The sequence below is a fragment of the Phalangium opilio genome, unplaced genomic scaffold (assembly GCF_054372755.1).
Source record: "Phalangium opilio isolate 3A_F unplaced genomic scaffold, DU_Popi_V2 ptg000032l_1, whole genome shotgun sequence".
Taxonomy (NCBI): Eukaryota; Metazoa; Arthropoda; class Arachnida; order Opiliones; family Phalangiidae; genus Phalangium; species Phalangium opilio.
Window position 1 is genome coordinate 3,893,251 of NW_028324159.1, and position 71,092 is coordinate 3,964,342.

Here is a 71,092-nt window from a genome sequence, read left to right on the forward strand (position 1 = left end):
AGTTACCCACTAGACATTGTGACGATTCAAAATCTAATTTGACCCTATTTTCTTCAAGGAAATCTTGTCCCAATATAAAATCGCTAGTCAGGGAAGGAACGATATAAAATTGAAACTTAAATTGTTTTTCACTTTCGTTTGACTTAAGAGTAAACTCTAGTTCGTGAGAACCTTTTGTAAAAGTATAACGGCCATCGCCCCAAACTACACAATCCAATTATTCATCTCCAGGTAATTTTGAAGAGTTTCTAAATTTACAAATTCTCTGCCATTGATCTAGACTAATAAAAGAAGCATCTGCCCTACTAACTAACTTAGCGTGAACTGTCGCGTGTTCAAAAGTAACGGGAATGGTAACCCTTTAATAAACTGAACCTTTCCTGACGGATTCGATCCTCACGGGGAACGCGACACGCTTCTTGTTAGGGGAATTTATTGGGCACCGGGAGAGGGACCTCTCCCGTCTGGGCTTCCCCCGACTTACTAATCTTTTTATCAGGAAAGGCGGGTGCTAGATGTCCTGGTTTTTGGAAATTATAACATTGACGACCAGGGGACTTAGATCTCTGGTTGAAGCTTCTGTTGTAGGTTCTCTGATTACTTGAAGTGTTTTGAGCTCTAGCTTTCGATCTAGAGTCTAAGGGTGTCAAGGGATATTCCCATTTAGGTTGTGAAGGAGAAGTAGGGGGATTACAAGGGCTTTGACAATGCCCGGGGGAACAATGAATATGGGCGGAGCCCCAGTTTGCTGGGCAAGGGAACTCAGCCTTTGCTATAGCCTTAGGTTTAGGGGGTGATTTCCTCTTTTCCCTTTTCTCGGCATTCCTTTTCCTAACTTCGATATCCTTTTCAATTGTTTTACAGGAATTCCTTAACTGTTCCATTGTAGTAAATTGCAAAAAGAGGAGAGGAGTTCTTAGTTCATCCTTTAAGTTACTTTTAATTATTGGAACTAACTCCTTTTCGGAAAGAGGATGGGTCATCCTTAAATTTAACTTCATAACTTCCCCGAAGAAATCCTCTACAGATTCCTTATCTTTCTGACTCTTTTGGGAAATCTCTATTTTAAGTTTAGAGTCAGCTTCAGAGTCTCTAAATTGAGCCTTAAAGTGTCTTTTAAATGTTTTCGAAGCTGAATGAGGATGGGCAGGGCTTGAGCTACAAATATCATCATACTGGCGGATTAAATCCCTGTACCAGTACAAAGCATGCCCTCGTAAAAGGAGAGGCAATGCCGCTAACCTATCTTCATTCGATAGCTTGTGAAATTTAGCATATTCCTCAAAAGCAGCTAAAAACTCTGAGGCGTTATCGCTAGACGATCCCATAAACGCTAACCTTTCCGGCGGTTCAATAGGGACTTTTCCCGTCTGAGGAATTGTACTTCTATTTATTAATTATTCAAACTAGTAGCTATAGCTTTATTTATTGCTACATTTTGGGCTACGGCATTAGGCCTGACATTTTTTGACGCAGATTTGGGAGGAACAAGGGAATCAATCCGAGTTTGAGGAGGGAAATTTGAGGGAGTTGAACTTCCCTGCGGAGCGGGAATGTTCTTATGAGGAAATAATTGATAGGGAGAAAATCCCAATACTGAAGAGGCGGCCGTCCTCTTTCTTGTATCATTTCTGGCGGTGCTAGCATGTCGCCATCATCTCCCGCAGAGGCAAACAGATCTTCCTTCGAATTATCTTCCCCTTTATTTAAAGTCGAATCATCCTCCTCATCCTCAGATGTTCGAGGTGATCTCCATGTTTTATTATCCGAGTAAGCCATTATTTATCTTAATTTAAATTTACAATAATCAAAATAGTTAAACAAGTTCAGTTTATACAAAATAAACAAGTAAGTTATCTTAATTCAATACATTAAATATAAAGATAATTTTATTTTTAATTTATTATTTAATTTAATTCTGATTAATTAAGATTAATTTAATTATCTTTAAGTATTTATCAACGTGGAAGCCAAGGCTTACCGTCACGTGGGGGGCGGATATGCCAACGATGATAAACAATTTTTCTACGGGACTAACCAAGGCTTAAGGCCTAGTCATTTCTATTCGAGTCCCTGTTCGCGCGCCATTTATGTAACCCTCAATAGTAATTAACTAAATAAGGATATTCTCCCGAGGGCCATAAAAAGAATTTAAGACAACTTACAGTTTAATCCAACAATAGAAGAAAGTCTTCTAGTCTTTTATTAATACTTGAAAAACAGAGGGATAAACCCAAACTTGTACACTTGACAGTTTAAATGAAAAAACCTGCTCTCTCGGAGAGCTGACTACCGACTGACAAAAATATAATGCAAAGAAGGGAGGAGGAGCATGTAACATGGAGGCATATATACCCTGCCAGATCCAAGGAGTAGAGACTCCAAGGAATCTGGCAGCCATGTTACATCGTCTTTTCTGATTTTGCGTAAACGAATCTTTAAGCAAGTTTTAGCAATTTGTTTTATTAAAAGGTGGCCATGATGCTTAGAGCCCAATTCATCGTCAAACATATGTTCGGCTAATGATGAAAATATGTCCGTATTGACGAGTTGCCTCAAAACCAAACACTCAATTCTTAAGTCAGTGTTTTTTGCCGCAGTTTTGATTGGACTAAAATACCGCAACGCTTTCTCAGTTAAGTCACAAATCTTTACTACATCAGCTGAGGGATGGTAAAGCCCACCATTGTCTTTCAAATGTAAGAAAAGCTTGTACGGGTTATTTGGTTCCCTTTCCTTTTCAATTGTAGCAGCTAAACATATTTGATAATTTAGTTCTTTTTGCAATATTTTACAACAAAACCACTCATATAGTAAACTATATTTTTGCTGAATATGTTTGATGTTGATTTTTCATCATTTAAAAATGTGATAAAGTCGTCAGGGTCATCTAAATCAATGGCATCGTCTGTAACAACATTGTTTTCACTGTTGGGAATTAAAGTCTCACAAAGATTTGGAACGTGAGTGTTGTCTGTAGCAACAACGTTTCCACTTTTTGAAGATGCAATTTTGGTCACTAGGATGTTTTTGTACGCTGCAGTGAATTGTCGACAGCTAGGATTATTGTTCCAGCCTCCTCTCAGTCGAATCGTATTTAAAAACAATTCGAGATGCTCTTGGGACAGTTTGTAGTTTCATCCAGAACACGGCTGATCATTCAAAACATGAAGAAAAAGGGTTGGAATATCAGATCATGCTCTTTTTTGTCATCGATTCTGGATTATTTCAAATTGATGATATTCCTTTTTAATAAGAATAGTAAAATTCTTGCAAAGTAGCTGAAATTGAAGGAAATATTTTCAATGCCAAATTCAGTTGAGTACCACCGTTACTTGATTGCTTCGAATAAAGTCCTGGTAAAGGTTGAAGAAGAAATAAAGGAGCTTTAGATTCAAGAGATGAACTGTCAAGGAGGTTAATGTTGAAGTTGCCAACAATGATGCTGGGAATATCTTCAATTCTTCATCATAATTGTACGCCACACATTTCCTAATACCATATATTGTTATAAAAACGTCTTGGTTTGGACCAAGGCCGAAAAAGGTTCAAGGGTTGGCAAGTTTTAAAAAAATTGTTTTAAACTTTGGTTTAAAACTTGTTTTAAACAGCCATTAAAAAAGCAAAAATTTGTTTAAAACGTTTTAAACAAAAAGTTTAAAACATGTGTTTCTTATGGAGAGATATTTCGAATATTTTTAACTCTTTTTATTTGAAATGAGCGAAAAGATTAAATAACACAAATAATAAACTTCAATCAAAACCTTCCAATAATTTGACTGTTTCATAAGTGTGTTTAACTGTTTGGAAACCCTACCAGTTGATTTACCCGTTACTAATCTGTATTGAAGACTGATATTCAAAAAATATGATTAAAAAAATTCTACAGGGCCGGTAGGCCCTTGTAGATATGACTTGAAACCCGTTTGTAATGCTAAACGGAAAAATCACCTTTTTAGGGTTAGTGTCCCATAGAAAAAGCATTACATTTTACCTGGTTTTTTAGGGAAATTGTCATAGGCGATACGGAAAAACTACAGCGAAGTTAGTTTTCAGAATACTTTCAAATTGACAAGCATTTACTAAATGAGAAACTTACCTGTTTAGTTTTTAAATAAATGAGTCTAATTTTTGTAATTTAACTAATTAATTATGCCTCGAATTCCCTATTTCATAGCAGACGACAGTGAGAAAGTTTATTTCATAGCAGACGACAGTAAGGCAACGCTAATTAATTTTTTGATATTTCATCCGAGCTTTAACACCTTTATTTGGATTTTCTAATGAACTATAACGCCCTTAAAAACCAAAATTGTTTTTTTAAGGTCCAATTTTCGTCTAAAAAAGTAATTCTGGTAAATAATTACAGTTAATAGAGGTTTTAATATCGTTTCAAGTAATTTTTCGACGTTCGCTTTGGCCAAGGCTTAAGTTGAATTTTGGTAAGTCTGTGTAATATACTCTTTATAGCGTCTTTCGTCCTTTAAGATTATAAAAAAAGCTGATTTCCAGCTCCGTTTTGGAATTTGATTTAGTCTGCTTCGTTTCATGCTAGAAACATATCCTAAGTTCCTAACCCTAGGTTTTACACTTTAAAATACTACTGGAAAGATGACAAAAATTGTTTTCGCTTGACAGTTAAGACAGTGGTGTTTACGTAAGCGCAGTTAATTCAACACTTCCATATGAGGTATACAGGGTTTCATTATTTTTTAATTATATATTAATTTTATTTTGGCTATTCTCATTGAGCATTCATATGTTAGAACGCAATTTCGGATTTTTTTGTCTCCAAAACTGTAAGTTTAACATTTTAGGGCAAATTATTATAATAATCAAGAATATGTATATATCATCAAGGGTATAAATAGGCAACCTAAGACCCATTTGATTTATGATGTGATAGATCATGTTAGGTTTAGATACAGGGTTAAGCTTATGTTAGGCTAGGTTGTTATGATCTGCTAAATGCTCATCTGTTCTTGGAATTATCAAGTTTTATCAACTGAATATATTTCCCCTTTTCCAAAATTTTACTAAATTGGATTTGCTTTTACCCCTGATTATTGCTAATTATCTTGTTTATTGCCACAAATTTTCTAAAAAAAATGGTATTTTAGTTTCTTTCTACCTTAAAAAGAGGCGCACTTTCAGCCTTTCGTAGGTTGCCTTTCTTTTAGCCATAATAAATGCACCCATTATCTTCTTAGAGGGAATTTACATAGGCTGATTGCAAGAATGATTTTACAGACAGCTTCTTAAATAGATTATAGCACATTCCTTTTATTGTAAAGTTAAACACACATAACTTTCTCAACACATACAGTTCTACGAAATTAAATAGTTAATAATTTTACGAATTTTAAAAGGCTATTAATTTTAATTAATACTCACTAATATCTCGTGCCATCATTATAAATAATGAATCACAAATCACAAACCAAAGATGATTTCGATTTATATTTTATTCAAAACCGCTAACTAATAGCATTTTTGGTTCCTTAGACAATGGGGTTGGGAAATGACCCTTTTCAGCCTGTCAAGAGTTGACTACCGCCTTAAGACTGAAGTGACAGATATTATATAAAAACGTCTTTGTTTGGACCAAGACCGAAAAAACCAACGATATGAGTGAGGTTTATCAATTGACTGAAGTTCAGATATTGAAATTTTGCTTCAAGTATTTTTATCCATTTAATCCTTAATCACTATTTAATTCAATCAACTTATTTTACTCTTAATCGATCTATTCCCTCTAAATTTATTCAAAAAATTGCATATCTCCGCTTTTTCAAGAACAATTCCATTTTCCGAATACATTTTATCGTGAAATTAATTATTTTGAAGGGATTTCGTATCGATGTTCCTTAACTTGTAAGCACCTTGACGGACATTGGTTTAAATATTAGTGGCTTGAGAAATTTTCAAGTTTGCACTAAAAAAAGTTTTTCAACGGTTACAATTTGTTGAGAAGACTGATATTCGATAACATATGATTAAGAGTAATTTATTTTGCTCGGACTAATAAAATAATGTCGTTTACCAAAGGAAAAGGAACAACTTTTGTCCCATGTGGTTGCTTTTAGTATGTAGCTCTCCTTTCATGGACTGGAAAAATATTATATAAGCATAAAAATAACCACATTCCACAAAAAGAAAAATTTCTCAGTACTGTACAATGTCATTTTATATTCTTTTCAGCGGAAATAATACATAAATCACTTCACTCTAAACGAGTTATGATATAAAATTTTGCAGTTAACCGTGCTTGCAGTGTATGGGTGCTCTTCTTAGAAATTCAGTAGAATATTTCAAATAATAATTATTGATCCCTCTAAACGTACTCCCTTCAAAATAATTAATTTCATGGTAAAATGTTTTCGGAAAATGGAATTGTCCTTGAAAAAGCAGAGATATGCAATTTTTTGAATAAATTTAGAGGGAATAGATCGATTAAGAGTAAAATCAGTTGATTGAATTAAATATTGATTAAGGATTAAACTACTAAAAATACTTGAAGCAAAATTTCAATATCTGAACTTCAGTCAATTGATAAACCTCACTCATATCGTTTGTTTTTTCGGTCTTGGTCCAAACAAAGACGTTTTTATATAATAACGTATTTTGTCGTCTACTCAAAACAAAGCAACACCGTTTCTTCTATGTGGTTTCTCTAAAATGTTGGTACATTTTACTGTTCTAAAGTGATTACTCGTAGTCTTTAAAGCCAGGTTCTTGACAGTGCTAAAATTAATACGCTTAATGCGTAAACGGAAAACATGAAGCGCCTACAATGTAGTAAAGGGTGTGACGTTTCAAATGTATGATGAGTCCTGACCAAGAAACTCTGAAGTACGAAAGCGGAAGTTCCTTAATAGTGGCCACAGAAGAAATCAAGCATTTAGACATTTGAGGTTAAATGTATAAATTCACGCATCACCCTCATTTTGTATCCGCTATTAAAAACATTACATTTTCCTTTTGAAAAGATCGCTCGCTCGTTTTAAACAGTCAATAGAATATTTCAAATATTCAATATTGATTTCTCATCACGTACTCCCTTCTAAATAATTAATTTCATCATAAAATGTTTACGGAAAATCTAATTTTAAATCGTGTTTTAAACAATAAAAAACACAACTTTTTTTACTAAATATTTGCTAACCCTGGTAAGGACCCTTTCATACACCTTCAAATTCTAAATTTTAGGAGCTCTTGATTTTCGTGTTTGACTTCGCAGTACGTGATCGTGGTCCGTTAGTCTAGGGGTATGATACTTGCACTGGATGCGAGTAATATCGGGTTCAAATACCGGAGGGTCCCGTCTTACAGCTTCATATTACAAATTTAGGAGTTTTTTTATTTTCATGTTTTTCTTCTCAATGCGTTTTTAAGAATACAATTCCCAGATTTTTTCTGCGATTTTCCATCACCTTTTTAGGCGAAAACTTTTCAATGTTTGCAGTAAATTTTAACATTTTAAATATCCACCGCACTTTGTTCAAATTCTTAAAATTTCCTGACATTTATGGTCCATTTTCTAAGTGCGCTATCTCAGAAGCCTTAAAGTCACCAGGAGTTAATGACGTCTTATCCTGGGAAGTATTGGACTTTCTTTCAGCCAACTTCTTTATTAGGTTCTCCTATGGCACTTCACTATTTATGAGCGCCAACAGCGGGCAACAAACGAAACTTCAAGGTGTGGTTTGAGTTACGTAAGCCTTTAGGGACCGTCCATAAACTACGTTACACTCTTATGGTGGGAGGGGGTTTCTAAATTTGTGACGGGGGAGGGAGGGGTTCTTCGATGCGTGACGTCACATTTAGCACTGATTTTGTTACGAAGTCAGTAAGAGGCCGATTGGCTCTCTTATGTTATAGAAGAAGAAACACAACATTCCAAAGTACAAACTAGTTAGTACCAAAATAGTTATTTCATCACCGCTTAAATAGTAGAAAATTTAAGCAATTTTCTACTATTTACACCTTTGTATAGCCAATTTAAATAAAGCATTTAAAATAAGCAGCTTAAATTCTCTTATGTCTCCGTTTATTCGCCCCTATTATCATTGAGAATGAATCAAATCCCCCTGCCGATAGAAAGGGTTTCGTTCCTTTGGCAAATTTACTAAATCTCAGCTCGATTAGTCTGTTTTCGGTGACAGTGTCGAAAAATATAAAGTGTGCCCCTTTAACTAAGCTTTATGGAATTATATTAATATTATTTAACTTTTTTAAAGCTTATAAAAAGGGTTCACTTCCATTGCACCGAATCCCAATCAACCGAACCCAATCCCATTCGACCGAAAAACCCGCACTTTGGCGGATTTATTATTCGGTCCAATAAATAAAATCCCGGGAACTCAAAGATTTTATGTTTGCTAGCAAAAATTAAATCAACTTAAAACAATTTAAGGCTTACGTAAATGTACACTAGATCCAAACATTTTCTAAATAATTTAAAACCGTAAAATTTAAAACTAGGAAAGGGGCCTAATTTTCACGGCTAACAAAGAACTTTAAATAAAAACTAGCAATTTAAGAAGTTCCCAGGTTCCCGGTTAAAGGACTTATTGTCCATGAATAAAATATATTTACCAAATAATCCATTTTGAAGAAAAACACCGTGGTAATCGAAATAATACTTTTATTTAACCAAAAACAAAAACACGTCTTAACTTGAGCGTGGTTGCTGAGACTGACTCCTGACTGTAACTGCCCTTTTACAGATTGTAGGCGGGGGTTTTTATCCCCGCGAAAAATGTTTTTTAACAAGGTTGACAGCAGTGGCGCTTAAGGCGCCACTTCGGGACTATTAGGCATTATACAAAATTTAGTATAAAAAATGAAAAATGAGTAAAGCAGACGACGCGGGTTTTCCCCGGGAAGGAGGTTCTGGCTGTAGACGGTTACACCCTCCCCCCCAAGAAAAGTTGTCTGCTGCGGCACTCTTGTTCTCAATCCGCTGAGTCTTGGGCAGGCGGCGAGGAGGGCCTCCTGGCCTCGGCAGCAGTCTGCTATCGCTACTTATTCTCACGATGGCGAATTCCATGGGCCGCGTCAAAACGTTATGTTTCGTTCCGAATAGTCTCCCATGGTTCTCGCGAGATTGTTTGACGGGCAAAATTAAAATCACTAGACGTCACTTCTGTGATACTGTTCTACGTCTGCGCGAGACCGAAGAGTCTGATGCGGATATGTTGCTGGAGGGTGATAATAAATGTCCATGATAGGACCTCCAGGCTTTGGATTCTTCCTCAGCACTATCTCACGTTTCCATCCTTTACGGAAAGGATTGACAAATCTCATAGGATTTATGGGGACAGGGTTGGACAATTCCACTTCGTCTTCCTCAATTTCAGAGGAATAACTGGAATCGTCAGGGTGAGATAGAGGAGAGGGTAGAGGGAGAGACTTCTCCCTCGAGCTCCTATCAGGAGAGGAAGGAGGATAAAGGTCTGGCGGTATCCGATTCACTCGGAAAACCGCTGGAGGATCTAAGAATAAGGCGAATGCGTCTGGCTCAGATTCCTCAGGCAGATCTGGTACTTCTTCCGAGGGGACATAAGAGGATCCATCATTGGATGAAGATGAGGTTTGATGGCTCCTCGTTTCTTCTCCAGACGACTCGGTTTGCGCTTCTTGGTCTCTCAACAGTCGTTGTCTTCGTTCTCGTCGAGTCTCATGACTTTCGTCACCAGTACTGACTCCAGCGTCCTGAAGTATAGGTACGGACTGTGACGTTTTAGAACTTGAAGATGAACTACTTGACGTTGAGGATGACTGGCTTCCGTCCGGTTGGCAGACATCTTTATTCGACCAATACAGCTTTAAATGAGCGATATTCTCTATTCCTTTCTTTTCTCCAGTCTCTGGGTCTTCTAGTTGATATCGCAAGCGGTCTAGCTTGTTCGCGATTTTGTAGGGACCATCCCAATGGGTTGGACGTTTGTGGGATAAGTGGTCGGTTGTTCCGTACCACTCCCATTTTCAAAGTTCAACACGGTTGGCTTGGCCATTCCGTCACAGTTTTGGTCCTCAATTTTTGTAGTAGAAAACAAAATAGCGGAAAATCGGTTACAAAAATACAAAAAATTAGAATGTAGAAGTACTAATTCAAAATAAAAACAATTCCCTATTTCGCTCAATTCTCAATAATATAGGCAAAACCTTAACGAGAAAAGGTGGGGGGGGGGGGGGGGTAAATGGAGCCTAGACGTTCAAATTCTAGTAATGAAGTAAATAATTGCGAGGGTTTCGGCTATTCCAATAAACCTTTAGAGCTTTTTCGTTTTGCCGCTCTTTAGAGCTGGAAAACGATTGTTCTGACCTCAGTTGGCTGGTCGGCAGGTCGGCTGGCTGGATTTTGGTGTGACCTGATGAGATTCGTCATAAATAAACTTTTCAAATTTCAAATTTCCCGCGAATTTCACCCGTAGTTCACGTTACACCTCATAGGTGGCGTAACGTATTTAATTTCAATTGAAATTATTTTCCCGTCTGTGCCGGGCCTCGAACCTGCGATGTCCCAATCCATACGAGACGCTACCACGAAGCTACGCTCGCTTAGTACAAAACCCGAGTTAAGTTAGACTGTAGAGTAGAGAGAGGTAGAAATATGTGGATCCCCACCCATCCTCTCCTTCCCGACGCGCGCCAACCAGCTGCAGCTGGATTTTGTAAGTGGGAGAGGAGAGAGAGTAGAGAGAATGACTGCCTAGCGCGTGCCAATAATTTCTAGCAATGTGATTTAAATCAATGAAACATACTCATTTAAAGTTAAATAATTATAATTAGCTAATATGATTATTATATTTAAAAAAAATTATATTATTTAAGTTATAAATTTAACGATAGTTGTTGAGAGATTCAATAGAGGGCAACATGAGATGTCATAAATACTAGTTTGTTTTTTGTTGTCTCTCTGCCTCCTATTGCAAGGTCCAAGGCTTAACGGATGATGGATGATTAGATAGTTTAATCAGGTGTTTAAATGTAACTTAATCCCGGCGATACCATTAATGACAAACGCAATCAACATACTCATGGTTAAATTAAAGTTAATTAAATTGAATTGCTCAAAGATAATTATAAAATTAAATCAACAACTCAATTATCTGCTCAACGATAATTAGGCTAGTTTTTAACTTTTTGTCAGTTTTGCTGTTTATTTAAACGTAATTAAACAATGGTTAAATACTGCAAGTGTATGGGTGTAAATTTCCACGCGACGTTAAATTGTCGAAACAATGGGATATAATTTTAAAAATGGGTAAACCACACACCAAGTCCATGGTTGTCTGCTCCCTTCATTTTAAATTAGAGGATTACCGCCTTCAACCGAAATATGAACATTCAGGTATGTTTTAAGCGTATAATTTTAATTTAAAACCAATTATAATAGGAGTTATTATTGTAGATAAGTTAAGTTACCCTCCCAGACTTAGACCCTTGGCTGTTCCTTCCAAAAAACTCCCGTTAAGGAAACATGATCAACAAAATTTCAGGGCTAGTGGGAGACTGGAAAGACTGAAAAAAAAAAGGAATCAACTCTCACAATCTCCAACTTGGCATGCAAGTCAAACAGCTGAAATAAATGGACCAGCAGACGCAGAAATTCTAGCTGAAAGATTGGGGATTGATGCGGTTCAACAAACTACCGAGGAAACTACGACCGACAAATGCACCACTCCAAACCCCAATAATTTAAAGCTATGAAACATACTCATCTAAAGTTAAATAATTATAATTAGCTAACATGATTATTATAATAAAAAAAATTATATTATTTAAGTAATAAATTTAACGATAGTTGTTGAGAGATTCAATAGAGGGCAACATGAGATGTCATAAATAGACTGCAAACCCAAACTCCGTCTAGTTTGTTGTCTGGCACTCTGGCTATTGCAAGGTCTAAGGCTTAACGGATGATCGATGATTAGATAGTTTAATCAGGTGTTTAAATGTAACTTAATTCCGGCAATACCATTAATGACAAACGCAATCAACATACTCATGGTTTAATTAAAGTTAATTAAATTGAATTGCTCAAAGATAATTATGAAATTAAATCAACAACTCAACTATCTGCTCAACGATAATTAGGCTAGTTTTTGTCAGTTTTGCTGTTTATTTAAACGTAATTAAACAATGGTTAAATACTGCAGGGTGTATGGGTGTAAAAATAATGCCACAATGAGTGGTGTCCGCTTTCACCAATTTCCGCGCGACGTTAAATTGTCGAAACCATTGGATATAGCTTTAAAAAATGGGTAAACCACGCACCAAGTCCATGGTTGTCTGCTCCCTTCATTTTAAAAAAGAGGATTACAGCCCTCAACCGAAATATGAACATTCAGGTATGTTTTAAGCGTATAATATTAATTTAAAACCAATTATAATAAGAGTTATTATTGTAGATAAGTTAAGTTACCCTCCCAGATTTAGACCCTTGGCTGTTCCTTCCAAAAAACTCCCGTTAAGGAAACATAATCAACAAAAGTTCAAGGCTAATGGGAGATTGGAAAGACTGAAAAAAAGGAATCAACTCTCACAATCTCCAACTTTGCATGCAAGTGAAACTTTCCGGTGTTATAACATTTGTCAGCAAAGCTTTTTGTGGAAGATGTTCCGACCAACAAGTAACGTCTGAAAGTAAAATATTGGACATGTGTGAAGGTTTCATAGATGGGATTATGGTTTAGAACTAATATGACCACCCTTTCTAAAGAAGAAAAAGTAATTTACAAGTGAATAAGTTTTGCGAAATTCCAAAATACCTGCTGTGAGAGTGCATGTTGAGAGAATGATAGGTAGAATGAGAGCTTTTAATTGTTTAAATAAAAAATGGCCTTTTGATTTATTGCCCTATGCTAGTTCAGTGATCACCGTGGTATCTGCTGTTATTAATTTATCAACACCAATTTTGGCTAACGATAAATTTTAAATGTTTCTCAAAAATATGTCCCAAGCTTGTTAAAACCCGTGAAAAAAATGCAAATAAATAATGCACCCAAGACTCCCGAAATTTTGTAAAACAATTTTATTTAATAAATTTGTAAGATTCAATCACATTTTAAGGAACTTAAAAATATCACTTCAGCCTTATTTGCGCCATTACATTCCGTCCTTTTTATTCCATTTCAAATAATTTGGAATGTAGTAATTGAAAAAAGTAATTTGTAATCTTGGTAAAAGATTGTTAACAAATTTTTGGTCTTTAGGCACATCAATAACAGTTTAGAATAAATTTTAAAATGACAACTTTGAAGACCTAATAGGGCCAAACTAAGTTGCACTTGCCCATAATACATTTGTTAGGGTTTCAAAGAAAATGTTCCGTCCTTCTTGATTATGTAAGGAGTTTTCTTGAGGACTGTTTCCAAGTTTCCTTTTTCACCAATGACTGGACACTTCATTTTGACCAAATTATCGTTGACTACACCGTCAGGGGAACACCCCAAGAATGGATAAGAAGGGTTGACTTCAAAACCAATCTTCGGTACTTTTAAATTGGACTTTTTTTAAAGCAACAAGTGTTTTTTTCGTTTATAATTCCATACTGTGTGAATTCATTTCCCTTAAAGTTTGACTGAATAGCTTTTCGAATTTTTTCAGTAGGATCTTTTGGAAAATATATGTAATACTCGTAGCAATTTTGACAAGAGAGAGAGCAACAGGTAATAAACAAAACGAAAACAGTATTACCAATTTTTATACTCATGTTATGACCAAAGCTTAAGAGTTTACATAACTAATCTGGTTAATATTAGGGTGATTAGGTTTTCTACACTTACCATTTTTGAAAATATTCTCTTCTGAAAATTGTGGTTCATTCATTGCAAGAAATTTCGAGTACTAATTTTCTTTTGGCACTGAAATATCAGTTTAAACGTCACATACACTGCCGCTGATGCTACTGGTCTCAGGCCTGCCATTTATGTTTTTCCCCTAGATCAAGCTTCGCGTTTTTTCCGTACGGTGGCACTAGTGAAACTTTTCGTTCTAGGCGCGGAATCTGGCAGCCCTGAACTAGGGAAATTTTGGTCCAAAAATTGAAATTTTAAGGGTTAGAAAGGGAAATTTCATTTTTCCCACCTGGCATCACTGCTTTGAACATCCTTTCCTTTGTTCTCTTGCGAACTCTGCGTTTAACGGCTGTGGAAGATTTCTTCTGATTTTTGTGAATGCCAATTAAAAACTTATTGTTCGAAATAAGTATTTGTTTTGAATTTTGTTACCATAGTTCTCATTTTTTTATTAGGCCTATTAATATACCACTAATTATAGGTTATTTTCAGAATTAATTTCAAGTAAGTATTTCTTTGAACGGGTAGTTTTGTCATATATTATTATTTGTTAGGCCTATTTACGCGTTTTCAGGATATCTAACAAGTCATGAACTAAGTTAGGACATTTTCAACGGTCAGAAATCTAAATAGACTTTGCGCCTGTTAAACTCGGCGGTTTTACAAATACGAGAGAGTTCAGAAATGGCATCTAATATGAAAGAAACATCAGCGGAAAAGATGAGAAGGCTTCGTTTGAACCCAGAATACAGAGAAAGAGAAAAAGCTCGAAGTCGAGAGAGATATACAGCAAATAAGAAGCTAAAGAGGCAGTTGGTTTTAGAATCTCCTGCGAGTAAGGACCCATCAATTACTCAGAATTGAAAGTATTGCTTTTGCTCCTGGAGAAGGGCAGACACCACAATCAATTCTTTATGATGAGGACTCCGATTACCTTTCTTTCCCGAGTATTTACGCTGGCCAAGCTTTGAAGCTCCCACCTAAGGCAACGTACACACAGCAAATAAAATGGCAATTTAGATGCAGCGATAGGCGTTGTGCGTCTAGTATCCATTTGGGCTCTAAATGCGCTCAAAATAGATTAAACTATGTCACAAATGGAACTTCCCCACTTCTTGGCCTCTCATGCAGTTGTCTATAGTCGCCCTCGAGGGGGTAGCCATTAGCGTTTTCAACGTACACCATACTAAATATTACTCGGTACTACGAATATATTACGAAATTCTTGGTATTACAAATAATACACGGTACTACGAATATACTTTCAGATATTTCACGATAATTCCTCACACTACGAATATACTTCCAGATATTACACGGTAATTCCTCAAACTACGAATATACTTCTAAATATAACTGAGTACTTCGAAATTACACAATATTTGGAATATTTTTCCAACTTCAAATATTACACTATACTACGAATATATTTACTTTTCCAACCAATTATTTCCAAGATTACACCTACTCTGAAGGTACTACACATTAAAAAACTTAATTCAATGCGTTATAGTTTTCTAGATAATTCTAAACTATGCGTTATTATAATTTACTTTATAAGTTCAAATAACTGATGTCGTATTCATTACACTTAATATTTGCAATAGTACTTCCATCTTACGTACGTACTATCTTGGTAAACCTTTTCTATATTATTGTAGAATAATAATTGATAGCTTTGTTTTTGGATGTCTTAGAAAAACTGATGGTTCGTCGATCACGTTTTTATAGAAATGTTGGCTTTTTTTCTAAGGCGCTCAAGGACTCATAATTATAACAATTATAATTAATAGTTATCCGAGGCAAATCATTCATCTGATTAACTTAAAAACCAACCCTTAAGCAACCCTGCTCCATATTTCATAGCTTTGGTTTAGACTGAGTTTGTGATTAGATTAGCCGTGAATATTAACCCTGATGAGGTTTAGATTAGAGCTTACCTAATATCTGATCACAAAATCGGTGCAATGCGAATCTATGCAAACGAGAGTATAGTTTCTCGATGAACTCATGGTTGCAATGCTACAGTTTTTATCTTTTATAAATCTGATTAGTCTTATTAACCGATTAAAATGAATAAAGTGATCTAGCCTCGTCACAAATGGATAAACAATGAGCAAGAACATCCCCGAAATAATAAATAACTTACCATATTAGCTTTTTCATTTGGTAAATTCAACTTGCAAGTAGCGCGTTTAAAAGTCAAACACGGCTCTATAGTTATGATAGTCGTCCGAAAAACTCCCAAGAACTAGTGTCATTGCTTAGTCCGTTGCCTACGTTAATCAAGGCCTGTGCGCGGTAGTTTCGAAGGGGGCGACTTTTAAGAAACGCGACTTATTTTCTCCCTATTTTACTGCGAGATGGCATTGATAGCTGGACCGAAACGCGCGCGAAAATGGGTATTTAAAATTCCAAGCGCGAGAAAATGAGCATTTAAAATTCCAAAAGCGAGAAAATGAGCATTTAAAATTCCAAACGCGAGAAAATGAGCATTTCAAATTCCTCAAGTCTAGCTAATAGCGCTATCAGGTGAGAGAATTCGGCAACTTAAATTGCCAAGCGGAAAATAAAAATTGATTAACCACGCTTTATTACAATTTACTTTAAAAGTTCAAATAACTCATGTCATATTCATAACTAGATGTGTTAAATTACCGTATTTTTTAAAAAGGGTAATTTACCGATAAATTACCGATTTAAATTTTGGGAAAACAAAAGCTACTACTCAATTGGTAATTTTTGGTAATTTATATTTTCCCGTGCTTACAATCCGTTACTTTAAACAACGTTTAATTGTGAGCACTATCTTGGCTGTTTTACACGTATTTGCGGCATTTGCTACCAAAGCGTCAGCAGTGGCCTTTCTAATCTGATCTCTAACTAAAGATTTATTAAAAGACTATTTATTAGCGAAACCTTGTAAGTACTGACTAGCGAATAGCGTCTGGTGAGTCATTTTGGAAGGAAAAACAGAAATAATTGATCATTTATGTGTAAAATGAACTTTTAATGCGTTATAAAAATGTTTGGTAATTTATTGCCGTTATTTACCAGTAAATTGCCATTGTAAAATTGCGGTAAGATATAAAACGGTAATTTCATCGGTATTTGGTAAATTACTGGTAATATACGGACGGCAAATTACCGACTCACATCTCTATACGTTACACTTACTAGTTGCAATATTTCGATATTATAGTACTTCCATCTAATACGTACTATCTTGTTTAACCTTTCTTATGGTATTGTAGAATATATCTTTGTTTTTGGGTAGAAAAACTGATGGTTCGTCGATCGTGTTTTCATGGAAATTTTGGCTTTTTTCTAAGGCGCTCATGGGCTCATAATTACAGCCAAGTTATAATAAAGAGTTATGTGAGTTGGATCGTATTTTAAAAAAACCTAGTTATTAACTTGAAAAACTAACCCTTAAGCTACCCTGCTCCAAATTTAGGTTGTGATTAGATTAGCCGTTAATATTAACCCTGATGAGGTTTAGGTTAGAGCTTGCCTAAGATCTGATCACAAAATCTATTCAAACGATAGTATAGATTCTCGATGAACTCATGGGCGCAATGCTACTTTTTTGTCCGAAAAACTCGCAAAAACTAGTGTCATTGCTTAGTCAAGAGGACCGAATTAAATCGAGACTAAAATTACAAGCCTTTAACACGTATAGATAATAGACAGATTAAGTAAAGGGCGAAAATACGTTTGTAAGCTCAAGCTCACTTTATGTAATAGAGATATGATTTCGTATTCATATCTTTATTACGTCAAGCGAGCTTAAGCTTATAGTGATGTTAAATATCACAGGAATTAATGATCATGTGCGCCCGAACATAAAATTAGGAATCAAGCATCTTGCACCTCTCTCTTTAAAGCATCCTTTTACCATTATATGTGGCGTTTAAAGTGTAGGTGGAAAAGGGGTGAAACTCCCCAACTAAACGTCAGATCACAGCTTAAGCCAATAGAAAACCTTGCCTTACCAATCTCCTACTCTGTAAAGCTATATGCTCGGTATCTACCGTGAGAAAGTTCGGGAATTCGGACTAAAATCCGAGATACTGTTTCCCACCGTTATAATATTGGATGGAAACATACAATTCTGCGAGACTTCTCGATTTTATAAAATATTAGACTGATATTCTTAGTATTCGTAACGATTCGCGAAATACTTCGAATAGTTACATCATTCTCTTCATATTCTCAGTATACTCTTCGTATTACATGTATTACAATTAATACACCATACTTTGCAATATTTCAATATTTCGAATATACTTCACATTACTTTTCGATATTTTTTAATACTTTAAATATTACAAAACCAAATGTACACCTACTTCACGTAGTGGCTACCCCCTCGGTTGTGGCCATTTATATTTCATATCAATCACTGAAATTATAATTGGTTTGCAAATTTTTGGTTTTTACTTTTTACCGCAATAGATGGCGTTAAAAAGTAATGCATTTATACCGAAGATTTACTACCCCCCACTTTTACCCCTGTTTTAGTGCCTTTCCCCCTATATTACCCCCTTTTTTCCCCCATTATAGCCTTAACCCCGCCCTATCCCCGCCCATTTTCCCGTTAATTTATTTAAATTTATTCATATAATGCTCTAAAACGCGAACAGATGGACCTAGGGTAGCTAAACTTTATATTATTTTATTTCGAAAATTTCCAAATCCCCGAGGGGAATCGAACGTACCAACGTTAACGCTACGGTTCGGAAACCCGGCACGCTAGAACTGCGCCACCGAATTCTTATATAGATCATTGCTTTCATAAGATAAATGCTGGGATAGACAAATCCATCTCGAGTCTAGGCGCGTTTCGCACTAAGAGAGAGAAATTAAATATTCGCCCACTACCACGTTAATATGACGTTAAATCGGCCTCAAAGTCACGTCTGAAGCTTAGAGTTCTTTTCCTAAAACCTTATCTGTCTTGAATGTAGAGAGAAACGAATTAGCAGGCAAAGTTCACGTTATTCTGTATTTTAATTAAAATAAATATACAGTATATTCACGAGTGAGATTAATGATAATTATAAATAATGATGTTTCAAGTAAGTTAATTGTATAAAATAATGATGTTTCAAGTAAAGGAATTTACTTTAGATTAATTAATATTATACTTTAATTTAATTAATATTATACTTTAATTTAATTAATATTATACTTTAATTTAATTAATATTATACTTTAATTTAATTAATATTATACTTTAATTTAATTAATATTATACTTTAATATAATTAATGTTATACTTTAATTTAATTAATGTTATACTTTAATTTAATTAATGTTTTACTTTAATTTAATTAATGTTTTACTTTAATTTAATTAATGTTATACTTTAATTTAATTAATGTTATACTTTAATTTAATTAATATTATCATGATACTATAGTTTATGATAACTTTACAAATAATGATGTAGTTTAGTTAAGTTTAAAACTAACCGATTGAGGAAGTTACTATAGGGTTGGTACTGGTAATTATGAACACTTTTTGCAAATCTTTGAATAACTTCCGTGGAGCTAACGTTAGACACCAGAAACTTTCAGGATATGAAATATGATTCTTTAGACAAAATTCTATATGTTTTCAGCTTTTTAACTCTCTTAAATTTTGCAAAATATCCTATTTCCCAATCCCCGTAGAGGACCCCAAATGTGAACAATCGCTGGTAAATGTAAACACCCTGACACTAAATACTGAAGGAGGTAGTGACTGAACACTGGACCCAAATGTGAACAACAATTATAATCAAATGGGAGGAATAAAAAAGGCCCTAGGAAAGGACAGGGTTGCCACAGTACCTGGAAATCCTGGAAAATCTGGAAAAGTCAGGGAATTTAAAAATGGGCCGAAAAGGTCAGGGAAAAGTCAGGGAATTTGATTTTAGTGGGTAAAACTTCTGGGAATAAGTCTTTATTGAAAGAGTAATGAAAGTTTCTCCTCATGCTCTCTCAACACAGAAAACTCTAGATTAATCCTTTAAAATGTCTAGAATAGCTGGTTAAATATATCTCTCTCTCCTTGCTTTGCCCCCCGTCTTCTGAATGAGAGTAAAGTATGAATACTTTCTTTTTGATCGGCTTAACGGTCACGCATGCGCGTTATCATTAATTTGGCGACAAAGCGGGGTAGCGTCTGCTTGCAGTGCTGCTGGGATAGAAGTCCTGCCTATGGTGCCACAGTTCAAATGGCACCATAGTAACCTATGTTTATGTAGTTTTATTGTAATTATTGTGTACTTAATATATTTATAATAGACAACACGTTTTCCCCTAATCCATTTAGCTTTTTTATTCACTTTATTAGTCACCATGATTGCAATAGGCGATTTTAAAAATGACGTTTCACAGGTGCGCGCGCAGAAATTAGGGAGGGGTAAAATGCGTTCCATCTCTGCTTTTTCCCCCGGCTACATATTTTGTATAGGGGACTTTTTGAAAAGGCCTATTTGCAAGAAGACAGCAACACACAGAAAGCAGAGCAGACTACGTTATTTAAAAAGGCAAGGACTAAATTAGATAGCCAGTAGTTTATCCAATATGCAAAGCTAGATTCTTACTCCTAGTCGAGAGTATGAAGAGATTTTTATTTAACCAGCTATTGTTTTTGTAAAGTAAATGCTCTCTTAGACTGTTATTTATAGTTAAAATGTTTCTTATTTGTTTTGGTGCAAAAAATACATGGGAAAACTTAATGTAGAGAGTTTATTTAATTATAAGCACTTAAAACGTGCTGTAAACATTCGCACTTTCGGCCTAAAAGGTCAGGGAAAACCTGGAAAAGTCAGGGAATTTGGTTCTGAAAATTCCGTGGCAACCCTGAAGGAGCTACCATTACGTAGGGCCTAAATTCATGCACCTAGATTAAAGTTTACGCAGATGTGATATGTGATAATAGGATAATATAGTTAAAACAATACCCGAGTCAAAATGTTCAATAATTTGTTGAGAAGTCCTATTTATTTCGATACCTCGCATAACAGCTGTCTCGTTTTCTCGCTTTCCCGCCCAATAAGTAGTGGTAGCTACCGCCCTCTTACCGCTAAATTGATAAACTTACTAATGGCGCGAAATTTGAGTCTTTTTTGGGTCAATGATGTATTTTAAAGTTAATATTATCGGAACGTAGATTCCTTACACCACTTTTACTTTTTATTTTTTAGTAAAATAGCTTAAAAAGGATTCAAATTAACCTTGAAACATTTGCAATTTTTACTTGGTTTTTTCCAACTCTATTTATAAAATCGAATTCCGAATCGAAACCACAGATATTAATATCAATTTTATAGTGAAAAACGTGATCTATCTAACGATTAAAGGTTTTTTATCGTGGGATTATTTTAACTCTTGCTTAAGCTTATATCTACAAATAGAGCCCTTTTAAAAGGAATTTAAGCCGCCCAAAAATTAGCTACACAATTTTAAAGAAAAAATAGAATCGTTCACATTTACCAGTACCAACCCTAGTTTAATAAATATTATTCTGTAATTTTATTAAGATAAAGTTCTGTAGGTTAAGTTTAAAATGAACCTAATGAGTAAGTTACTGTAGTTTATTACTAGACTGATTTTATTCATAATAGGAATGCTATTTTATATACAATGAAAAAACCCCGAAATTCTAAATTAGCTAGGGTCATCTTATAATGTATATAGTAATACTAATTCTTGTCACTAGAAGGCGGTAAAAAGTAATATGACTGGGTCATCTTGTTCTAGTATATATCGTGCCAAGTGCTCATCGTAGAACATAATGTCTAGATAGATGCAAACCGCGTAGGTCTTTCCATGTATGCACAGCATTTTATCGATTATCAGGAATATGGGACCATCCTCTTGAGAAAAACGTTTAAGCAGTATTGTGTTTTTCCTGTAGTTTTGTCCTAGCACTCTGACTTCCGGGCTTACAAGAACTTTCATTTGAGGCAAAACCAGAATTTCTAGTTCCAAAAGCTGTCCTCTTAATTCTTCCTCCATAAATTCTTCGTAACCTTCTTTGATCGAATCACCTTCATATATGAAATTTTGGGCTTTGCCACCAGCACCATCGTTCTGTTGTAGACACAACCATCTTTGATGCCGCAGTGCCATTGTTTTTGGCACAGACTTGAAACATCGCCAATTTGTATTTTTAAACTGTGAATGTTTTGCCTCAGACCTCATACACCAATGATGCCTAAGTGGTCCAAATCTTTCCATTTGTTCTGGAAAATGATTCAAGTAATAAATTTTTGGTGTTATCGTGTTGTCAGGGTACAAAGCTTTGAAATTTTCTCCATGCGCTGCTACTAAGAACTTTAAATTGAATATAGTATCGCGATTCACGACTGATGACAAAGACAGTAATGTTATTTTTAGCAGTAAAATAAAATTTTCCCAATGCAAGTCACTTTCAGGAATTTTATCACCGATGTATAACGGCATATTGAACAACAGAGTTTTCATGGCTGACGCAGTTTGTTTGAGCTCTTTCTCTAAATGACCGTTTTCAATTATCGCCAGCTTAACGGAAATTTCGTCTTTCCCATAAGCGAAGCTCTGAATTTTGTAGTTTAATTCTTCAAGACTAAAGTATTTTTTCTGATACATAAATTCTTTTAACATAAGCCTGATTTCGAATTTAACAACCCCTTCTAAAAGCATGTGCATAGGATCATGAAGTAATTGTTTTGTAACTAAAAATCCTGGAATTCCATACAATGGGCTTTCTTTATTGACACCATATTGCTTCGACCAATAAAGTTTTGCTTGCTTTGAACAGTTTTTTAAGGAGAGGCACCTATTTTTGTGTTCTAATTCGTCTCTCTCTAGAAAATCAGAGTGGAGGAATGACTTTGCTATATCTGGTTTGGTTATCTCGCATGTTCTACAGAATCTAAATGCCCCCCTACACCTTCTTTAAAGCCACCAAGTTCTTGAGCTGCGAGGGTATCACCCATTACGTACGCGAGTTTGCCCTTGATCATTCTATTTTCACCATTAACATAAAACGCTTTCCCATTTTCTAACTGTTTTAAACTCTCTTTAAAATTATTTATAAGTTTCTCTGACCCAAATTCCTTAACATCTTTTTGTTTAGCTACAGCTAATAAATTAATATTGGTTAGCTTTGACCGAAATTCTGGGGGAATGTTTCTGGCATTGTAAGAAGAGCTTCCAATGCTTTATCGAATGGAACATAATATCCAATGACATCTTTGCGAAAAACTGTTGATTTTGAATTTGAACTCTTTGTGTGATCCCTCTTCCCCAAAACTACTGACTCCGGGGGAATATAATTCATTTTGGATTTAAAGAATGCGTTTTGTTTGTGTGTGGTCTCAAGATATTGGATGGGTGCATGTTCTTTGTCAACCTCTTTTTAATGATCCAGAAGGGCCTTAGTGGCTTCAAGATATCTGATTATCACTTAATTTGAAGCTTTCCTTCAACTTTAGTATATAGGCTGCTTCTATAAAAGTTTGCTTTGAGGCCAAGATGTCTATCTCAGTGTCACTATTATCTTCTAAATCTGGAAAACTATTTTCCACCACAGTGTTATCATCTAAATTTTCTTCTCGGTCATTATGGCTCTTCCTTCGTTTATGGCTTCTTAATGAACTATAATTCTTGAAGGTGGCCTTGCAATTTGTGCAGTGATATTTACAATCAATTCGATTTCTATGTTTACCTAACATATGTTTATCATAAAGAAATTTTTGTTGGGTAAAAAATGGGCACACAGAACACTGGAAAAAATCTTCCAGATCCATCACAAACGGTGGTAAAAAACTAGAATTTAAATGAAAAAAAATAGAAAAATTAAATATTAACTTTTGTTCCCATTATGTAAAATCTTATTTAGTTTGTGAAAATAGAACCGATTGCCTCGGAAAACGTTTTAGTCGCTCTAGTTGAGCTAAGAGATTTAAACTTGAAATAAATGGAGAGCACCCCAGAGCAATAAACGGAGTAAGGATAACTCTGTGAGTAAAATTGACGCTAAAAAATTATAATTAACAAAAATTCCATTTTATATATTTAACACAATCACTTTCGCGATAGTTTTTCAAATTTCTTGATTCAGAGTCTTTTGAATCATTTTGATGCGTTTGAAAAATCGCGCGCTACGGTCATAGAGACATCTGGCGACGATATTTCAGCGGAAACGGCTGACGCCTCGCTTCAAAACAGACTAATGTGTATTAAAGCTATGGGAATTTAATTTATGCGCCCTCAAAAAATATATTATTCCAACAGGCTAATAATCCTCAGAATCCCTAGACACTGATTGCAGATTATGGCTGATCGTTTTATTACTGTCTAGGTTGGGGATTTATTTTTACCGCGTATTCCCATTAGCACATTTAAAAACAGAGTAATTGCTTTCCTGAATACATAATTTTCAGACTGGGAGGATTGTTACCATTTACACCAGGAGGCCAGGCTATTTGGTGGAAAAACTGCAGTACCAAGTAGCCTCGCCTCCTGGTGTAAATGGTATCAATCCTCCCAGTCTGAAAATAATGTATATGGCAAACTTGATAACCCTCTATCTCATACTTTAGTGATATCCCACCTTCCGGTGGCGAATAGTATTCTCTATTGCTAAGTTCAAGTTGTCCCGAACGTTGGGGATACACAGTTCACTCCCCTCTCTACCGAAAATACTCTCTACGGCTTTTACACCGAGTACACTTTATAGTGATATCCCATATTCCGGGGGCGAATATTATTCTCTATTGCAAAGTTGTCCCCAAAGTTGAGGATACACAGTTCACTCCCCTCTCTACCGAAATTACTCTATACGGCTTAACACCGAGTACACTGTGTGAGTGGCCCCTCGATTAAACATGGTAATAAATGCTAAGTAATAATAGACTCACCTTTGCAAGGTCTTTTTTGGTATCCACTATCTATGAAATAAAAAATTCAAATTGAAGTCCTATAAACAGAAGCAATTAAAAAGCACTCACCAGTCTTCAAAATTGTAAAGGAAACTCAAGCGAAATGAGAAAATCCGTCGTTTTCAGAAATACGCTGTTCTAAAGCGCGTGTCTCCTCTCGTGGCAAAACCTATATTTCAGTTTAACTTCGACATAGCTTAATTCAAACAAATCTAGCCAACATGATTGAAAATATTTTTCTATTACTACCACCAAGAAAGCTTATATATTCCTCATGTCAAACCATCACTTCAAAAATATGTTGTGCTAAAAAATGTGCATAAATAAAGTCCTTTTCACAATGTAAATTGTTGCTTATTTTATGAATATAGCCAATATATGTCGAAAACCGCCCAAAATCGGCTATAACAAAGTGACATAGTTATCATACATTAAGTTCAAAGTGCAATAGTGCAGCTCGTATAGCATCAGAGAGAATTTATAATAGGGAGTGGAAACTGAGGAAAATTATGTAGCTCAAAAATTACGTGATCAACAAAACTGGCCAGGTCTATTTCCGGTATAATATTTTGTGGCCCCTCCCTCTAGGGTGGTTCTAGAATGTTGCGGAATGGTCTCTAGAGGAGATGGACAGTACGTTTTAGGGAAAGGGAAACGTCTGACTTAAAAAACTCCAAATGGCGGCAAAGAGGAGAGAGAGAGAGAGATAAACGCGCTTTATAAAATCCGCCGAAAAATGGGACAATAGGGGGGCAGTAAAAACAATTTTCGGTACGTTTAGTTTTAGGATGCACATCCTTTGCGCATGGGGGGATTGACCTCCTCGCCTTATCTCTGTCATCCCCTATGCCAACTGTCCTCGCGAAAACTGCGCTCAGGTGCCGCGGTGTACCGTAGATTTACCCCCGTTTTCACCACGCATGGATCCCGCCTGCCTATACTGATTCTCTCTCCCTCTTTCTCTCCTCTTTGATGGCGCCAGTTGCACTCGAAATCGTGAACCCTTATTGGGTAATTGTACAACCAATAGTGATTGAGGGCAAACTTTAAAATTAAAGGAGTGTCATGTGACCGGAAATTTCCCAGGTTAGTTTTAGCGTCGCAGCGTACTTGTTTGAGCTACATTGTATTTAGCACTGTCAAGGACAAGAGCTTTCACTCCCCATTATAAATTCTCTCTGATAGCCTGTTTCGAAAATCCCAGGCGTAGCTTACCATGGGATTTTTTGGCTCTCTGGTGTCAACGGGCGAAAGCATGAAGAATTACAGTAATCAAAGACGAAGTTGAACTTCTAGGGCTCATTTAAAATTATTTGAAAGTTTCTTCAAATAAAACTCCACAAATTAAGCCGAATGGGTTGCAATAAGAACTTAAACTTCTTAGGCTAAAAATATAAAGACCCATATTTCCAAAGTGTCCTTGGAGCTGGCAGAGGAACAACTTCTCGGAGAGTTTCATAGGCTGATGGTGATTTCGCTCTCAGATATAGACACCATTTGATAACGGCAGGATGTCACATTTTGGGCTTTCGCTGTTTTTTCTTCATTTGTTGTTCTTAAGTTCTCTTTTGAGCAAAATTAATCATCGTCAATTGACTCACTGAACAAAATATTTGGTTTGTCTGAAAGGGAAAGCTTCAGAGTTTTTATAACTCTCTTCAACTGTTGTATTTGCTGGTTTTGCATTCAATTCTAACGGTTTTTACCTCTCCGAGTGACGTATGTCACGGAGAGGTTCTAATTTCGACGTGTCTGTGTGTCTGTCTGTCTGTGTATCTGTGTGTCTGTCTGTCCGTTGTTACACCCACGTGACCGCGTTCGCAGTTTCCAAATCGGAGCAAACGTGTATTCAATTTCCAGACCGCATTTACAGTCCCGGAAATTGTATTCCACTTACAGGCTATTACTCCATTGCCTGTCTAACAACTCTGTTCATTTGTCCACCCCACATGTACACCAGTCTGAACTTACTGACTTCTAAACACCACCATCTTCTAGTCTTTCGCCCATTCCACATGGACACCAGTCTGTACTTGCTGGCTTCTAAACACCACCATCTTCTACTCTTTGTCCATTCCACATGGACACCAGTCTGTACACCTGGCTTCTAACACCACCATCTTCTGGTCTTTGTTTTTGTCCATCCCACATAGACACTAGTCTATACCTGGCTTCTAACACCACCATCTTCTGGTCTTTGTTTTTGTCCATCCCACATGGACACCAGTCTGTACACCTGGCTTCTACTCCATCATCATCCTTAAGGTTAAGACATACGCGGCGATCGGCTAGGGTTACGAGAAACGTCTAGCCTTCCAATGGAGGGGTCTTCCTCCAAGGTTCACGCAATTGCGATGTTCTTATCTACAGCTGCGATTCGAATCCTTTATATACTACCTATTTGAGCAAGGCGAAGCAACAGGAGGATGCTTCATTTCAAACGTCAATAATAGTCAAGTCTCTCAAGGTTGTTTAATTATTCTTTTTTAAAACGATGTAACGCTCAATAAGGCGAACAACTAACGAAGAAAATACTAAATATTAATTATATTTATTTTAATATTTAAGATAATCTTGTTTCTCAATTCAAAATTAATACGGAAAAGTTAAAAAGCAGTCTATTTTTTGTCTTTGTGTGTCTGTCCGTTTTCACACTAGTGCGCCGCGTTAACAGTTCGCTTTGTTTTGATGTGTTAATATTCACTTTTTCCATAATATAAAGTGAATATGTGGAAATCTTTTTCGTAATTACGATGCATTTAGTACTTTTGTAGCTTTAATCCTCTGTTTCATTTTGATATCCCAAGAATATTTTTTTATATTATTATTTGAAATGGATGTTTATATATTACTTAAGCTATACTACATCTGTTTATATCATAATTCTTTCGTTATTGATAACGAGAAGAACGCTACTATGTCGGCCTAATGGACTTTTATTTGTCAATAGGCCTAGTGAATTAAAAAGTAAACGCTTGGGTTTGGTTTTCGTTTCTGTAATGCAGAGACATTAACGGTTCAGAGTGAGCCGAAAGTTAAATACACTTTTAAATAATCAGGCTTAGATTTTATAATTGAATAGAGCATCATGGTGAAAATCTAGGCCGCGTTCAGCAGAGCTCAGCGCTGTTAGAAGTGTCATGTTTACACTGCAACCCTGTTGTGAATCTGGTTTTGAACATAGAGGGTATACAGTTGAGGAGCAGAAAATTTGGGCCTCTACAAACACGTAAAAGTAATATCCCTCCAAAGTTTTATCTCTTTATTTCCCGTTTTTCCCCATCGGATGATTTTAATGTGTACAAGTATATCCTTATTGGATGTAAAATGTCGTCTGATTTACAGTACATTCGCTATGCTTTGTATACCTCTTTAATATTTCATAAAATGAACTTCAGTATTTGTTCTTAAAAAAAGAAAAATTTCCATATCTGATTAAATAAGTTTGTAAGTAGGCCTCCTCTTGACTCGGAGAGGTAATATTTTGGTTTTCCCAACTTGTTTACTTTCAAAGCGGCTACTTATTCATTCCTAGGCATACTCTGAAAATGCCTGGTACTTTTTAAAACTTTTAACTTCAATCTTTTTTCCTTTGCAAGTTGACATTTTGCAAAAGTTTTGCAATTTATACATCTGGAATCCATATTATTCTTAATGAAACCGTTACATTTCTTACACTAGCTCTGATTATCGTTATCTTATCAATATGACGAAACGCGGTACGGATCTCCTCGGAGTGCGTATTGCGTTAATGTTTATTTTACCGTTTTTTTCCCTCAAAGGCTCAGTTAATTCTCTTGCGTGTGAACGTGCTATTCCGGCGTTTCGCATTTCAGCTACATCGTTGATGTCGTTACTTTCAATGGCCATCACTTTGTTAAAAGTAAACCTTTGACTATTAAGCCTCTATGCAGAAGTTAACTTTTGTCTCCATTATTTTGATTTTATCGGGTGATATTGAGGTGAATCCGGGACCTAATCTTAAGAGTCGTTGAAAAGTCTGCCTCAAGTCTTTTCGTAAGCCTCAGAAACGTTTTCGCTGCAGTGTGTGTGATCTCGACTTTCACGTCAAGTGTGTTTATTCGAATGTTTTAAAAAAATTTCTTCATTTTGAGGGCTCTGGCTTCGTGTGTTTAAATTGAGGTTTACCTAATTTGAATGACTCTTTTTTCACTGAATTTACCTCTAGCGATAAAGATAAGAGGTCTCTCAATATTAACGCTGACAGAAGTACAAAGAGCTCAAGATTGCTGATATCTTTCCATGTGGCGAATGTATGAAGTTTAAAAAATAAATTTCTTGACTTATCGGTTTTTGTGGAACGGAACTTACCCGATGTTATTGGACTTACTGAGACATAGCTTAGTGCAGATATTTCTAGTACTGAGTTCTTTACTGAAGATTATGTGGTGTTTCGTAATGATCTTGAAACTAGGGGTGGTGGAGTTCTTTTGGCTATTAGCCAAAATCACTCGCCTGTCGAGACTGTCATTGATAATGAACTATATAAGACTGCCACTGTCAAACGTCTCGAAGTCGTTTTTTCGTCCGCTAAATGCGACTCAAGATCAATTCTCTTTGGTTGCGTTTATGTCCCCCCTCCGGTTACCCAAGAAAACATGTTGAGTTTATGTTCTGTACTCAGTGAGATAACAGATATTATTAACAGTCATGATATCTTTGTCTTGTTCGGTGACTTCAACATGGCATGCCTTGGTGTTAATAGACCTGTCCCTGATAGTCTTCCCTCGTTGGAGTTTTATGAATGCGTATCCAATCTCGGTTTAACCCAAATAGTCTCTGATAGCACTAGACTTGGCAATACTCTTGACTTGGTTTATATTAACGAACGTCGCTTCATTAAGGAAGTTAAAACAATCGATTATCTTCCTGGTTGTGATCATGATGCGGTGACTGGTCTAATCGCTTGTGAACGTGCAACGCCAAGAAGCTCTTCTACGGAAGTTCTACAGTTTAGTCGCACTGATGTGATGGGCTTGAATGGCCCCGTGGCATTTAGCGTTTAGCGGGGACATTAATGAAACATGGGACTTTTGGTTACAACTGTTTTGGTCTTGTTTTAAGGACAGTGTTCCTTCAAGGACGGTATATTCAAAGAGATTTCGGCAGCCATGGATTTCCGGTGATATTGTTCACCTTGCTAATGTGAAAAGAAATTTATACAAACCTTTTAAATCTAAGCCAACTGAGGCTAACAGAGCTAAATACAGACGGTCCTGTAATTTGATAAAAGCTATTCGAGATTCCCGTCATGCTCTCTCGAAAGTCGAAAGCATCTATGCTATGGCCATAAAATGTAATTAAAATACTTGAGAAACAATTAAACGTATCAGGAAATAAAATCTTAAAGGTTCTTACTTTAATGGCGGCAACTGTCAGCGTCTGATTTTCACACATTTTCGCCTTAACAATTGTACAGGCTAGTGATATATTTTTACTATGAAGCGCAATAAGAAAGAGCGCAGGATTTATTTAAAACTCCAACATTTTTCATTTCAGTTATTTACAATAATATATTGAGCTTTTGACGTTTAGCAACACAGGATGCTATAATTTTTTTTGCATTTCTGACACTAAAAATTGAGTGTCACATGATGGATTTGGATGGAGAGGGAGTTCAATACGTACACGTGTCAGGTTTGTTGTAACCCTAAATGGATTTATCCGTAACATTTGTTAATTTAATGCCACATATATGACATAAATCTATTTTTTTAATTTCGGAGCACTTATGCCGCGTTGTTATAAAAGCGAAGCCATTTTTCCATTGGTGGTCACAAAATAGCAACGTCATTCGCGTCTGCGCACAACGCGTCTTACATTTTCCGATCAGAATATTCAGTAAATGAACCGTCAATAGCGGACTTAACTTCATCAGAGTGTATGCAGAGAAATCTTAAGCAGGCGCCATCTTACAATCCTTTGGAGAAGTAAGGCGCTTGAGCAGATCCATCCCGCTGCTAAAATGTAAAATAATAATTTGAGATCGTCCATTTTGATGTAATTTGTTTCGTCACTCCTTTTAATTTCCGTTTCATTTTTATTCGTCGATAAAAATCCTGAATCGTCGGATTCCCATTTTTGTATCAATCCTGAACACGATAAAATACTTAGCCTAAAAACAAGGTTAGATCAAGTAAAGGCAAAGAAAGTGAAAGTGCAATAAGATCACACCATTTATCGATTTCATCTTTGCACGGTAACGATTTATGAAAAGCGGCGGCCATTTGATCGACGAATAGATTCTCATTGGCAAAGTGAAAGGCTTCGGGTGGCAATCCCATGTCCAAGATGGTGGATTCCAGAGTGTCTTTCGGCATAATAAAACCGTACGATTTTTGTAAAACTAAATTTAACCCTTCCTTTGGCGTTTTTGGTAATTTGAAATCGCCTTTTTCAGACGAATTAGCGAATAAGTTAAAATAGTCGATGTCGGAAGTCTAAATTTAAAGGGTGATTTGAATTGATAACATACAAATTTTCCTGCACTCTGCTATATCATACCATAATACTGTAATGGAGAGCGCTGCCTTTTACCGAACTGACAACGTAACCTTGTGATTTGATTAATTGAGCCATTTGTTCGAAGGTGTCAATTGGTAAAGTGACGGGAGACAAACTCGTAGTCGAAGTCAAGTAAAACCCGTAGAAAGATTCCAAAGTTCCGAAAAATAAAATAGTGCTAATGAGAAGGATTAAACTCGTTGATTGCCATTGATCTTCGGTACTTTGAATTCCTTATTTTAAACAGAATGTCAGAGAAAAATTTCTTTTGTTAATCGAACGGGTGTTAAAAATAAGGAATATTTCAAACAGGAATTACGCGTTCATCTACAATAATAAAGAAGATACAAGTGATGAAGCAAGGAGGATTTACAACAGACTTGTCCTGGAAAGAGGGATGTTAAAGAACGAGGCAGATACCCCATACAGTGACGCGCATGCCGTTGGTTAAGCCATGCGTCACGTGTTTTTTGTTGGAAACGAGGGTTATTTAAAATTATAAACAAACTCATGAGGTTAGAGCAAGGAGGCATGAACGCATGCGCCAGATCGTACACTCTCTTGCCGTGGGGGGTGGGGGTAGCGGTAACCATGGTAACCGGGGAACGGCACAGAACCGTTTTAGAAACGGGGTGCTACGTGCCTTTTGTCTGACTCAGAGTCTCCTCTCTTATACATTCTCCTTGGATAAAGTAAACCGATAAGAGTTTGCACAGTGGCACTAGACGATAATTTGAATTTTCTACCATAACACGCCAATTGCTTTTAAAATAGGCCTAACACGCAATAAAAAGTAATTGATCGAATCATTTACGCTCTTTCGAATTAAAAGAGAAACTTCTAATGAAGACTATTCTTTTTCGAATAACTTGTTACTCATGATTGATATTCTAACCTTGACGTATTGTTATTTTCACAATAATCCAGAAAACGTTATTTTCCTTGGACGACCAAGTTGCAAATTTGATTAGCAAAATTATCGTCGCCAAGAATGAAAAACTTAATATCCAAACCTGCCAGAAAGAAAAATTTATTTATAATAAGAATTGATCCTTAACTTAATGGGATAATACTTCAGTTTTCAAAGGTTCAAATAGAAAGAACGTATTGGTCACTCTGTTAACGCTGGGTGCTTTAGTAACAAACGTCACTACATCTTGGAAATACGGATATGAAAAATCAACAAATGGTTTGCGATCCAGCGATAAAGTTAATGTTGAAAGTGCCATTCTAGATTCCTGTGAATGTACCAATGATTAAAGCGTTAAAATCTAAGTTAAAAATTAAATCGAAGGAAAATGAAACTTCCCAAATCGTTAAAATATCTCAAGCCATTAGCAAGTCACTATAATATAGAACTGTAACAGCTTTACATTAATCATGGTGGTGGAATTAGAAATTTAGAGGAAGGATGTACGAAAGATAAGGCAAGATAAACTATCGAAATATCTGGCATTATTAGCTTACCCACGAGTCGAATAAAGATACTTATCTCGTTATTGCAATAATCCAACATACGTTTTGGGGGATTAAGCCGATTAATTAACCAGTTCCTGTTTGTTTACCTCCATTTAACTAAAAATATATTGTACCTTTCGTGCAACCATTCCCACAAGTCCAGTGCAATGATTGGCCTTAGATTACACACTCCCCACTGGCCATCTTCAGGAGTTACAATTTCAAATCTACATCGAATACACAATATATGAACAATAACGCAATAAATATTATATAAACAGGGGAATTTCAGGTGCAAAACAAAACTGAATATTTTGAATGAAAAAGGTCGAAAGGCTTTATGGGTAAAATATCCTAAACGCCAGGAAAGTGCAATTTCAAAATTCCACGTAAAAGCAATTTGGATACTTGAAAAATAGGATTTTGGACAGGGGCGTGCCAACCACGGGGGCAGCGGGGGCAAAGGCCCCCGCTCTAATTTTACAGAGGGGGCATCGCCCCCGCTCTGGTGACTGAGTCTAAATAGTAAAAAATTTCATTGAAGGTGAAATTTTCATTACCCAGTGTACAATTGTTGTGAGAGGAAGTCAGTTTTTGGAAGTGATTAAGAAAATACAGGTCTTAATCATTAACATGTTCGTAATATTTATAAATATATTTGGAGTTCTTCAATTTTTACTCCGCGTAGTTATGTAATAACCAATGGAGTCCCAGTTATTAAGTGTGATGCATGCGATTAGACAGTGCACGTAATTCTATAAATATATATTGTAATCGTAAATGGGATTGGTAAAAGTGCCAGCTTTTATAGTTCAATAATCGTCGCTCGAGGACGTTTTTGAAGTTCAGTATAAAGCTCAGGTTGTAAAAAGAATTGTGAAACATATCCTAAGAGATTGTAAAAATGTAGAATCATTTTTGAACTAGTCCTGGAAATGAAGAATTTAGCATTGTTTGATAGTCTCGAGAATATATCGTACCTGACTTCCACCAGTTTTTGTTTACACATACTGTATAGACATAATAGCTATAGCAACCACGGTTTTGTATACAGTATAGTGTTGCAATTATTTCGCATATAACCGTACGTGGCTAATCATAGAGCTGATTAACTGCCAGCTTCAAGAGAGAAAGGGTGTATAGCCGATAGCGCTTCAAATTATTGTATTATCATATTTGGAAAGAATAGGTAGGCAGAAGACATATTTTCTTTGCATTTTTACTATTTTCTACGATGTACGAGAAGAGAAAAATGTATGCTCAACTAGAAATGGCACTTTATAGAATCGTAGCCACTATATCCCACGAGTATTGAATTGGTCAGGCGTTAATTCTCACGTTCATGCGCACCTCTTCGTAGATTATAGTGCATGCGAGATATTGTATAGCCTTAGATCATTTGGAACAACATTGAAGTACTGCAAAATAATTTTTGCTCTTGTATGAGTTTGGAAAGAGGTTAAGGTGGCTCAAAATTGTTTACACAAGTGCAAAATTTTTTGCACAACTTTCCCTACCAGTGTGGGATTTTGCCCCCGCTCCCGTATAAAGGTTGGCACGCCCCTGATTTTGGACAAAATTTGCAAGATATAGAAGCCGCGTCCGCTAACTTCGCGATTCCCGTCTTTCTCGGTCCGAAATCGGAAGGCTATGTGCTGTTGCCATGAAATGGATTTAAAACACATTATTAAACAAGGGAACTTTAGAAAAATTAACCTAAATTTAAGGTGCTTACGTCATTGGCGGCTACGGTAAGCGTCTGATTTTCACACATTGTTTCTCTACGAAATTCATCTCAATTGTAAAGGCTCCTTGTAGTTTTCATAGCCTTACTCAATACCGTACACCGTCTTGTTAAATATTAATTTCCTTAATACATATTTTGTAGGAACGAGTTTCTGACATATGCCTTAGGTTTTTCGTGTCACGCCATTTAACAACACGAATGGTGCGATTAAAGGAAAATTTCAGGTAACAAACATTATACCCTTCTATGTATAAAAAGAAAAATTTTAATAAAAAGATCTCTTATTACAAAAGAATTAGTATTTGAGTCGTCTTAAAAATAATCAAGGACTACTGCGCCATCCGCCATTGGATCAGTGGCCTCTGCTAAATCGAAACACTTACCCCTACGGGATTGGTTTAATTCTTACAGGCTGAGAGAAGGGTAGGTTCGGTTTAGCAGACGCCACTGAACCAATGACGGATGGTGCAGCAGTCCTTGATTATTTTTAAGACTAATTAAATGCTATTTATTTTGTACTAAGAGATAATTTATTTTGTTTTAATATTTTTCCTTTTATATTTAGAAAAAGGCCGTCCTTTTAAGATATAATGTTAGGCTACCTGAAATTATTACTTAACTTCCAGTGGCACTAACTCAGTACTTATAAAAAATTTATAATGCAAATTGTTTAAGTAAAATCTAGTCGATTGCGAAAAACGACACAGTTACTGAAAAAGCTATAACTTACTTACATATAAATTAGAAACTATCACGCATTTTGAAAACAGTTGGCGAAATTTCTCGCAATTATCCATAACATTGGCAACGTCTTATTTCTATTTACAGGTGAGTACAAATATAGAGAAACACTGAGAGAAATATGCAATTGCGTTACTAGGCCTATATATTCAAAAATATAGTCAACACTCTCCGCCCCTAACTTTAATGGCAAAAATAATTGTGTTTGTGAGAAACAAAATAAGCACGGCGTTCTAAAACCATCAAACACGCTTAAGCCTTTGCGCCTTTAATGTCGAAGGTTATTTTCTAACGCCTTACCAAAATTTCTCATAATTATATCAAACCAAGCGATTAACATAATTGACATTGTGAGCACTTTGCAGAAAATATAATTTTCCAAACCCAAGTTGCCCCAAGAAATCACAAGGAAAAGGAGATATGCGATACACCCAGGGATGTGAGGCGTGTCTAAATAGAGTGAGTGAGGCGTGTCTAAATAGAGTGAGTGAGGCGTGTCTAAATAGAGTGAGTGAGGCGTGTCTAAATAGAGTGAGTGAGGCGTGTCTAAATAGAGTGAGTGAGGCGTGTCTAAATAGAGTGAGTGAGGCGTGTCTAAATAGAGTGAGTGAGGCGTGTCTAAATAGAGTGAGTGAGGCGTGTCTAAATAGAGTGAGTGAGATGTAGCTATAGTATAAAAATTTTAACGGAGGAAACACATGGATAAAATCAAACTTTTTATTGATGTAAAAATCAAAAAAATACAAGCGTGAGCTTTCGACCCGCGGGTCTTTATCAAACTAACGACACAAATTAAAATAATACAATATATATATATAGTCAGATTAGGTCTAACAAAAAACTAGTTTTTTAACCTCTCTCTATTCGGATACAAGAGTTTTTTATCGAACTCACCCCAAAGTTTCGCCGTTTCCTTCCCCTCATCAAGGTTTAATTCCCCCCCGTCATTAATGTACACCCCTTCGATAAATTTACTTTTAAATAGATCGGATTCTTTATACAATATTTTTGGTTCCTCAAAATTAATAATGCAGTTTTTTGCATTAATATCCATGATATGATTAGCCATGCCATTTTTTAAATCACCTGTCTTTATACAATATTTATGTTCAGACATTCTTTCTTTTAGAGGACGTTTTGTTTCCCCTACGTATTTTTTATCACAACTACAATTAAACTGGTATACTACACAACGCTCATTTTTTATGTTACTGTTACGTGACTTTTTTTGGCTATTTTTAAATATCTGTTTTAAGTTTACCCCCATTTTTGACACTACTCTAATATTAAATTTACTTTTTAAAATCCTATTTACTGACTCGCTTTTATTTTTCACATATGGTAACACTAGAGTTGGTTCTGTTTTTTTAATATTATTTTGAGGTCTTAAGTCGTGAGAGCCAAAAATTCCAGAAATCAAAGGCTTTGGGTAACCGGAACTAATCAGTTGTTTACTGATAATATGTTTGTCACTTTCTGGTGTGTCAGAAATGTATTCAATTCTATGTTTTAAACTTTTAACAACCCCAATTTTTATTTTATGACTATGATACGAATGAAAATTTAAAAATCTATGACAATGGGTAGGTTTCTGGTATAACCCACACTTAAGATATTCGTCCGAGGCTAAGCGCTCTACTAAAACATCTAAAAAAGGGAGTTTGCCAACCTTTTCTTCCTCTAATGTAAATTTAATCGAGTTATCCAAAGAATTAACAAAATCGAGTAGTTTAGTTATTCCCCCTCTAGTATTTTGGAAAATTAAAAAAATATCATCTACATATCTTAACCATAGTTTGATATGGCGACTGTTTCTATTGGAAGATAGGATCTTGGATTCTAAATATTCCATGTATAGATTAGCTAGAAATGGAGATAATGGGTTACCCATAGCCAGTCCCCTAGTTTGGGAGTAGAATTCCCCTTCAAAAGTAAAAAAAGTGCTATCACAGCAAATTTTTGCCAGGTTTAAAATAGAATCAAGACATAAGTCTGTTCGTTTCTTCCATTCTGAATCTGAATTAAGTCTCATACTCAAGACCTCTATTACGCCATCAATAGGCACATTTGTGAATAAACTAACTACATCTAAACTAAACATGCGATCAACCTGTCCTAATTTTACCTTTCTAATTTTATCTACAAAATCGTATGAATTGACAACGTGGTGGGAGGTATTACCTACAATAGGGGATAAGATATGGACCAGATATCGTGCAAGCCAATACGTCGGGCTATCCCGGGAAGATACAATTGGGCGCAAGGGGCAGTTGACCTTGTGTATCTTTGGTAAACCATAGACGAACGGGGTTTTTAAGTTGTTAGAGATCAATCTAAAATACTGCCTACTATCAAGTTCTTTCTTAGAAATACAGTCTCTAATCTTTTCCCTGACGATTTTATCTACCTTGACTGTTATATCTCTATTTAGTTTAACATAGTCCCCAGAGTTATTTAACAAGTGAAACATTTTTTCATTGTAATCACAAGCATTTAACACCACTACTCTACCACCTTTGTCCGCACTTAAAATTTTTATAGAACTATCTAGCATTAACGTTTTAAGAGCAAATTTTTCACCGGTGGTTAAATTATTTGCAGCAGAGTTATTCTTGGTCGAATTAAAGTTAGTTTTGATGATAAATCTAATTTCTTGTTTTTCCTTATCCGAGAGATTAAGTTGTTTATTTAAAAAACTTTCCGTACTTGCGGCCACGTCCAAAAAATTCACATCCTTTTTGTAGGGAACAAAGCCTAAACTCTTACTTAATAAGGTTTCTTCCACGCGACTTAACGTTTTATCAGACAGATTAAAAATCTTCCCATAAGTAACATTAGAATTATTTAATTTTTCATAAGCTAATCTTAAATGTTTTAAATTTAGAGCCTCAAATTTTTTAATATGAGAATGTTTCTTGGATTCGAACTCACTTAAGTAGTCATCATGGATGAGGTTAAGGAGAAAATTAGCTGACTGGAAATCCACAGTTCTGTAGAGCATATCCGTTAAGTGTTCAATTTCTTGCCGTAACAACTTCCTACGGTTCCTTTGTACTCTGATCGCTTGTAGTAGAACTTGTTTATGTAGTTGTGATTGCACAGATACCACTTTCTTGTTGGCAATGAAATTAAGATTTGGAGAACGGCAAAATCCATTAGGGGTGAGTCCGAAATTCTTGCACTTTTGAAGAAAAACCAGTTGGTTCGAAGCGGAGGCTAACTTAAGTTTACTAAACCGAAGGCGGTAAAACAGCGACATATCCTTCCGATTGTGAAGATAATCATAAATAACGACTTTATTTTTAAATACCATGGTGAAATAATATAAAAATTTTAACGGAGGAAACACATGGATAAAATCAAACTTTTTATTGATGTAAAAATCAAACCGTAGGAAGTTGTTACGGCAAGAAATTGAACACTTAACGGATATGCTCTACAGAACTGTGGATTTCCAGTCAGCTAATTTTCTCCTTAACCTCATCCATGATGACTACTTAAGTGAGTTCGAATCCAAGAAACATTCTCATATTAAAAAATTTGAGGCTCTAAATTTAAAACATTTAAGATTAGCTTATGAAAAATTAAATAATTCTAATGTTACTGATGGGAAGATTTTTAATCTGTCTGATAAAACGTTAAGTCGCGTGGAAGAAACCTTATTAAGTAAGGGTTTAGGCTTTGTTCCCTACAAAAAGGATGTGAATTTTTTGGACGTGGCCGCAAGTGCGGACAAAGGTGGTAGAGTAGTGGTGTTAAATGCTTGTGATTACAATGAAAAAATGTTTCACTTGTTAAATAACTCTGGGGACTATGTTAAACTAAATAGAGATATAACAGTCAAGGTAGATAAAATCGTCAGGGAAAAGATTAGAGACTGTATTTCTAAGAAAGAACTTGATAGTAGGCAGTATTTTAGATTGATCTCTAACAACTTAAAAACCCCGTTCATCTATGGTTTACCAAAGATACACAAGGTCAACTGCCCCTTGCGCCCAATTGTATCTTCCCGGGATAGCCCGACGTATTGGCTTGCACGATATCTTATCCCCTATTGTAGGTAATACCTCCCACCACGTTGTCAATTCATACGATTTTGTAGATAAAATTAGAAAGGTAAAATTAGGACAGGTTGATCGCATGTTTAGTTTAGATGTAGTTAGTTTATTCACAAATGTGCCTATTGATGGCGTTATAGAGGTCTTGAGTATGAGACTTAATTCAGATTCAGAATGGAAGAAACGAACAGACTTATGTCTTGATTCTATTTTAAACCTGGGAAAAATTTGCTGTGATAGCACTTTTTTTACTTTTCAAGGGGAATTCTACTCCCAAACTAGGGGACTGGCTATGGGTAACCCATTATCTCCATTTCTAGCTAATCTATACATGGAATATTTAGAATCCAAGATCCTATCTTCCAATAGAAACAGTCGCCATATCAAACTATGGTTAAGATATGTAGATGATATTTTTTTAATTTTCCAAAATACTAGAGGGGGAATAACTAAACTACTCGATTTTGTTAATTCTTTGGATAACTCGATTAAATTTACATTAGAGGAAGAAAAGGTTGGCAAGCTCCCTTTTTTAGATGTTTTAGTAGAGCGCTTAGCCTCGGACGAATATCTTAAGTGTGGGTTATACCAGAAACCTACCCATTGTCATAGATTTTTAAATTTTCATTCGTATCATAGTAATAAAATAAAACTTGGGGTTGTTAAAAGTTTAAAACATAGAATTGAATACATTTCTGACACACCAGAAAGTGACAAACATATTATCAGTAAACAACTGATTAGTTCCGGTTACCCAAAGCCTTTGATTTCTGGAATTTTTGGCTCTCACGACTTAAGACCTCAAAATAATATTAAAAAAACAGAACCAACTCTAGTGTTACCATATGTGAAAAATAAAAGCGAGTCAGTAAATAGGATTTTAGAAAGTAAATTTAATATTAGAGTAGTGTCAAAAATGGGGGTAAACTTAAAACAGATATTTAAAAATAGCCAAAAAAAGTAACGTAACAGTAACATAAAAAATGAGCGTTGTGTAGTATACCAGTTTAATTGTAGTTGTGATAAAAAATACGTAGGGGAAACAAAACGTCCTCTAAAAGAAAGAATGTCTGAACATAAATATTGTATAAAGACAGGTGATTTAAAAAATGGCATGGCTAATCATATCATGGATATTAATGCAAAAAACTGCATTATTAATTTTGAGGAACCAAAAATATTGTATAAAGAATCCGATCTATTTAAAAGTAAATTTATCGAAGGGGTGTACATTAATGACGGGGGGGAATTAAACCTTGATGAGGGGAAGGAAAAGGCGAAACTTGACCTATCCAAGCCTGATCTCTCAAAATCTCCAGACTCTACAACATCCTCTACTTTTGAGCTACCCGTATTACCGACCCCCTCCCCACCATCGGTTGATGAAAAACCATTGTTTCCGCAGCCGGTTGATCCGCCAAAGAAAAAACCCGAGCCAATTATCTCTGAAAAGCCTAAGCAGATTAACCCCGAAGATTATGATAACTATAAAATATTGTTCTTACCTCAAACTTTTAAAGCCAGTAAAACGCCAGAGAAAAACGCCGAAGGGCTTTATCGAGCCGTAGCCAACACTTTAGAAAAATTAGTAATAAATAAAATTCAATTCACATATCACGTAGTAGATAATTGGGGCTATGCTATCGTGTATAATTTCAAAACACCGGAATGGGTGGAAATTAAATTTTCTCCCCAATTAGCTAAATTGCTCAACCTCGACCCAGATAAATATTATACCGGAAAGCAGCAATGCGGTCCCTTAAGCCTCACGATACAAGAATATACCATAAATGAAAACAATGCCTATCTAGAATATCGAGTCAATAGAACCATTAAGCATTATACCGCCGGGGAGGAACCATGGATTTATTTATTGTTCTCGGTGTCAGGCGAGTTTAAAGCGAAACAATCTTTGGAGGATGATTTTAAAATTTATTATGAAATCGCCGAAGAGCTCAAAATAAGCTCGAACAACCACGATCCTTTAAGATTGCACAATGCTGAATTTAGCGTTATTAAACAAGGAGCGGAGCATTATTTTAGAGTCCATTGTCCGGCAAAAATTGAAATGAAATTTTCGCCGGATTTGCAGGATATATTAAATTTAGAAAATGAATACGTTGGGGGGACGTTTCTATCCAAGAGGCCTCTAGAGCGTAATTTTACGCATTTTAAAACTACTAACAGTACAGGCGTGTCATATCGCGTCCACTTTTCATTAATGTATCTTTTTACAAAGACGGAGACAACGAAAATCAAAATACCGGCGCGTGAATATACCTGTGATCTTACCCCGACCGGTGCGGTAATCCCCTTTTCGCTACATTTGAAAGTGATTAACAAATTATTAGAAGTTCAGCAATTTATGACTCGCCGTCATTTTAAAATCTTTATTCTCAAAACGGCGCCAGAAAATAGATACTACACGCGTCTCGAAATAGAGCGAGGTGTTCGCGTATCGGTATCTGGACCGATGGCCAAGTTATTTAACATTCCCGAAGAGGGAGAAGTTTTGCAACATAGCCACTCGGGTGTAGCGTTGGTGAACCCCCGATTGAGATCAATGACACTGACAGAGGCTAATAATTTTTGGACTAGCGAATACGATGTTGATAGATTTCCAGAAGATCCAAATATGGCTGACCAGCCGTCCCTACCCGGATATCAACAAGATAACCTTCAAGGCAAACGAGTTGACAATTACGCGTGCGAGATTCCTCCCGGGGTTTATTATCATATTAGCGATGTTTTAAGTGCTATGAGCGAAGCCATGTCGCCGACGCATAGAAAAAGTCTAAAATTTTGGCAGAATGTAGACGGAACCGTGACGGTTTCAAAACTGAACGATACGGTCTCAATTTTGTTTCCCAAAACAACACCCGGAAGAGGCCTGGGACGATTGCTAGGTTTTAGTAGTAATCAATTGGATCGGTATCTCAATAACGAGACTTCGGAGTATCCCGCTGATATCATGAGAGGCGTCGATGCCATGTTTGTTTATACCAATATTATCCGTCAACAAGTGGTGGGTGGTGGTCAAGCTCCTCTGCTACGTTTCATAAAAATGCCGGCTTTTTCGCTGCTAGACGAGGAGAACCAGGAAATATTTAATAATATCGACTTTTATCCAATTTCAACCAGCGATATACAAGAAATTGAAATTGAATTGAAATCCGATTACGGGGAAAATATTCCGTTTAATTTGGGCAAAGTATATATTAAACTGTTTTTTAGGCGTCGACGTCAATAGAACAGGAGCAATGGTGCCTAATAGATACACTCTGTATTTCCAAAGAGGATCGTCCCTTCCGGCTTTACACGCGAACGTTTTCCAATCGGGGGGTCGTTTTAGTGTTGGCGGCATCTTTAATTCTTTATTGCGCAAAATTACACCCTTTATTAGGCCGGCCCTTAGTACGCTAGCGTCCGAAGCTGTTGGGTTAACGAGTAGAGTAATTAGCGATGCACAAAACCCCACCATATCACCACGTGAATCTATTAAACGAAATGTCAAACAATCTATAAATTCACTACTACATAAAGGCGTGGACCGGTTCGTCAACACTCAGAGCGGGACGGGTCGAAAACGAAAGAGGACTGCTAAAACAAGCCGGAGCAAACGTGTTAAGCGACGCACTAAACGCGATTTTCTAGACTAAACATGTCGACCTACGAAAGTGTTCTATCCGATTTTGAAATATTTGAAAAGCCAGTGGTGAATAATAATATTGTGGGGACTAAAACGACTGCTCATTATCCAATTGCCCCACTAACTAATGCTTAATATGTAGAATTTATCATTCCTCCCTCAAACAATTATCATGATTTGACTAAAACTCTTTTGAGATTAAAATTTCGCGTTTTACACGAGGACGGCACGGCCGTTCCAGATGCGGAAAAGAAAGTCTCGGTAACAAATTTAATAATTGCCTCGCTATTTTGTCAAGTAGAATTATTTCTTAATGGCGTTGCCATCCAGCAACCTAATAATATGTACCCATATATGGCCTATTTTAAAATACTTTTAAATTATGGACAAACGGCGGCCAATTCCTGGTTAACTTCTATGTTATATTATTTGGATACCATTATCGATCCGGCGACGGCTTTAGCAGACGCCAATATTAACAAAGAAGATAATGGTATTGGTCGTCGCGCTAAACGCGTGGCAAAATCAAAGACGTGCGATGTAATTGGCGAATTATTTCTGGATATGTTCAAAACGCCCAAATTCTTACTAGATAATATCGAGGTGCGAATTAGACTTCATCGAAGCTCCACGGATTTCGCTATTATTCACAATGAGCAGGGCAAAAAGTATAAGATTGATTTAACGGAATGCACCTTGTTTACGCGCGAAATTGAGGTTAATCCAGAGCTGCAGCTAGCTCACGCTCAGATGTTAAACTCGGGAATAAACGCTCGCTACGAAGTAAACTCTATTGTTATGAAAAATTTCTTAATAACCACCGGAACGCAAGATTTTATTAGGGACAGCCTGTTTACGGGGCAATTACCCTCGCGAACTGTCGTGGCTTTCGTTACTAATAAAAAATTTGTAGGGGAAGCAACTTCCAACCCCCTGGATCTCCAACATTTCAAACTCGATTTCATGCAATTCTCTTTAAATTCTCAAAATTATCCTGATATTCCCTTTACGCCTAATTTTGACGACGATCAATACGTTAGATGTTACAATTCTTTATTCGAGGGGCTCGAGATATTAGGTCTTGACCGGGGAAATATAATTTCTTACGATTTATATAAGAAGGGCTTTTTTGTCGTTGTTTTTGATTTGAGTAGAGAACACCTCGCTTCGTTAGGTTTAAATTCCATGCCCCAGACTGGTAACTTGCGATTATCGTTAAGATTTAGCTCTCCGCTAACCGAAAACGTCACGTGTATTGTCATGGCCGAATTTCCAAACAACCAATTAATAATATCTAAAAACAGAGAAATTATTTATAATCACCCCAACGTATAAAAGACTAAAACTTTATAAATACAATATCAGTCGCGAGCCAATATGCACCCAGTACACACCGTCACGCCAAAGCTCGACATTTGCGTCATTGAGTCAATTGAACCTAAAATATTAATTCAAAGATCGGATACGCGTACAAAAACTATATTAAAACCTAACGCCTGGTACGCTTTGTTTCGGTTTCAAAATGAACTCACGTCCTTTTTTGACGGAAAAATACCTCGCTATCATATTTGGTTGCCCGTCAAAGAGCGCCTCAAGCTGGAATGCTTCGTCAACTCGAAAGATGAACGTATAATCGATCTTCGATACTATGAACGAGGCAGCGGCAGTCGTTATTTCCTGAACTTTAGCACCAGCGAAGGATTCAGCCTGAACAAAACAGGATGGCAGACATTGATTGATTTAAAGCCGCTGATTGACGAGGATCTCAAAGCTAAAGGGATAGCTGTCTGTCGCATGCGCGAATTAATTTTAAACGAGCTCACTACCACTTTGTTTGACGTCACTTCCACTTGCGCCAACGTCGAGTGTCGAAAACAAATATGCCACTCTCAAAGCTGCTCGGAATTTGACACAAATTTCAGCGATCGAGTCGAACGTAATTTGCACGAAGCGCTTCCTCAATTGGATCGTGAGAAAATTTTGCATCAATTTGAGACTGAACACGGATGGATCGAGGATCAAGAGGATATTTACGCTTATTTTGTCAACAGTTTTGCCGATTTAAAGAATGCCTTGATTTATGGCTATTAAAATAAATGTACTGATATAGCGTATTTGTTTAACTGATATTGTTTTTATAAAATACCTTTGTGTGTATTAAATAAAGTTGATTATTGGGAAACCATTTAGTCGTTATTTATACTTGTTAAGACATGGACGCTAAAATTAGAAAAATTTATTACGACGTGGCTAATCCGGCCGCCTATGGGTCACTATCTTAAATATTAAAATAAATATAATTAATATTTAATATTTTCTTCATTAGTTGTTCGCCTTATTGAACGTTACATCGTTTTAAAAAGAACAATTAAAAATTCTTAAGAGACTTGACTAATATTGGCGTTTGAAATGAAGCATACGCCTTACTCAAATAGGTAGTATATAAGGGTTTCGAATCGCAGCTATGGATAAGAACAGCGCAATTGCGTGAACCTTTGGTGGAAGCCCCACCTTAGGGAGGCCGGACGTTTCTCGTAACCCTGGCCGATCGCCGCGTATGTCTTAACCTTAAGGATGATGATGGAGCAGAAGCCAAGTGTGCAGACTGGTGTCCATGTGGGATGGACAAAAACAATGACCAGAAGATGGTGGTGTGTAGAAACCAGTGTGTACAGACTGGTGTCCATGTGGGATGGACAAAGACCAGAAGATGGTGGGGATTAGAAGCCAGTGTTTACAGACTGGTGTCCATGTGGGATGGACAAAGGCCAGAAGATGGTGGTGTGTAGAAGCCAGTGTTTACAGACTGGTGTTCCATGTGGAATGGACAAAGACCAGAAGATGGTGGTGTGTAGAAGCCAGTGCGTACAGACTGGTACAAGTGGGATGGACAAAGACCAGAAAATGGTGGTGTGTAGAAGCCAGTGTGTACAGACTGGTGTCCATGTGGCATGGAAAAAGTGCCCCAATGATAGTGGGTTATAGAAGCCAGTGGGTAAAGACTGGTGTCCATATGAGATGGACAAATGGCCAGAGGATGGTGGTGTTAGACAGGGAAGGGATAATAGCCATGGTAAGTGGAATACAATTTTCCAAATTTCCGGGAACTGTAAATGCGGTCCGGAATTTGGGAAAACGTTTGCTCCGATTTGAAAACTGCGAACGCGGTCCCCTGGGGTGTAAGTCAATAACAACAGCCTGACAGACAGACACACAGACAGACACGTCGAAATTAGAACCTCTCCGTGACATACGTCACTCGGAGAGGTAAAAAATAGCGAATTTCTTACGGTACCTTAAAATATTTTTTACAATACATACGCAAAAGATAAAACACCGACCATAATCCCCTTTAACAGGGAATACAAAAAAGAGGGTATACTGACTTGCCTTCAACATTTTGGATTTCGCTATTTTGACCTACAAGCCTTGTTGCTACTTTTGAAATAAAAGTGTTCCTAAAGAACTGGCATAGTTTATATAAGCAAATTTTGAACTTGGAATTTTAAGTGCGTCTCTCTAATCGATTTGAAGCTTTTAGCAGTTACATCTATCGGTAGGGTGAAAGAGTGTGAGATTATTTGCAGCCTGCACTTCTATTCGCACACACAGTAACATAACAGCAAGAAGTAAGCTCCCCAAAACTTCTTCGATTCACTCATCCATCCATCTTTTCAACCCAAATTTACAAGGAAAAATCTTTCAAACTTTTAACATACAAAATTAAAGAGCGGTTCATCTGGTTCTCGGGAGCTCTCTGGCAATGATCCCCTCCCAAAAAATGGCGAAACAACTATCTTTTTCGCCACGGCCGCCTTCTTTTCTCTAGACCCCTTGGATCTCGGGAGCTCTCTGGCAATGATCCCCTTCCAAAAAATGGCGAAACAACTATCTTTTTCGCCACGGCCGCCTTCTTTTCTCTAGACCCCTTGATTTACGAGCATTTGCTTTTTCCTTTTTTTCCCATATCCAATAATTTTAACGTTAAGAACAGAAATAGGATATCAATGTTAATGGTTTCCGCGTTTACGAATGAAACGTTGCACACTTAATAAAATTGTCTTTCCCAACAAAACGTTATTCCCAGCAAAACATTCGTAATATTGGTGTTGTTAAAACAATAGTTTTAAACTGCAATGAATAAAATGGTTTTAGGACTTGCTCAAAACTCCCGAATACCATTTTCACCCAAAATCTTTATTGATAATGTGAAAACGAATCTTGCTTATGAAACTAAGCATTACTGAAACGCAAAGAGCCATATTTGTTGTCATTATGCCACTTATGACACATTTGCAGCTTAGCACAACTTGAACGAAAAAGAGAAGACATTTTGCAGGCTAAAACCAAGGGGCAAAACAAAATTAACTCAAATTCGGCCTACAATTAAGGCCTATAGTATTTTGATGATTCTTCTTTTTGATTTATTAGATGATTCAACACAAATAAGTTTCGTAGACTAGTTAAGAGGTGTGTATAGAATTAAAATTGAATGCGCTGACTCACGTACCAAAGACATGGTGATAAAAACGTTGATCGGGGATCCATTTTTCCACTCATATAGTTAAGTCATAAAGCATCGTCTGAATGGGGCTGTAGTTAAAAAAGTACACTTTTTTCTAGCGCCTCGTAATTTTCACATAGTCACTAAAATAACGTACTGTACACTTCTTTATTTATTCATACCAATGTTTTTCAAGTAGAAAAGTCGTTTTATTAAATTAGCTTTAGCTGTTAGTTTCCAGGAACAATCCATTTACATGCACTCGTATTTCAATGTTTACTCGCTTATACATTTATTTCATCAGATACTGAATATTTTACTATATCGAAAAGGTTTCAGATGTCGTCTTAGCACATTAAAAGGACAAAAAAGGGAGACAGCTGATAAAAAATGTTCTGTAGGTAACTTACCGTTCTTCTCGAAGTGTGTAGCGTCGTACGTACTGAAACGTTCATTTTATAAATCTTATTTTGAAGAGAAATTTTGATAAAGAGTTTTTGGTAGACTATTCCTAGAAAACCTCGCGTTTTGGTAAAAGCGTAACTAATGCTGCCACGTTGGGGAAATTTTCGGAATTGGTTTTTCATTTCATTTACTAGAGAAATAGCATAAATTTCGAATAAATCGGGGCGTTTGAATCGACCCTACCGAAAGTTTGAAGATGATGGAAATACTTTGGACTCAAACTTATAGGAATGTGGATTTTCTCTTCATATAACACTCTCCTACAAAATATAATTACAATTGATGGGTTTCTTTTGCTGAAAGCAGCCAGAAACGTCCTTCAAAATCCGTTTGAATCTTCAAATAACCGAGTCTGAGGCATTTGGTTTTTGTGTTTTGCTGTTTTCATATAACAAAAAAATTTTATTTCATACAAACTGCAGTAATGTAATCCAAGGAAATATTTATCAACGAGATCTAAACTTTGTGTTTCGGTCGTGTTTAATAAAGGGTTTATCAAAGTGCTAAGAAGTATTAGATAAATAAGTAATGTGTGCCAATTTGGTAGCTATGCTTTGTATATGCTACAGCTTTTATTTCCCACAAACGTTATAAGTCAATATGTGAATTTTGAGATGAAGAACATACGAGTGGTATTTGGCGAGCCACTTGCATGAGCAACAGGCTCGGAAATGGACGAGAAGTACAGCGCAATTGATCTGAATATTTCTTACACAACGACTCCCAGATCCAACTTCTATAAATGGAAGTAAGATAATTTCATTTCATATATATAATATTGCTACATTTGCTAAGTGTTGGTTAAACATGAGCAATTGTTTCTTAAGAAAAGCTTCGAACCTATTGGTCATTATCACACCTCGTATTTCATTAGTTACCATAGGGAAAAGATAAGCTTTGGTATCTTTCACGTCTTCGCCAAAATTATTATTACAAACCTGAGTACTCAGGGTAGGGAGACCTGGCTTATTTCGGCACTACACATGGATGTCGATTTGTAAAACCTGTAGCGATTTTTGTTAGTCTCCTTAAAACTAAAAGAAATAGACTTTGTGTTAACTAACAGCCACAAGTTAAATGCCCGGAAACTCGCGTCAATTTCACTATTGGGTTGAGCAAGAAAAATATTATAAAATGTTGTCTAGGGGTTTTGTGTGTAGGCTTAAACTAGTTAAAGGGTCCGAATTGAATTGCCAATGAACCATAATATTTAATACCGACAAATAACATAAAACAATGTAAGCACAAAAATAATGTTAAACGCGTAAAACTTCCATGGAAGAAACCATCCAAATAAGGATTTTAAATATTTTGTTTCAATAAATTTACTGATTAGCCCCAATAAGGGTGTAACGGTTTAATTTTAGAACAGATAGAGATAAATGTCGCTAAATGTGTATGGCGGCGACTACCTGTCCAGCAGGCCATCCCCTCTCAGTACACAAGTAAAAGCTTAGTTACCGAGCATGGATCCAAGTAAACTTGGCGACCCATATATCATGTTTTGACAGCTGAAGCCCGAATTTAAAGTAAACGTGTGAGATCTGGAGCTATTTCAAAACTTATAATTTCTTATATTTTCTCAAAATAATTATATACTCGACTATTTTTATATATTTTTACAAAAGAACGTTACAAACCTCTAACCTCTGAATTACCCGCGAAATTTTAAACCCAGGAAAACTTCGAGATTAAGGGATTAGGTTATAAAATAAAAAATCAGGAATTTTTCGAATCTTAGAGCATCGTTTGAACTTCTAAATTTAAAATATAAAATATAATTTTTTTAATCGCATAGGAGTATTACAACATGAAATATTTTATCACATAGGAATTTATAATTGTAAATAAAATAGAGCCACATTTTAAAAATGGGAATATAATAGTGCTACATTTGAAATATATAAATAAATTAGTGCCATATTTTGAAAATATGGATAAATTAGTTTTAATGTGCACTATATTATTCCTAGTTTTAAAATGTTATAAAACAACCTGAATCAGTGTTGTTTGAAAAAAGTAAAAAAACCCATGTTCTGTTGTAACATTCCTATTTTGAAATGTGATAAAAAACTTAGTAGAAAAATAAAACAAATAAAAATAAGTGTCATTCATAAAATCGTCATTTTACATTTTAAGTTTAGAAGTTCAAACAATTTCCCAATAAACTAATCATTCTTGATTTTCTATTATCTAAGTTCATCTCTCAGCCAATGTTACGAGAAAAGCCTAGCCTCCTCATGTAATGTAAAGTCCACCAAAAGCTCATGATGATGGGCTTTTCTTATCATTTAATGGGAATAGACCGCCTTATATACTCCAATTTCTCGAAAATTCCGGTGTCAAACGTTAATAATAGAGAAGTTGAGAAATATATTTGGGTTATGATTTCTTAAAATAATTTAACTAGGATTTGTTTAAGTAAAAGGTAATGGGGAATAATTAATACCAAATATATTTATTGAATTAAGTTTAACATCTGTTAGTTGAAACTTCTTTAGTCAAAGATAATATAGGATGAGTAATGAAGATTGCGTATGAATTCATACCATATACTGGACGATATAACAGCTTTGTGCATCAGCATTTCCACCCAGCACTGAACGGAAAAGGTATATGTGAAATTGTGAACTAAACCAGGGGAATGATTTTGGCGCGAAATAAATTTTAAGTGGGGCAAGCGAGCGGAAGCAGTTGTTAGCCAATGAGGGAAGGTTTGAGAGAGAAGAGCGTGAATAAGGACAAGTTGTCCCTTACCTACTGTTGGATTGTGAGAGAGCTGTAAATGATCCACTTATGGTCAATACATATATTTAATAGTTGTGTTACAAATCATGGAAACTCTCCAAAGTTAATATAAGACAAGTAACAATATAGTTGAAATAAAGCAGAGAAAAGATGTCGATTCAGAAAAAGCAGTAAACTCAATTACGGTAGAAAATCTTGGGTTTTCTTCTGATAATATCAGAAATCAACACGAAAACTACTGTGCGACACACTTAAATTTATACATCGAGCTGTTCAGAAAATCGAACGCCTATCATAATTCCTTGCAATAATACAGATTCCACTGCTAATTATGCATTGTGTTCATATGTCAAGGAACCCTACAGAACCCTATTATTTTCATTTTTCACAATCCAAACCAAAAATGTGTTTCGGAATTTCGATGTCTTTATTAGTTTTGTAGCTATAAAGCTCTGTTTCATTTTGATATTCCAAGAGCATCTTTTGACATTAATATTTGAAATGGGTCTTTGTATATTAATTAAGCTATTAATATATAACCTAAACGTTCATTTAGATGTTGCTAGGTATAAAGAAGAAAATTACTTAATGTCATTCCTTCCATTGCTGTTTGTTTGTTGATCGTAGTGAACTCAAAAGTAAACACTACAGGTCCGATATGAGATGAATTAAAATTAGAATTTCTCATGTTCTCTGTGAAGAGGTATTAACGGTTTAGAGTGAACCCAAAGTTAGACAAACATTATAATGAATTATTTTAGGTTGTTTTATAGAACCACATGTCTTGACAACAAGATCACGGAGCGTCTGATTGTAATTTCGTTAACAATTCTTAGTTTAAATTCTTCTAGCGCGGTTAGAGATAGATCACCTTAGTATTCACAGAAGTAGGGTGAGGACTAGAAGTTAAAGGGCTGTAGCAATGGCAATAGTACTCCTGTGCGAGACCCGTTTTTTAGGGTTCTAGTCGGGTCTTGAGTCCTAAAAAAGCTCTTATAGAATCTTGAGTCGAGTCTTCAAAATGCTATCGAGTCCTTGAGTCAGCTTCAGAACTAGGTTTCAAGGCCAGTGTCGAGTCCTGGTAAATTGTTTCAAGTGCTAGTCGAGTTCTGATAAATAATTTCTATTTATACTATTAAAATATTAATTTTACATAATTATATTGCAAAAAAAGGAATAATTTAAAATCTACTAAAAAAGTATATAACTTATAAAATAGTGAAAATTACGGAAACGTAGGACTTTACACGAGATCGAGCCAGCTCGTGCTTGTGACGAGCGAGCCGAGTTCGAGCCGACACTTTGGCGGCTTGACTAATTAACGAGCGAGCTTTTATAAGGTCGAGCCGAGCCGATAGGCATCGAGCCACTAAAACTCGCGAGCCGGATAGCGAGCTTAGTCACTGAAATGGTGCTTTCCTTTTACTCCTCTCCATCAATAGGGTTCCGTTGTATTTTTAAATGAAATAAAGCATGAGAAAATTTGCTGTCTCTCGCCTCTAACCGTGAACATATAACGATTTCTTTACTTTTTACCGAGCGTTCTCCGGTCTTAAGTTGGTAGTAGCAATTTTTGTTAAACATATTTGTTAACCGAGCCAGCTCGGCTCGTCTCGATCATTTTGGAGCCGAGCTTTTAAAAAGCTCGCTCAGCTCGGCTAGTGGACAGTCCTACGAAAACAACACGCAAAAACAGTAATTTTAACTTTCGGTTTGCTTAACTGCATTTCTGTGAGCAAATATTTGTCCAATTACCTGTCTACTCTAAATTATAAATCGATAAAACCTCACTAGATGCCGCGCTCTGCTAAAATTTCCGGGTCACCGAATTCAAGGTAAATATTTTTGGACTTGCTAAGTCACTAAGCCTCGGTTCGAGTCCTTCTTGAGCCCAATAATATTTAAGATTTTTGAGGACTTGAAATAATTCTCAAGTCCTAAAATTTTGATTCTCAAGTCTCGATCCAGTACTTGCCTTTAATCGAGTACTCGCACAGGCCTAGGCAATAGATCCTGGCACTAGTGAACTAGTTTTGGAGTGTTTGGAGACCTAGAGATTATTGATAGAGTTCCAAAATTTGATACTTAGCCTAAAACTTTTATCTCCACCTCCTCTGTGCTGAGGACCAACCTCCATATTCCGCTTGGAGTGACCCATATTTTTGGAGATAAAAATTCATGTCGAGCGAGGAATTGGGTTTCCCAAAACTTCTAGTACTCATCCAACTTCTGGTATTCAAGCTGGCAAACTAACATTATTGTTGAGGTAAAACGAAAGGATAGTGTTTAGACGCCAACCTTGTTATGAATGAATGAATAATTATAGCTTCTGCAGTTTGCTTATCAATAAACAGCAATAATTACATATCTAGTTACAAAAGTTTGTAGGTAGTCTTCCACTGGCCTCGGAGAGATAATATTTTGGTTTTCCAACTTGTTACCTCTCTGATCAATTGACGTATGTTACATTTTCCACATCTAATACCTTTTCTTTAGTTTCCTGAACCTCAGGGAATTAAGACTTGGATACTTGGCAGTGAGTGTCGTCTTGAAATGAATTATACAGCAAATTTGCATATAAGTATATTACGATAGTTAACGGAATTTCATGAAAAACGGAGTATTTAAAACCGCTCGCGAAGGTGTCATAAAAAGCGGGAAGGGTAAAAAAAAAAAATTCGGAAATTGATTTCTTGCATCGTTGTAAAACTTATTCCCATTGAACAGAGCGATAATCAGTGGAACTTTGAATTTGGTTGCATCTTGATACTCGCGGTTTTTAATAAATTAATTAATTGCAGTTCAACTACTTCAACTAAAATGGATGGAATAAAATTAAATTAGGTGAAATTTTAGGAGAAAAATTAAAAATTTAGAGCTACTGGACCGTCCTTTAACTATACGTTACACCAGGAGTTCATAATAACCCCCCTTCGGGGGGGAAGTACGAAACCGAATAAAAAGCCCGTAATCTCAAAGTTTCGCCGTAAAGCTCAGCGGATTTATACACCGCTTAACTCCCAAGGAAATAGTTACTCCAATGTTTAGCACCCACGCACATTAACTTCCACACTTCTGCTTAAGCACTATTTTTCTCTTGTGATTTTGGGAGCGAAAAGGGCTCGCGTCTGTCGGCGTGGTGGAAATTAAGCTTTGGCTAAGAAGCTGGCTTTTCGATGGGTTCTAGTTTTCCACAAAAATTAAACGATGATCTTTAATGTTTTGTTGTGAAATGTGTGAGTGAGAATTCCGTGGTTAAATTAAAATGGTTTGGACAAATTCATTCCCAGTATCTTTTGTATAAGAATTCCATCGTGTTTGTACGTCCACCATAGTCATAATTTTTCTTAACGACGGAGATCCCAGCCAACGGAAGTTTGGGAACGAAAACCAAGGACCATAGATACCACTACAATCTACTGTAAAGTTGTGTGTCCATCATCAGGCTAGTCCTTTCTATGTGCAACGACAAAATCTTGTTGTTCGCGATTTTTACCATTAGCTCTATGGTTAGTTTCGTACTTTCCCCCAAAGGGGGTTATTATGAACTCCTGGTTACACTTAAAAGACTAGGGTATCGGATGCTAGAAATGTGTGACATCACATTCTCCTTTTATTGAACCGTGTTATATTTATATTTTAACATCGTTTAAATTATTAAAGCTATCGTAATATACGTCATTTATAATACAATGTTGTAAAAAGCAATTTATTTGCTAATGCCAATACATTAGGAGCAAGAAATAGTGGAATACGCTATGATCCTGTTAAGAGAAACTAAAAAATATTTGGCCATGATGTATAATACCAGGTTAGTTTTTTTGTAGTTTTAAGTTGTAGTATTAAGTGCAAGCAAAAATATCATAATCTAATTATAGATTTTTTGTACAGCATTCATATTGAACCCGTTAACTACGAGTTTTTCCAGAACATGAACCCTAAAACTCCAAACTCACATGTAAGTTTATCTAGTATATTATAATAAGGGACAGAGAACTTTATTTCCTAAAGTTCTCAAGGGAGTATCTGTTTGCGTTCATTGCTTCTCCGAGTCCTAAAGCGTTGGCGATAATCAGGAATAATTTGTACGGGATTTACATGCGCAAGTCGAGAGAGTAGTAGTAAAGCTAGATTCCCACTCGACCGAAAAAACCCGGCGGAAATCACGCAGCCGACGGTAGTAATTTTAACTTACGCCGGCGTCCAGCGGTAGACCGTTCACACTACGGCTGAATTTTTAGTTTGGCGGTAGATATTTTTGGGTCACGTGGCAGATTTGAGTGGTTTCCACAACATCTCTTTCGCACTCTGAATTTTTATCTTTGTCCCCTTGTCGCTTCGATCGTACAAGAAGGGATATTTTCTAGCCTCCTCACTAAATTATTTCCTATTAACTTCCATTAGTTTCATTTTTCTTTCTTGGTGGCACGTTTAAGCTGAGCCTTGGTCAACCACAAAAAAATGGCGGCTATAAAATCTATCTCGCGTATGCGTGCGCACTTGAAATTTATGACGTAGTCAGTGAGATAATTTCATTGGCTGAGACACCGGCGTAACGCCGAACACGACCGAAAAAATAGAACCGCGATTCTGTCCGACGAAACCGAAGTTCCGTCGGGGTCGACGCCAAATTTTTTACGTCGAGCCCTAAACGCCGAGTTTCCGTCGTGTTTTCTGCCGAGTGGGAATCCAGCTTAAATACCTCTAAATGCTCTAAGATCAGTTCAATTCTGTTCCATCAAATATCGCAGTACAGGCCTAATAAAGTTCTTTAAACAACACAAAAGGTTGATCTTGCTTGTTTTCTAGTTTACTCTTTATCATATAGTAAAATACGACTGAAACTAAGCCGTAAAATTAAGTTTGAATATAAACGGCATTTCTAGAGTTAAACCAAGAAACAGTTAATATAATGTGTTAAAACATTATTATATCCGGTTTTAAATGTGTTTGGATCATGTGGTTTCTTCTATTAGAGACACTAGCTAAGCAACGAAGCGGGAAGAGTTTCCGGTCCATGTAGACAGTATATTTTAAATAGTGTTTGCACCTATTGACGTTTTTTATATTTAGGAAGAAGTTTTTTTAAATTATGAAAATCTCTAAAACAATTTTTAATTTGAAGTTAATCATAAACCTAAAATTTTAAGGGTCTAGGATATGACGTTTTGGCAGGTTTAATGACTAGGGGTTTGCGGAGCCAACGTTGAGAACAATTCAACCAAACGGTCACTTAGTGTTACCATAGGTTTATAACGTATATTCCATAAGTATGACACTACCTGTACTTTTTTGTGTTAGAGACTTACTGAGAGCTAGTTCGAAAGCGGCGCGAGAACCGACTATACTTGGTTTTGCAGTCCATCTTCCTAACCGACATCACTTCATTACAAGCTCTCAGTTAGCAGTGACAAACTTATGGGACATATCTTATGATCTTATGGTGTAACTGTTATCATTCAAATTCAGTAACGACTTGTGAGTGTGCATAAAGAATAAACATAAAAGCGAACGTACAAACATCTATATATAAGATGTTGCTGCTATGCATCCATTACAAATTATCCCTCCTTTACATCAAAAGCGTTAGGATAAGTATGGAGAGTCTGCTCGCCGGGTAAAATTTCCACATAGATAAAATTGCTTATTTTGATGTTTAGGTCTTGAATAAATCAGTTATAGAATACTATCTCTTACAATTTAAAAAAATATTTGAATTTCAGAAAGTGGACTTTTTTATAACGCCGTTTGAATTGTCACTATTGCCAAAATTGTACCCTTGGTGTCCCAGTCACGTATATGGCAGTAGCGACACCTACTTCTTTTCCAGAACACCAGAGAAGATTGTGAAAACTACATCTGAAGTCATCACTTTTCAAGCATCGGTAAAACACTTTATGCAGCATCTACCTTTACATAAAGTCGTTCAAAACATTTATAACACTTCATATAAGGCAAACAGAAATACTAGAAAGTGAGTCTGTAAGGAAAGGGTGGGCTACGTATGGCTCTCGTTGTCCCTCAGCCAAAGGAAAAAATATTTCTGGCCCCTGTGGTATACTAGGTGAATACTAGCGGATGAATACCGAGTAGACAGGCCAACCGAAATAACTTTCCAAGGTTGGGACTACAAAAACTATCAATACAAACAATCAGAAATATTCTATCAATCAATATGCCTGAAAATTCCATCAGTTTTCGTCGAAGAGAGGAAAATTATAACGTAATATCAAAGTAGTGATCTGTTTGGTCGACCAAAAAAGACTAGGAAGAAAGACCTGTAGTACCTCTTAAAGGGTGGGTATCTTCCCATTGCGCAGAATTCCATTAGACCGAATTCCCATTAGACCGTATCCCGCCAACGTTTTTAATAAATTTAGCCCAACGGCGGGTTTGGTATTTACAATTCAAACGACCCTATTTGTCGAATTAAGCGACCCCAAAAATGCTATGTAGTTTAATTATAATTAATGTCGTTTTTTAATGAAACGTTGTAAATACATTTTTACTGCCTTGGAAACGCCAATATTTGGTCTATTATAGTTGATATATATTATTTGTTCGGTGTGCTTAGTTCCCAGTTTGTTAAAATGGATCGTATGGCAAATAAAGGTTTATTTGTTTACGTGTACAACGGAAATTTATTTCGGCTTTATAAAAGCCTAGGCCAGCCCGGATTTTTTGTATGTAGAACCGGTGGTTGTAAAGTTAGAATGATAACTTTGGGTGAAGATATAACTCAGTCAGCTCCATCCAACTCACGCTCCGGATACTAAGGGTATGTTACGGCTAAGAGCTAAAGAATCGATGATGAGAGCCATGCAGCAAGATGATACCAGGGAGGAGAGACTTGAGAGGGAGTGTTAAAGTGAATAGGCGCGTTCGTTCACTTCGTGGCTAAACTCGTCTCTCTATGGCGCTGACTCGGGGACTCATCGCGGTGTCCGCGCGCATGCGTCAAATTTATAAACCGGCTTTGAACTAGAAGGGGAAGGTCGTGTTTGAATTTCTGCCATGGTTAACTATAAGAAGTGTTGTTTTTTAATTGTTCAAGTAACCCTAAGTATTTAACAAGACCCGACATGGTAAATATCGTTTTCAAACCATTTCACAAACCAAAAACAAAGCTTGAAATTTATTGAAAGTGAATAGAAGCTATTGGAAATCGGTCTTCCACAAGCTAATATCCATCTTTTACATTTTTCTATCTGGGTTTTTGGCTTTGGAAAAGCGTGGAAGGATATTCCCTTTTGCTTTCATATATTTTTAAGCGAATACCTTGAATCATTCCTACAACCATTACAAAAACAATTTGGCATTTTTATTAAGCCTCGGTTTCCTCCCAACAGACGTTGATTGTTGGTTGAACCAAAGAGGAGGGAAATTTCCCCCCTCTTTGGTTGAACAGAGTGAGTGGGGCAGTAGTCGATGGAAGCGGAAGCTCACGGCAGAGAGAATTTTTAAATTCTCTCTGCTGGCGGTAGTAAACGACGTCACTCGCGCCTGCGCGTTAGCTAAAATTGTGAAACGGAGATAAAAATTCCTACCCCCACTTTCTTTCCCATTTGCCACTGTATGACGGTTTTTTTAGCATTAGATCAACACTCCCTCTAACGTTCCTTACTCCCTGATGATACTAGAAAACGACCTCGGGAGGTTTTCAACACCGTGTGTTCTGAAGCTAGAAAACAGGCGCTGCATTGAGTGTAATGGAGGTTTTACCTGAGTTTAAATCCGTACGGTCAGCCCTTTACCGGGAACAGAATAAGCGCTTACCAAATAATCCAGCCCACCGCCGAGATATAATACTTACTGAAGAATGGACGCGTCTTGCCGTTGGGGAACAGAGTGAGAACTTTTTACTTGTTGACGATAGAATAGATGACCGAATAATCGCTTTTGCCACTGATACGTTTATGAAAATCTTATGCCAGTCGTCATGTGTTTTTATGGACGGGACCCATTATGCCTGCCCAAGTCAGTTCGCCCAATTATATGTCCTTGACGGTTATTATAACGGTATAATGTTGCCACTTGTATATGCGTTACTTCCTGGACATTCGGCTGTGGTCTACAAGCGGTTTTTAAGCCTGGTCAAAGAAGCAGCTTCAGTTCGAGGATTTTCGTTTTCGCCCCCCAGTTTCCAAATTGATTTCGAGGCATCCATGATATCTTCTCTCAAGGTCGTTTTTCCGGATGCGATCATTCGAGGATGCCTATTCCATTATAGCCAGGCTATTTGGCGTGCCGCAAGTACAAAGGGGCTGTCGGTGGATTATAAACACGACGATGTCGTTCGAAAAATGATTCGTCGATTGATGGCTTTGGCTTTGGTTCCCGTTGAAGAACACACTGCACTTTGGATTGGAATAGAAAAGGATTGTCGTCATGAAAACCCTAATGTTGTTTTGTTTTTAAACTACTTTGTTGAGACTTGGATGGACAACTGCTTACACCCACCAGAAATGTGGAACCACTTCGGTAATTTTCAAATGCGAACGAATAACCACCTGGAAGGTTTTCATAACAAGTTAAATTTGAAATTCAACGCAAAGCCAGCACTATTTCTTTTTATCGAAGAAGTCCGAAAAATGCAAATTGAGTACACGAACCGCAAATTAGATAAAGACGCGGGAAAAAATGTGCACGAAGTTAGTTTAGCGTATAAAAATATCAACAAAAGATACAGCAATGCGGTTAATAATTATCATGAGAATGTTAAAAATCCATTGAAAAATAAAATAGAAATAGCCGTAAGGTTACTTGATTGTGTAGCTGGAAATTTCCACACTAAATGCTTATGTAAAAAGTAACATAATTAACATATGTAATTGTGCCAAATAAAATTGAATATAATAGCATACAGAAAAAGTGAAAATTGGACTTGACTATTTGGGCATGGGTTAAACGTTAGGTTAGGTTAGTAATAGTTTATAAATCACTTAACAATGTTACGCCTCTTCCAAAATATTGATGTTTATCTTCATTGACTTCTCGAATAATATGCCTTTTCCAAAAAATTACGGTTAGGTTAGTAATATTTTATAAATCACTTAACAATGTTACGCCTTTTCCAAAATATTGATGTTTATCTTCATTGACTTTTCGAATAATATGCCTTTTCCAAGAAATTACGGTTAGGTTAGGTTAGGTTTGGTTAGGTTTGTTTAGGACGTCTCTTCCTCTTAGGAGCGGTTATACACTTCAAGTACAGTAAAACGGCTGGCTTAAAGTATTTTCGTGATAAATATAACATATAATAATAAATCAATATTAGCGATTGGTTTTATTATGTCATATTTTGCTGATTTATTACTATTTTGTTCTTATAATCCTTAGTTTTAAAATAATAATTTAGAAAATTTTTAGATCTTGTGTTCATTTTACGTAGGCCTTAAATTGTTTTAATTTTATTTAAATTTTATCGGGAAAACCCGAAGTGCGGGTTTTACGGTGCAATGGTATTGTGCCATTGGACAGAATCGTAAATCCGCCAAAGTGCGGGTTTTTCGGTCGAATGGTATTAGTTTCGGTTGATTGGGATTCGGCGCAATGGTAGTGAAGCTTAAAGGGTGTACTATGTAACAGGAGTTCCCGAAATAACAACCGCGATTCTAAAAAAAGAGCGGTTTTATGCAAAAATGCTAAATTGGAAATAGCGGCTGATGTTTGGGGAAACAGTAGTTGAAAAATTACTAGTCTTATAGTTTACCTTCTCTATTTTGTATATAAAAAACCATAACCTATCAAGTACAATCCAGCCTAACCTTTACTGTCGAGTACAAACGAACCTAAGCTTACCTATCAAGCACAACTAAAACTGGCCTAATTAACCTTACCAGACTTAATATTCCTTTAGTTCAAATAACTCAAATTACACCATCATAAACGACTATTGCTTTTTAGCCACATCGTAGTATACGATAGGCTCTTAGTTTGACCCGAGCCGTAGTAGTTGTAGTAGTGGTCGGGGTTGTCGCTTTCGTTACCGTTAGATTTTAGCTTAAAAGAAATTCGATAGTACCCCACTCATAGGGGGAGCTGAGCTCGGTTAGAGATTTTATTTTAATTAAAATTCTTTTTCGTCGCAGCCGGGATTCGAACCCGGGTCGCTCACGCAGTAGTAACACACCACTGTACCACGATGGCTAGACAGAAGCGGCTAGTTTTCTTCCTCTAATTTATCTCTAAAGGGTCAGGAATGAGGGAGGGCTCTATTTATAAGTGGGGTCGGATACGTTTGAAATTGTGTGTTTTGGTCTTTATATTTCTTTTCTTTTCATTTATGTGCTTATTAAATAGATAAGGATGTGGCTACTATTAAGACCCAGCCCTTGGGCCATCTTGTTAAATCCCGGTTTGGGGAACCACGGTAATGAGAACCACTATTATGGGGTTCGCTCATATGATTATTCCCCATCTTAAGTATTATGCTGCCCACCAGGGAAAGCCTTCATTCCCCTTAGTTCCCCACTTTCTTTAATTCAATTTCTCTTTCGCAAACTACATTTTTAAAGTCAATAATTAGCGCATGTCGATAAGGTAATGGATTAAATAGCGCTATTTTTTCTGAACTTCTTAAGGTTTCAATAATGATTCCATCTGTTTTGATTGTAACATCGTTAATCTGGATGATACCGAGCTACATCTATGAACCGAAGATGACTCATACCAATAACAGGAAGACATTCAAATCCTTCTCATACTCGATTTGCGACACTAGTTGGAGATTTTTGTGCTTCTTTTTCTCCGAACGTTAGTATTAGTTTCATGAAAGCCATAATCGCTAATGCAAAGCATTTTTGGAGCTTAAAATTTTTTTTGGGTTTTGCGATAATTAAAACCGTTTCTGAGATAATATCCTATAAGCTATTTTAGGCGTAAAAGTTCTTGTTTTGTAAGTCGCCCACGGATACTATAAACTCTCTAGAAAAATTGGACTCATTGTCGATGTAAAGTCAACAGCACTAGCTAGGGCATATTGGGATAATACTTTAAAATAATTCGTTAATTTCAAATTGTTAATGAAACAATAAACGAAATGCGTTTTCATAACGAAAAAGCTGTTTTAAATTTTCAGTGAGTGGTTACGTGAAAAATAGAAACTGTTGACTTTATTTTAATGCTCGTCTTTCGTTGTTACTCCAACAAAATTATTTTATGAAAGAAGCAAATTTAAAATGGTGTTAATTAATTCAAAAGTTTACCAGAATGTTTACCGACCCTTGTTCAATATTTTCAGCTATGCTTGGAAATCCGATTTTGACATCGAGGCGAATAATTCTCGGTTTCTGGTCTACCTTCATACTTTTCTTCGTTATTGTGCTGGGAAGTACCATGAAATCTGAATTTTCGTCAATCGAATACATTAAAGTGGATACTTTAGACGACTTGATCGAACAAAAGGATCTTCATGGGCTTTTCGTTGAGAACTCACAGGAGATTCGCTATTTGAAAACCCAGGTAATAATACATATCCGAGGTACCAAATCTTTCATTTCTTAACAAACTCAAGTTTTGAAATTTCGATCGTAGATCCTAACCAAAGAAGCGCAAGAAATATAAGCTCCCAAGATTTTACCCTAATCCTAACCATAAGTAAAATAAAGTACAATGAAAATGAAACTCGTTAAGAGAGGTTAATCCAAAGCCGATAGGTATAAACATAAAACAGTTACATCCTTTTAGAGTGGTTCACCAATTGTAAATGCCATTTTCACGCCACTACCCTTGTTTACGAATTTTGCGCTGCGAAAATACTTATTATTTTTATGTCACTTATGACCGAATGAAAAAGAAAAAGATCAAATATTCTATTATATATTGTTATGGAGTTAATATTTTCAGACAAATGAATTGCCATTAAGCACGTTTCCGACGTGGTTTAAGAAAATAGCTCTGAGTATTTTTTAATTATTTTAAAACTATAATTCATATTGATTAATAGGAACCATTTGATTCCCGTATAACGGGTCTGATTGATCGAAGTGAAAAAAAGGGAGGCTTTATTGGTGTCCCTGATTTTCTCGGACAAGACCTTTACTTGAACACCATACTTGAAGAGAAAGGAGTCTTGGCTTCAATCTACCAGTTAATCATGCTTTCATTGGGATACATGGTCAAGGGTAAGGTTTGGAGAAATTCGAAAGTTAGAGGAATTTCAGTCTAATTTATTTTTTTGAAAGAAATATTGAATAATGAATATTTTAAATAAGAACCATATGTATGTTTAAAAATTTAAAAAGGATAATAGAAATTATTCTACGATGACAACGACAGATGATCATAAACTACTAGTACCACCGGAAGTAAGATAAGGGACTAAGAGTAAAGTGCTCTAGCATAGACTAAACTTGTAGCGGTTGAGAGGGGCGTAGACTGTGTATCCATCCCTTCATCTGGGCGTGCTATAAGAGGAGATACTGCACGCGTCCAGTAGGGGGGTGTCACTGAGCAAAGAGATAGAAGGGTATGACGTTTGCATACGAAGTACTGCCATTACTCAATTGCTAATAGATCCTGGCACTAGGAAACAAATTTGAGGATTTTATGCCACTTACATTGCGCCTACACTAGAGAGAAAAAAAATTGGTCGAGTTGCAAAAATATTTCCTACCCCCTTCCCCTGAACCTGAAGCCGCGGAACACGGACGCCGGTGCTTGAATCTAGTTCGGCCGTCTACTGCCGCGAGCGTCTCACGTTTTGGGGGGAAAATTCAGACACTGCTACCATAGGGCCAACCTGTGGTGTGTTATCAAGAATATTCACTTTCGCCTAGTGAAGAGTTTGTTTACCTCGATACCTAGTTTCTTATTCTACTTCTGGTACCACCTAACTGTTTATAGTTTTATGGTCCTCTCTTGTAATTTTTTGGACACAGGTCTAACACTTACGGTATTATAAGAGAATTTAATTGTTCGTATATTCGTAAATATTACAGATGATAATTTGGTTTCAAATTTGAAAAATAAATAAATCTTTTATCTTTTACATATAAATTTGAAAAAGGTACTTTAGCACTTTCTTTTAGTTAAGTAGTCTTATTCGTGTGTCCAATAACGAAAAAGCTCTTCGATCCTCATTACCGACGTTAACTTAGTGAGTTTAAATTAACATGGAGTAAAATTATTTATAAAGATGGAGAGATAGATCAAAAGAATTTTGGGAAGATCTACATGAGTGAAACCGCTTTAAACACAAATTCGTATGTGTTTGTTATGACCTATCCCTTCGCTGACGATCACGACTACAAACTTCGTGAAACGTTTAACATTATGTGAGTTGCAATATTTTTGTGACCTACTGGAAACTAATAATAACTTGTTTTCTCACTTCATTACTAATTTTCAATATCAGAAGTCTGAAATCGTAACTCAATAGTCAAAACTCTTAGATAATGACAATATCGTTAGCTCTAGAGTGATTCGGTATTTCAAGATAAAGGGCTACGTTCAACAACCCTCAACGGTAAAAAGCAGTTTCATTCATTTTGAAAACACTACGTCATGAACTTCTGCTATGCATTTTTGGTGCGTTCTTGAGTTTCGATTCAAATGGCGTCTGCTGCATCATTTTCAAACAGCTCGCAAAGAACCAATGTTTAACGAATTTCTTTAAAATTAAATTCGCTTTCGAATGAATTTGGCGAAATATTTTTGAGAGCCAATTAGATTGATTTCTTTAATAAAAGCTCTTTCAAAATTTGGAAAATTTTGGAAATACTTCATGAATTATCCTCCACAAAATTTTAGTCTCCATTACAAATGACGTCATAAAACAGATGTGAAACAAAATAATGTAATCACAAAACCGTTTATGGCGTTGACGATCCGATTAGCACAGTGACGTCAAATCGGAAATGTAAATTATTTTTCTATAAAAAATACTTACACCGTTGCGCTGAGTGCTGCGTCCGTTGTGAGTTGTTGAACGCAATAAAATAGTAACCCGGTATATGGATTAAGAATATCGTTTTAAATTTTAGATTTGTTTATTTTATCAATATAATTTAGGAATAATGCATACCACTTGATAATAACACAACTTCGATCATACAACTTGATGTCAGAAGGCTAAAGGCATTGGGTCAAATCAGAGAGACTTTATAATAGGGAGTGGAAACTGAGGAGTATTATCTAGCTCAGAAATCACGTGATCAACAAAACTGGCCAGTATAATTGTTTGTGACCCCTCCCTCTAGGGCGGTTCTAGAATGATGCGGGAGGGTCTCTAGGGGAGATGGACACTACCTTTCTAGGGAAAGGGAAACATCTTATTTAAAATAACTTGAAATGGCGCCAGTCGCACTCGAAATCGCACACCCTTATTAGGAAATTGTCCACGTACAACCAACAGTGATTGAGTACAAACTTAAAAATTAAAGGAGCGCCACATGACCGGAAATTTACCTAGCCAGTTTTAGCGTCGCATCCTACTTGTTTGAGCAACATAGTATTTAGCACTGTTAAGGACAAGAGCTTCTACTCCCTATTATAAATTCTCTCTGGTCGAATGTTTCATCTCAAATGATAATAAAACATTAAAAGCCTAAGGCAAGGCCGAATTTATTCTCTGTAGAGTGAGCATATTTGAACACCTCAAACCTCTAACTCTGGGCTACCCATATACAATTTCACCCCTATTTCTTACTTTTTATTTATTTTATGTTTCGGTTACACGAAGAAATTTTTGTAGTAATATATATTAGATATGACCTGATTCGTACATGTCTCTATTTGCTGCTCTCCTGGGCTGAGTTAATTACATTTATTCTTCACCAAGATTATTGATAAAGCTGCGTTCTGGCTAGGAATTTTTTCTCTTTATAATCTGTTGCGGATCTTCGAGATCTTTACGTTGCAGCTTTTTGAATTAGATTTAATGACAAAAAGGTCGTATCGTCCCTTGGAGTTTTATTATTACCCTTTGAAAATTCATAAAACGAAATCTCCTCCACGGAGTTGCAAGTGTTCCACCTTGTGAAAACACCAGTTATTATAGTTTAAATAAATGTTTAACGTTTTATTAGGAGCGCTCATAACTTTGAAACTGTCCCACTCGGCTCCATGGATTTCGAATTCAATTACAAACTGCGACAGTTTTTCTGGAAAATGCCACCAGACGAAGTGAAAGGATTTAGCCTGAAAACCTTGGAGGCTGTATTCAAGATTCTGGTTTACGGAAATGCTTTGGCGTTTCTCGTATTGGTAGCGGAACTTTCATTTCAAGTTGCCACAGCCTCAAAAAAACGGAAGCGACCATATCCACTATTTTAGAAAATAGTACGCAACTTATGGCGTGTATCCTTTACTGGTCGCGATTTACTCTATTGAATAATCTAATCCACCAGCAATCGTTCACAGACTGCTCTTGAAATATAATATGCATCATTTCCGGAGCTGCTTAAAAGTTTGTTCTTTTTCACCTAAGCGTCTTTACAGATTTAGCGAGCGATCTGTCGCTCTATACAGACCAGTTGTGAGCGAATCTCGGGCCGAATGGACAGAAACTCGTTAATAGCTCACAAAAGATCACGATTAAGCTACAGATCTTTTCGAACACTAATAACTATATCTTAGTAAAGCGGCCTATTTAATTTTCCGCTTCGCAATATTTCAGATTTTAAAACGTAAACATTTTAACTAATCAAGCTCAATTTTTTAGATATCCGAGTATTTGAAACCCCTAATAACAAATGTTAGTTTAAAATAGTACCTAGTATCAAAAACGGATTTATGTACTAAGAACGTCGGATCATAGCTTTAGCCTCTGGTATCATCCTCGCATACTTTATTGAGAAACTTCGTCTGATTATATTTTGACTCCATCGACAAATTTTGTATATAGCGACTTCTCGTCATTCTTATCTCTATTTTCGTGGTAAGATATTTTTTTCCGAAAGTGCGCCAGTGGTAAAAAAGTTAAGTGGACAACAATGCGATATAACTCCCGATTTAGTGGAATTCAGTTTCAAAGTTGAGAATATATATAATTGATGTCTCTTTAAATATTTTATTTAAGTACTGGTTTTTATTTCTTTGTACTATAATTATTATTCTAGGACAATTAAAAATTATTATTTACTTGCCTTATGCAGTATCTATATTTAAAGCCTAAAATATAAGAGGGTTATGCCGATAGATGGAGAGCGCGAGTTAAATTAAAAGCCACTCCCATCAAAACTTACAAAGTAGTCGAGGATGGGTAGGGAATTTGCTACGTTCAACGTTCTTCTTGCATAAATCCGTTTTTGCTAGTATAAAACTTGTACTCCATAAAAATTCTTGAAGACGCCATTCAGAGCAAAATAAATGTTCAAACAATGTTGAGAAAATTAAATTATGGTGAAAAAACTATGATAAGAATTTTTTCAAATACTTCACGGTTTATAATCATGTCTTCAAACGTGAAAATTTGATTATCTGTACTTGACTTGACTATCAACGCCCAGTCAAACTCACTTTGCTTTCTCGTAGTTTTCATATGCAAATAAGAAATATTTCAACTACTCGTTTAATTACCTTAACAGCGCCTGTAAATCCACTACCCTTTAAACCTGCATTACACCTACGAGGTAGGAGGTTTTTGGCTAAGCTTTCCACCCTGTATGTTATATTTCTCATAATAAACACACATGTAAATAATATTTTCAATTTACCTGTATCTTAAATTTCTTTGTTCGTCTACATCGTTAATAATTTTATTGGACGCGATACGTAATTTCTAATTAATAGATTAAATTACCATAAGTAAGGTAATAAATATAAATCTGATAATACACGTTTTCATAAAGAATGTTTGTATCCATGTTTTAAGTATTGTTTTTTTCGAAACTGGATTTTACCTGGAGACGCATCAACCTTAACAAATTTAATTAAGTGTCATACTTATTGTTTTATGTTACTTATGACCAGAGCTGTGCTAATTAGCTGACTACTAATTGAATTAGAACTAGCAATTAGGTAAATATTTATGAACTAATCAATTACCCAATTAGCAATTAGACATAGAAACTAATTCAATTCAATTAGAAATTAGACATGTATTTATCAAACTAATTAATTAGAATTACTAATTTCTAATTAATTACTTGTCTAATTAAGGAAAAAAAGAAACCATAAGTAAACATAAAAGTTTAAAAGTGCCCATGGATTTAGTACTTTGGTAATGCAAAGTTTAATGTTTTAATGCCATTGAAAAACGGTTACGGAAGCCGTGAATTATTCACGAAAAATGAGACAGCCTCGAGCCTTCCGTCATGTTAAAATTTGTCTCATTTCTTCATTTTCTTGCCACAGTTCCTATAATGGACTCTGAGTAGTAAATCCATGGGCACTGCTATAAATTCGAGTAGGAAAAACAGTCGAAATTTCGAAATGGAACGGTTACGATCTACGAAATTTTTTTACTAGGGGCCTAGTACTAGTATTCTCTCATGTTTTAGAGGAGCTGAAATATTTAGAGTAGCACTAAGGTTTCCTCATCGATATAATAAGGCCGTTTTCAGTTTCAAATAGATGAATCAAGAGTTAATTCCTCGATTTTTAGTTTTTACTAAATTAAAAGATTAATTGAAAATCCAATTGGCTAATTAGTTAATCCTAAATCTAATTAAATTTTAATTAGATAATTACTTTTCCTATTCATACTAATTAATTAGAATTACTTCTCAATTAGCACTAAGGTAATTAAAATTCAATTACCATTTTCAATTAGTAAATGTAGCTAATTAATTAGAAATTCAATTAGCTCACTAATTAATTAGCACAGCTCTGCTTATGACATTGATTATATTTCATTGTTTTGAAAGAATAATTTATATATATATTTTTTTTGCAGTGACCGCGCTAAACATTTTAACGGAAATTGATAAATAAATGTAAAATATATGTATGTATTTTCAAGGTTTAGATAATTCATACTGAACCTCGCAGATCCGGTCACTTTTGAAAAATAAAAACTAAACGTACTTAAAATTAATTGTTCCCAATGAAAATGAGATAAGGACTAAATCTAAAGTTCAAATTTTATTAAAAACCGTTTTCAAAACTAAAAACTTTTTTTTCAAATTCCACAATTTGGCATTTTTTACTTACTTTTGCCTTTATCTTTACAATGTATGGTAGATGGCGCCTACTACTCAGATTGATAGAAATTCAAAGAATCTATATTTCAATCAAAATTGGACGCGAACCCTTGATAGTCAGGTAGCAGTTGTATTTTACTTGCGAAAATTTGCCAAGTTTGATTTTTCACGTGGAATAGCTTAAATTTGTTTTTAAAAAATATTAAGCCTGTTATATAAAAAATCTGAGACCAAGGTCAATTAGATTTATTAATTTAATTGAAGGAAATATTTAAACAAATGTTGCCGACATTATCTGTACATTAGGCAGATTTTTAGCGACCAATAAATTAGTTCTAATAAACACTACCTTTTAGCAACATTTTTTCTATATAATTGACTTAAAGATTTCAATTAAATTATTTAAGTTTATTACTAGGAAATGCAATCTGTATGATTTTGAAGATATTTACTGTTACAATAATTATTTTAATTATATTTAACTGTAATAGTAATTATTTTTGATTCAAATTCCTTCGAACATGGAAGAAATTACATTGATTACATGATTGTTTAATATGCAAGCTGAAACGGTCGTTTTAACATTATTAGTTTTAATTGAAGAATGACAAAACAGTAAAGTTCCTCCATCTTCTATAAAATCTAGTTCTTTTCTATTAAAGGGATAGAACCAACATTTGCACATTCATTAATTTCTCCGAAATTTACCTTATTTTGATGGAATAAGAAATGAGGATTCTGAATATATATATATATTACTATATCCTTGGTGAATTAATAATTTAAAAACACTAATGAAAGTTTAAATTTTCGAGCCTTATGTTTGAATTTTTGATCTTTATGACACCTGCTGGAATTATATGGAAGCTCAGATTTGCGTCAAAATGACGTTTCTTTTTAATACAATCCCACCCTCTCCCAGACGTCTTGGGGTTTTTGCTACTAATAGTAGATATTATACCAATCGTAGTCAACTCTAAAAAAATGGCTTCCTTAAATGAGAAGTGACGCGTATTAAAAGTTTTTCCGAAAGATTTCTCTATCATTTTTGTGCTTGGATACGTTTTGAGGGTGGTAAACATAATTTAAGACTATTCTACTCTTGCATTGACCGTGTGTTAGGTTATAGTTTATTTTAATTATAGTTAATTTGCTAAAAAACATCAATGGCTACTAAGCCTTTGCATGAAGCAACTACATCAAAACGCGTAGTTCCTGGGTGTTTTAATGATGACAGAGATAATTCGTTAACGTTTCACGTTTTGCCAAGTGATCCGAGCCTGAATGAAAAGTGGATAATTCAAATAAAGCGACATGCGCCAAGCTTTGTTTTCAAAAAGTATATGAGTATTTGTTCTACTCATTTCACTAATCAGTGTTTTGAGAGAGTACCGGAAGTTATGGAAAAGTTGAAAGCCTCGTGTAGCTCACTCCCAGATATGAGGTCCAATTTGTTATTAAAATTTAAAAGGATCGGTTCCATCAATTTTTCAAGCTTCTGATTCTGAATGCCAACAAATACCGCCTATGCGACATTTAAATCTTTCTTCTTCTTCTTCTATTAAAGACCCAAGTTTAAACCCGGAAAGAAAACGCCGAACAGTGGTAAGGTAAATGTCATTTTACCTCATAATATATGTTTAATTGTTAAAAATCCTCTTAGGAAAGTGTTAGTGCTCGAAGCGCTTTCATTCAAACTTTACCCGCAAAAGTAATGGGTTTCGCTGTAGATGGCCAAACTCAAACTCCAATTAAAAGAACTGTCACTCTTAGTATATTAACATTTAAATTAGCATTAATTTACATTAAAATGTGCATATGGAACAATTTCCTCTTTTTTTGCAATTTACATTTTGTTTAGAGTGTCAAACTGAACTGCAGAGTAATCCAGTAGTATTACAAGATCAATCATGTCAGAAACATTTCCAAGGCCTGAAACTGAGGAATTTGAAATGAGTCTAGATGAAAAGAGCTTCTTAGGTAGCGAACCAGATGAAGGTGAAACCCTCAATCCTTTAGACCAAAGTTACACGCCTTCTGAATTGCCAGAAGATGATATAGAGGAGTAAGTTACAGGGGTACTGATTTAATTATTAAATCTAATTGCAATAAGTTTCATTTTGTATTATTTTAAGGGTTTTGAGGTTCAATCTGGATTCCAATATGGTTATGAAAGAGAAAAAATTTATAGTGTTTGAAAGCGCGATTCTCCAGCTTTTTCACTTTTGTTTCCGGTGCTTATTGCCGTGCAAAGTTACTACCAGCACATGGGGCTCTTTGTTGACCATACAAGCCGTTTGTGAGAAAGGGCACAAATTCGCGTGGAAAAGTCAACCCATGTTAGGTCAAAAGCCTATGGGGAAACATTCTCATTGCCGCATC

General features: G+C 35.9%; 3 protein-coding genes and 1 long non-coding RNA gene across 4 annotated transcripts; 2 read left to right on the forward strand and 2 right to left on the reverse strand.

The window, feature by feature from the left end:
* Positions 1-12,268: 12,268 nt before the first annotated feature.
* Positions 12,269-12,694, forward strand: LOC149685319 (uncharacterized). Its single transcript, XM_089871004.1, has 2 exons — positions 12,269-12,359; positions 12,420-12,694. Exons 1-2 carry the CDS (start codon positions 12,269-12,271, stop codon positions 12,650-12,652), a joined length of 324 nt encoding a protein of 107 aa, XP_089727130.1. The 3' UTR covers positions 12,653-12,694.
* An 8,823-nt stretch (positions 12,695-21,517) lies between these two features.
* Positions 21,518-25,986, reverse strand: LOC149685320 (uncharacterized). The gene is made up of 6 exons (XM_089871005.1): positions 25,945-25,986; positions 24,799-24,802; positions 24,709-24,738; positions 23,253-23,513; positions 22,737-22,928; positions 21,518-22,650 (listed from the first exon to the last, which is right to left on the reverse strand). The coding sequence occupies exons 1-6, from the start codon at positions 25,984-25,986 to the stop codon at positions 21,518-21,520; spliced, it is 1,662 nt and encodes a 553-aa protein (XP_089727131.1).
* A 16,376-nt stretch (positions 25,987-42,362) lies between these two features.
* LOC149685321 (uncharacterized) lies at positions 42,363-44,831 on the reverse strand. The gene is made up of 2 exons (XR_016384065.1): positions 44,015-44,831; positions 42,363-42,690 (listed from the first exon to the last, which is right to left on the reverse strand). It is a non-coding gene; the product is annotated as an uncharacterized LOC149685321 (long non-coding RNA).
* Positions 44,832-63,625: 18,794 nt separating this feature from the next.
* On the forward strand, positions 63,626-65,900 carry LOC149685322 (uncharacterized). Its single transcript, XM_089871006.1, has 2 exons — positions 63,626-63,901; positions 65,654-65,900. The coding sequence occupies exons 1-2, from the start codon at positions 63,801-63,803 to the stop codon at positions 65,898-65,900; spliced, it is 348 nt and encodes a 115-aa protein (XP_089727132.1). The 5' UTR covers positions 63,626-63,800.
* The last annotated feature ends 5,192 nt before the right edge of the window (positions 65,901-71,092 follow it).

Coding starts and splice junctions, on each gene's coding strand:
- LOC149685319 (XM_089871004.1), top strand. CDS start 12,269: ATGGGTAAACCACGCACCAAGTCCATGGTTGTCTGCTCCCTTCATTTT. Junction 12,360..12,419: donor ACCGAAATATGAACATTCAG/GTATGTTTTAAG, acceptor TTATTATTGTAG/ATAAGTTAAGTTACCCTCCC.
- LOC149685322 (XM_089871006.1), top strand. CDS start 63,801: ATGAGTGAAACCGCTTTAAACACAAATTCGTATGTGTTTGTTATGACC. Junction 63,902..65,653: donor CGTGAAACGTTTAACATTAT/GTGAGTTGCAAT, acceptor ACGTTTTATTAG/GAGCGCTCATAACTTTGAAA.
- LOC149685320 (XM_089871005.1), bottom strand. CDS start 25,986: ATGCTTTCGCCCGTTGACACCAGAGAGCCAAAAAATCCCATG. Junction 23,514..24,708: donor CCAAAAAAGACCTTGCAAAG/GTGAGTCTATTA, acceptor AACATATGTTAG/GTAAACATAGAAATCGAATT. Junction 22,651..22,736: donor ACTTGGTGGCTTTAAAGAAG/GTGTAGGGGGGC, acceptor CTGATTTTCTAG/AGAGAGACGAATTAGAACAC.